Genomic DNA, 72089 nt, shown 5'->3' with positions numbered 1-72089 from the left:
ATACTCAATCCCTTTGATTGTGCAAATCCTCATGCACAACTATAGTCACAACTGATAACAATATGATCCTCTAACACCTGTCCCTGCTGAACTGAACATGCACTGACATGCAACTGAGTTAACTGATGTATTCTATAGTTGCATTATCAGTTAATAATTAGTTTAACAACTCATCATTATTCTATTTGCAGTTAGACTAATTACAACTAGTTTAACCAAGTCAAACTGAACACAACTCCATCAACTCTACAATCAACTCCACCAAACTCAACGGATTGAGTTCTAACTGAAGTCATGCATGCAACAACTCAACTGACCTACAAAGAAAGCGTACTTCCTTCTAACAGCTGCATGTGCCACATCTGTAGCTCAAACTGAAGTGCTCCAAGGGAATAAGATCAATTTTATAGTCCAAATATTATTATGAGACAATAATATTTGACTTTTCTATTTTTGACAGCTAGTCTAAAAATAGACTTTGATCACTCCTGTTGTGATCACTCATGCTGTTATCATCCCTGCTGTGGTCACTCCTGCTGTGATCATCCCTGCTGTGATCATCCCTGTTGGGATCCAAAAATAGAACTTGTGCCATAATTTGCCTGTGGGCCCACTTAGTGAAGGCGACTCTTTTCACTAAGCTCCATCATCTTGTTGCATTCTCAATAAGCATTTCTTGTTGCACACTTTTCAACACTCCCTCTCAACAAGAAAGGCTTCCTCTCAAACCCAATCTTGTAACTCTGGAATGTTCTCCATGCAACACATCTGGCCGGTCCACTTGCTCTGTCATCAAAGTCTCTGACTGCTATTGCCTCTGTCGACTGAAAACTCTGCATCTCTGTGCTCTTCAGTATCTGACTGCTCTAGCCTCTGTCACTTTGATCTCTGACTGCATCTGTGCTGCTGCTAGTTCTATCTCCCAGCATTGCATCCGCACTGCACCTCCCAACTGACCTCCCTGTTGGGCTAGAAACACCCTCTGATGCTGAAGCTCTATCTACTGCTGACAAGTGCTCCCTCTCTGACATATGCGCTACTGCAACATCTCCATGCATCTCGCACCATTGCACACTTCTCTGTGCCACCTAGCACTGTGCGAAACACTTGTGCCTCTCGTATTGCTGCAGCCTGCTAGCTATGCGCTGTCCTGGGATTCCCTACACTGTAGCTCTCTCTACCGCTCCATCCGCATCTGTCTCTACCCAATCAATCAGTTCCTGCTACTCCACATCGGGGCTCCCGTAGCAAGGTCTCATCCAAGAGGTTGGGTACCTCAAGGATCCTGCCCCTCCTCCTTGGGACGATCACTGTATATCGCCCCACCTCCTACCTGGAGGTATGGCTGCATGTGATCCCTCAGCCCACCTGGCTCGAAGTTTCCCCCTACTGGAGGTCTCTGGATGGGTAGATTTCTCTACTCGATCTCCTCTCAGCTTCCCCTGTTGTGGCTCCTCCACAACCTCCTGAAGCTGCTGCACCAATCGTGGCTCCTCCACAATCGTCTGAGACTTCTTCTGGCTCTGCATGTTGAAAGGCAATATATGTTCCCTCTCAACCACCAAGTCTCCATCAATTGCCTCGCTGCTCAAGGCTTTGCATGCATCTTGAACCTCAAGAGCATACAGGTTCTTGACCCGTGAACCCTCCTCATGACAACGAAAGCATCGCACTTTCGATTTGTCAACCTTCTTCCCACCACTAGAAGAACTGGATTCGGAAAGAGAACCCTTCTCCTTCCCCTTCTTCACCTTACTCGCTAAGGCACAGTTCTCCTCATCCTGCATGGATGAAGAACTGTCTCTGGTGCTCCGTCTAATCTCCTCCTCCATAAGATCCGACCAAAGTCTCTCCCATCCTGGAAATTTCTCCCTTCCATTCACCGAGTCCTGGTAGCTATGGAAACTCTTAGGAAGGCCAAGGAGTGCTAGACTCACCATATCCTCATCCTCAACAGTTACCCCCACACTTCCCAGCTCATCCCGACATTGGGTGAACTTCGTGAGATACCTGGGCATACTGTCTCCATTCTCACACTTAATGTTTCTGAGTTTATCCTTGAACGCCATTCCACTAGCTCAAAAACTCAACCGCTTCTGATCTAAAATTCGTGAGAACAAAGTATTTCTCATACAGAGATCGACTGTATGGGCATTCACTAGATATCTCACCTTCCAAAAGAAGGATGAATCCAGAGGCTACCTGGCCCGATTACAGACTCTGCTTGAAGAAATAAAATGTAAAAACTTTCTGAATAATAGATCTGATGATCAATCCCGCTTTGATATCTTGTAGAACTTTTTCTACAAATCAACCAGCTCTGATACCATGTAGAAATTTTGAATAATATGACACATATTCATAGAGATTATCCTGATTATACACTTATAAGCGGAACATGCATAATACATAACCTCCTCTACGTTGATCATCAATTTACAGAAGCAGAAACATTCACAGGCACACATAGAAGCATCAATCACACATATCAACACAGTATTTTCCCAGGGAAAGCATCTCGCTAAAAACCCCAACTATCTATATATTATATTGATTGAATCATGTAAAAATACATAGTACAATACTCATCCCAGGTACTCAGTACTAGCTCCTCATGCTACACAGAATACAGCTTAGATTTGATCTCCAAATCTCCCCCGTTGCTTGCCTGCCTCCACAGCTCAATACCTGCTCAAGAATGAATGATAATGGTTTACCAAACTCGTATTTAACCTCCAAAGAATCACTCACACAGGGAAAGATGTGAGCAGAGGCTATAATACTTGGTATTGGCCAATTCATTAGCATACTCAATCCCTTTGATTGTGCAAATCCTCATGCACAACTATAGTCACAACTGATAACAATCTGATCCTCTAACACCTGTCCCCGCTGAACTGAACATGCATTGACATGCAACTGAGTTAACTGATGTATTCTATAGTTGCATTATCAGTTAATAATTAGTTTAACAACTCATCATTAGTCTATTTGCAGTTAGACTAATTACAACTAGTTTAACCAAGTCAAACTGAACACAACTCCATCAACTCTACAATCAACTCCACCAAACTCAACTGATTGAGTTCTAACTGAAGTCATGCATGCAACAACTCAACTGACCCATAAAGAAAGCGTACTTCCTTCTGACAGCTGCATGTGCCACATCTATAGCTCAAACTGAAGTGCTCCAAGAGAATAAGATCAAGTTTATAGTCCAAATATTATTATGAGACAATAATATTTGACTTTTCTATTTTTGACAGCTAGTCTAAAAATAGACTTTGATCACTCCTGCTGTGATCATCCCTGCTGTGGTCACTCCTGCTGTGATCATCCCTGCTGTGGTCACTCCTGCTGTGATCATCCCTGTTGGGATCCAAAAATAGAACATGCGCCATAATTTGCCTATGGGCCCACTTAGTGAAGGCGACTCTTTTCACTAAGCTCTATCATCTTGTTGCATTCTCAACAAGCATTTCTTGTTGCACACTTTTCAACACACATGACAATGCTAAATATCAGGAGATTATTTAAATCCAAATAATTTGGAATATACTTGGTTGTCTTCCCAATGTTTTTATAAGTATTTGGTTAGTTTAAAAAAACAAAAGTAATGAGCTTTATTTTTCTTTTAGTTTATTTTTATTCTTGCATTTAGATAGACTTGACAATCCAGATTTCAGCCAAGAATGCTATTTTCATGGAAGATTGAGGTTTATTTTTCTTTAAATTTATTTTTATTCTTGCATTTAAATAAACCTGACAATGGAGATTTCAGCCAAAAACACCATTTTCAGGGAAGATATAGATACTCTTCAGTTGACATATCAGCTCTCTTTGTTTAGGTAAGGAGGGGGATTTTGTGTAACTTTAGTTTCGTTGCTTAAGTAGGAAACAAGATTTTGTGTAACTGCTTTTTGTCTCTCAGTTGTGATTATTTTGATGTACATATATGTATTATAACGAAATATATGTATAAAAACCAAAAAAAGTGTTTTAATTTTTTATTATAAAGAAAATTAAAAAAAATAAAAATAAAAAGAATAACATATTGAGTAAAAATAATTATTGTTATGGTTGCAAATGCAAATTTCTTGTGATATAATAATAACACATAGAGATGTACTCAGGACATAATAATAACACATAGAGATGTACCAAAGACATATTTTCATATTATGATCTTTCCAAATTATTTTTTTCACTCATTACAAATTATACACAATACCAATCCAATTTGGAATATCATATATTATTTATTTGGCTTATTACATTCTATAACAACCTATTACATCTCACATTTCTAATTTCCATCTAAATTTCTCACTCTATAGCAACCTATTACATCTCATATTTCTAATTTCCGTCTAAATTTCTCACCCTATAGCAAATCTCACATTTCTAATTTCCATCTAAATTTCTCACTTTATAACAACCTATTACATCTCACATTTCTAATTTCCATCTAAATTTCTCCAGATAATCATTCTAAAACAACCTATTACATGTTACATTTCTAATCTTCATCTAAATTTCTCTAATCTTCATCTAAATTTCTCTAAATAATTTGTCAAGGTATATTTTGATATTATGATCCTCCCCGATCAGCTTTTCCCACCAACTGATTTCATGACCATATAATGCCCTGAAATTGGGTAACTTTTCCAATCCTATCGGCAATTTCCTCAATAATGGACACTTTTTAATCTTTAAAACACGAAGCTTAGGTAATGCTTCTTCTACCAACACACCTCTACCTATACTTCTCAGCTTCGGAATCTCTGACAAATGCAACATCTCTAACTTTGGAAATCCACATCTCCCTATCTCCAAGCCCCTCACATTGGAATACTTTCTTAATTTAAGAAATTTCAAACATGGCAAACCCCCAAATAAAGGAAGCTCCTTAACATCTCACAAGAATCCAATTCTAACCTCTCTAATTGTTGAAACTCACATATCCAATTTGGCAACCTTGTTCCTCTGTAGTCATACAACACAAGAGTCTGCAAGTTCTTCATTCTCTGCATCCCCTCAGGAAGATTGGACTTGGAAGGAATCATGTGATTATAATGCAAATACAAATGTCTCATTTCCACCCACGCTCCCATTATGGTTCCCATTATTCCATGTTCTTCAAATTTGAAAAACAAGTATAAATGGAGCTCTGTGAGATTTTTGAGACCCCTGAGGGCCATCACATTTTTGGGATCTGTCACAGCATTTTCCATACCCATACTCAAATGCAGTCTTCTCAATGATCTCAGTTGAGATATTTCTTGTGGTAATGATGTCAGATATTTACACTCTGAAACATCTAGAAATTGAAGGTCAGAAATTTTACCTATCTCGCTGGGCAATTCCTTGATGCAAGTACCCCTCAGGGTCAGAAACTCGAGCCGAGTGAAGGATGTTGGCACCGACTTTATTTTGGTATTGGAGAGATCAAGTACCCTCTACTCAGGGAGAGATGTCGGCACCGACTCTATTTGGGTATTGGACAGATCAAGAACCCTCAGTGAATTGAGATTGTTTAGAAAGTTCCCTTGAACATTACAGGTTAATGGATTTGTGGATAAGATTAGACTTACAAGTTGTGTGCATAGGATATCCTTCCGCACAGATTCAATTTGATTACAACGGACTGACACCCTTTGGCAATGCTGAGCTCTGTGTGGGAAAGCTGAGAGTTGTAATCCTGCACGGCAGAAATAACTATTCTGCTGCTCCCCAATATTGATAGCCACGTCACGAATAACATCGTGCACTGTTATAAACCTCTTTTTCCATACATTGACAGGTTTGTTGACAAGTATGCCCATGCCCTGCTTTTCAGGATTGACACTCTGAAACAAACCACGATATATCAGAAGCTTCACATAACTGTGCCCAAGCTGCATGTCCTCAATAAATCCCTCGGCGATCCATATTCGCACCAATTCATCCACCCAATTTTTCTCATCTTCTGGATACATAGCACAATAAAGAAAACAGAGCTGCAACTTTGGAGTTTGGGCCAGCTCCACATAACTCCATCTTAATATCTGATACAATTCTTTGGAAAAGAAGAGTCTTTCATTTGAGACAAAGAAGTCTTCCACTCATCTAGTGTTTTTTTGGCTCTCATTGCTTTGGCCACTACTGTTATGGCCAGTGGCAAACATTTACACTCCTCTGCTATTTCTTTGGCACACTCCTTTATTTCGCCTTCAGCATCGCTGCCTCTGAAAGCTACTCTCTCAAATAAACGCCACCCATCTTCCTTGGACAAGAGTTGCACTTTCATTCTCTCATCAGCCTCCGTTAATGTTATCTCTCCATCACGCGTGGAGAACACAACCTTGCTACCTTTATCATTCTGGGATGCTACACCTAATTCTTTCAGATCCACTGCACTCCAGAGGTCGTCCAATATTAAAAGAAATTTTTTATTCTTCAGATTTGCAGACAACGCCATCTTCTTGGTATCATTATCATCAGCGGTAGAGAAATTTACCAATACGATCCTGCAAGGCTGAAATTGTATAGAATCGAGATACTGTTACCCAGATCACAACATCAAAGACATCACTGACCTTGTAAAAGTTGTATGCCTCTTGGAGCAGCGAGGTCTTTCCAACACCAGGCATTCCGTAGACACCAATCACTTGTGGAGCTTTCTCGGTAATCAAAGTCTGGAGCTGAGTTTTGGCATTTTCAAATCCCAGTAGTGCAAAATCCCCGTTTTGCTCGGGCTGAAGGAAAGCATCTGGCAGCGGTCTGTCCAAGATTCGCTGAGCTTTCTCCAATATTGAAAAGTCAAGTTCAAGCTCTTTGAAGAGCTCGTCAAACTTGGCGTTCAATTCTGTAATTTGTCCGGAAATACTGAGTCTCTACAAAACCCAATACAGACTCTTTTGTTTCTCTTCGGCCTGAGCGCTGAGGTTCTTGGCCTCTTGGATGGCATCACGCATCCTTGCCAAACAATATGCAATGCCGTCGTCGGGTTTTATTTCTTTATTTTCAAAGGCAATGGAAATACATTGTAAAAGCTTCTTCATACGCTTTAACTTACCTTGCACGAACTGGTTGTTTCGATCCATGCGAATAACATCATCTAGCAGCTTCACGATTGGAACAACAAGATTCTCGTTTATCATGTCCGCTGCAAGTGGACCTGCAACAGCTGTCACGACAGTTGTTACTACAGCCATGGCGTTACTCAAAGCGGGGAGAGAAGCAGAAGAAACAAATGGAAACTCAGAAATCTAATTTTGAACGTGTAAGGACTGCTGCTGCAGGGAAAACAGAATGTGTTGATTGAGATAGGGAAGGCAACATGCCACTAATGGGACAGGCGAAGGCTGGAGCTAACCAGTCATATATTGGGTATTTAATGTCCTCAGAGCAGCACGCCACTTAGCCCGATAACACGGGAGCGGGTAAATATTATTTAATGCCGAATTTGCCCGCTCCCCTGTTATGGAAGGCTAGCAATCTGATTGATTTTATTTTCGTGGAATATAATACATATATGTTAGTGACCATGGTATGATATGGTATAGCCTATTATTAACAACATCTTTATAAAGTAAAATAAGCCAATAGTAGAATAAGGTCAAAATGTTAGCCGATTAAATAAGATTAAGGTTAGAATGTGTCAAATTAATTTTAATTTAAAAATATTGGCATATTGAGAATAAGGTTGGAATGTGGGAGGGTTGAATAAGGTTAGAATGTGTCACATTGTTTTAATTAAAAAAATTTAGTTTATGGTTATAAAGAATAGACACTGGCATATTTTTATTTTTATTTTTTTCTATATTTTAAATATTATTATTTTGAAATTTTAAATTTATATTTATTTGTGAAAAATAATAAATTTTATTAATTAAAAAAATGTATATGTATATAAATCACATTTTTTAATATAATTATGTTAATTATTTTCAAATTAAAAAATTGATAATTATATTTATTTTTATAATAAATTAAAATTAATAGTTATTAGTTGTGAACTTAAAGCAGAAACAATACGAAGTAATGCTTCTTTTCCAAAATTGGGTAAGAAACTAAAATGGATGACTCTGAAACTAATAGGGGTGGCCTAGGAAGGCCTTCACAACATCAAAATCAAGAAGTTGAAATGAGTCATAGAAAAAATTGATCTCTCCAAAGCATACAACAGGATAAGATGGATCTACTTAAGAATGTTGTTGACCCATTTAGGGTTTGGAAACACATTTATAAATTGATCATGGGGTGTATAAAGGAGTTTTCCTTTGCGGTTCTAATCAATGGGACAATGTCTCCCTTCTTCCACTCTCAGCACAACCTCAAACAAGGATGCCCTTTGTCCCCCTTCCTTTTTCTCCTGGCAGCGGAAGGGCTCAATAGAATTCTCTTAGAAGCAAAATGAAGTGGGGCCCTGCATGGGATTGAGGTTGCTCTAAATCTCTTCATTACCCATATTTTCATCGATGATATTCTTTTGTTCACCAATGGTTCCAGACAAGACATCGATTGTTTAAAACAAGCCCTCACATTATTCCACAAAGCTACAAGAATGGTTCTCAATGTCAGAAAATCAGTTTTGTCTTTCTCAGGCCTGTCACAGTAGGAAGTTCTAGAAGTTTAGTGTGCGCTTCCCTTTGAGGCAAAGCCAATGAGGGAATGTTTCAAATATTTGGAGTTTCACCTTAGAGAAAATGATTACAAGGAGGACTGGAGGTGGCCAGTGGCAAAGGTAGAAAAATGAATAAGTCATTGGAGCCTCAAATGCTTGTTGAGGGTAGGGAGATTAGTGATGATAAAGTTAGTTCTGGAGGCTATTATGGCATACTGGACTGCCGTGACATGGGTTCTTAAAGGAACTCTTTAGGGAATTAGGAGGAGATGCAGCAGATTTCTGTGGGCTAGAAACAAAGAATTAAATACTCTCCCATAGGTGGCTTGGGATAAGATTGCAATGCCAAAAGCCTAGGGTGGTTGGGATCTGAAAGACATCCCTTTTTTTGCCAGATCACTATCAACAAAACTAAGTTGGAGTCTTATTGTAGCTGAAAACCTTTGGACATTTGTTGTTCACAGGGAATATATTTCCCCCAAACAATTGAAGAGTGGATAAGAAACCCTGTTAAAAGGACTCCCAATTCTTCGATCATCTAGAAGGCTACTATAGCAGCTTTCAACATTGTGGGCTCTAATTTAGCATGGGAGGTACGAAATGGGAAAAAGATTTGAATCGGGTTGGATCCATGGATTGGAGGCTCAAACAATTTTAGGTTACCAGATGAAATGGTACAAAGCTTAAATAATCAAGGAATCATTTATCTTAGTCAGGTGACGGATATTCGAAGAACTACTCCTTGGGACCAAGGATGGTTAAGGGCAGATCAACTCCAGTTGAATGAGGAATATTCTCATATGTGGCAGGAGTATGTTAATGAACTAAAAATATCACATATTAGAATTAGAGGGAGAGAGGATGAATTAAGGTGGATCTATGCGCCTTTGGGCTCGTACGCTCCCAAATATGGATATCTTAGCCAAATCCAGAAGCAGCAACAAAATGAACAAGTGTGGTGGTGGAAAAGTTTACAGAAAATTAGCTTTCCATGCCAAAGCAAGGCTCTTTTTTTGGTACATCTTGCAGAATAGAGTTCCAACTTGGAATAATCTTCAGAAAGGAGGTAAAGAGGGTCTGGGCTAGTGTACATTGTGTCGAAACGAGGAAGAATCGGTGCAACACCTCTTCCTCACATGGAATAATTTGAATCTAAGGTGTTTTCCTCTTCTCTATTCCAACTGAAGTTGTGGAAAAGGTTTGTGGATGACACTTGCGTCATCTAGCCCCATGGTCAGGAAAAGTTGGACCTTTTTTTCTAGCATCTTAACAATCAATCGAGTTCTGTTAAGTTTACTATGGAATTTGAAATCAATGTGTATCTACATTTCCTTAACATCCTTATTTCTAAAGAAGAGGATTGTTCTTTCTCCCATCAGGTCTTTCGATAGAAAACCCACACAAACCAATATATTAATGTTAAATCCCATTATTTCCCTACTCAAAAGCTAGGTCTTCTCAACATCTTAGCCACTAGGGCATTAAGAGTTTCTGATGAAAAGCACCTCGATGATGAAAAAACCCATCTCTTGAATTTTTTTAATAGTAACTGTTATAGTAAGAACTAGTGCCTTAAAGCTTTCCTTAAAGCTAAAAAATGTCTTATGATTAAGAAAGATCCCAGGGATAGGTTTTCAAGGGTGCATCTTGTAGATTTTCCTGTAGATTCACAGCTCATGTAATGTACTAAAACACAAGACAAGAATATACTCTACTCTCAAACAACGGAAACCAATAGATCGATGAAAACAATAATCAACAAGAGTAATATAATCAATGGCACATAACACAATATTTATCTGGGGAAAGCCACATCTCAATAACCCTACTATCTATATTGCATTAATAAAAAATCTCAGTGAAAATACAAAGATTTTTCTCACTAGAACAATTCGTGCACAAGTATAATCAACTCTCTACTCACAAGCTAGCTAAAGCCAAACCTTAGCCTCTTCTGCTACTCTCCAAGCCCCTATTTCCTTGCACAATTCCTAGAGGAATTAGGCTCTATTTAATAAGGAAATCCTTCTTCCGTAACTGCGCAATCAAAACTTATGTCCTCAACTGATTGCATGCACCATTTGTACAACTTAGAAAATTATACAACTGATAGTACGCTATCCCTGCATTCTAGTCTCAACTGGGTCTTTAAATTAGAATATTTGTGCAGTCATTTGAAGTTAAATATATTTTTTCCCAATATTTATTTATTTATTTTCTTAGTCAAATCTATATATAAATTTAATTTTTGTTCATTTATTTATCTTAACATTCTTAATGAAATATTTAATTAAAAAATTATTTATTCTAAATAAATAAATAAAAAAAACAACATTGTTAAATAAAATATTTAGTTAGTCAAATCTCGAGGTTTAATTATTCAAAAACTTATATTTATTTAATTATTTAGGTGGTCCTAACATATTTGTTATTAGTCATATCATAAAATTTAAATATATTTTATTTACTTAGTTAAAAGAAGTTAGCTAATTATTTATTTAGGTAGTCAATTCTAAACATTTATTTGTTTGAACCTTTATAAGGTATTAATGTTTTATAATTGATTAAAATTAAGATTCGAAAAAAATAACTCTCTTTATCACTATCACTATCTAATATTTGTGCATCTTTTCAAACCACACTATTCGAAATACGTCAACAAAAAGCTCTGGATGTGATTAATAACGAAAGATGTCCTAACAATCATAATTACGGATCACAAAAGCACCATGTGAAAAATAATAAGTGTTATTAATTTTTAAAAAGGAGAAATAATGTCTATGTTAGACCACATTTCCTAATATAATTATGTTAATTATTCTCAAATAAAAAAAATGAGAACCTTATCTACTCGTATAGTAATTATTTTGAAATTAAAAAAATAACAAACCCATTCATCCCAATTGATAATTCATTTACTTTTTCAACTTGGTGTCCATTGTTAAAACTAAATGTAAATGCTTGGTTTAGAAAAACCAAAAATTAACTCCAAAAATAATGGAAATTACGGCAAAATTATGACAAAATCTGGTAGAAATTTGTGGAAATCTAGGTTATAGCTATCAAACTTTAGGATTTCTGGATACCCCTGAATCTATTTCCACCATAAAAAATAAAAAAAATAAAAATAAAAATAAAATTGATTCAAAGACTCCAACATTCTGATTTTTTTGAAAGAAACAGATTACATAAAAAAATTCCATCCAAATGAATTTTTAGGATAAATAGACAACACAAAAAATAAGAACAATATAAAGTAATGCCTCTTCTTCATAGGAGGGTATGAAATTAAAATTGATTGTTATTAGCTGTAAACTTAAAGCAGAAACAATACGAAGTAATGCCTCTTTTCCAAAGCTTTGTAAGGAACTAAAATGGATGACTCTTAGTTGTTCCCCAAAGAGATTGAAATGACTGGTTCGCCTAACAAAAGTTGAATGATAACGGTGGCACACATCATTCAAACAAAAGAGATACATACCTAAGTATCTGGAATATTTTAATTATAAGTTGTATATATACTATCTAAGATAATACCTAAGTATCTAGAATATTTTGATTATAAGTTGTATATATGATATCTATGTTGTTTTCTATTTTTTTCAAGTTGTATATATGTTATCCAAGATAAATGCCTAAATGTCTAAAATATTTTAATTATAAGTTATATATGTGCTATTAATGTTATTTTTTAATTTATTTTATAAAACTAGTATAATCACATTAAATATCAATTTCTATCATTTATATCTCAATCTGCTAGTAAATTATAAAAATATAAAATTATAAAACACCACTATAAAAACTTACAATTATAAAAATCTAAAAAAATAATAATTGAAAATTTCTAATTTGATTTTTTTTTTTTAATTTTTCATTAAAATACTATATAAAAAATAAAAAATAAAAAAATAAGTAAACAATGCTATAGAGGATTGTAAATTTTAGATTAAGATAATTCTATTATATTTTAATTAGAATCATTTGAGGAAAGACGATATGAGCCTTCAAATTAAGTATTGAAACATGTAGGTGTTAGGCTCACTAATCATTAACACCACGACACTCGTGTCTGTAGTACAAGCTACTCTCATTCCTATAATCTGTTATACATTTTATTTTTGATAACTAAAATAATTGAGAATGAGATTGAGCGCGTCTTGTGTGACACTGGTGTAAAATTTAAATAGAAGTAAAAACAATATAAAGTAATGCCTCTTCTTCGGAGGAAAATTAATGGTTATTAGTTATGAATTTAAAGTAAAATTTAAATAGAAGTAAAAACAATATAAAGTAATGTTTCCTTTTCATAGAAAAATTAATGGTTATTAGTTATGAATTTAAAGCACAAATAATATGAAGTAATTTTTTTTTCCAAAGGTGGGTAATAAATTAAAATGGATGGCTCCAAGGAAAATTTTAAGGATGGAAAATTTCCTTGAAGTTTAAGAATATTGGCGAATCTCACTAATCCCTAATATGCAAAATATAAAATGTTTATTGATATATTTGTAAAATTATTAAAATTTTTAATGATTTTATCTAATCCCTAATATGCAAAATATAAAATGTTTATTGATATATTTGTAAAATTATTAAAATTTTTAATGATTTTATATATAATCTCTATATAATATTGGCGATTTTTAAGGTAAAATAACTTTATATTCTAAAATTTGGGTGAATCATCCTTTATAAAAATTGGAAATTGGCAAATCTTTTTTGTGGAAAAATCATGGAAAATTAGCCCACTGGGCGAATATTAGCCCCTAAAAGTTTCCATGGATGGCTCTTAGTTGTTCCCAAAAAGAGCAAAATAACTGGATCCATTGCCTAACAAGAAATAGGTTTTGAATGATAATGGTGGAACACATCATTCAAACTCAAGGGATAAATACGTAAGTATATGGAATATTTTAATATTTTAATATGCTTGTATGATGTATATGTGTGACATATGTTTACATAGGTGAAGTCTGTTTTCATAAAATGATTGAAATCTATCCTATAATTTATTTTGAGTAACTAGGGGAATCGATCATTAGTACTATATTCTTGGGTCTACAACTTGTTCTCCTTTCCATATATTATGTCACTTCCAAGGGATTTGAACCTTGAATCTCTTATATTACATAATATTTCATATCAAGGCGATTTCCAACAGAGTTACATCCCAAATGTAACAACCCAATTACTTATCCTTGTGTATGCAATGTAAATAGTTTTATAAATAGATAAAAAAAAAGGTTGAGAGAGGGAGACTGATTCCATTGCTTGAGGCAAGAGATTGCTTCAAGGAATTGATGTTTTAAATGATCAGACCTGGTTGGTTGAGTGGGTTGACTATACCATAAATTAACTGGCAGAAAAGGGACAAGGGCAGGTGTCCTTTGACTCCCTTAGCAAGTAAGAACATGACAAAAAATTAAAGCAGCATGGATTGCATTGTCCATGAGAAAAAGGGGAGATTAATCAACCATTGATACATGTGTTTTAGGGGGGGAATCAGAGAGCGTGCGCACACACACAAACATAGAATACATAGAGGGAGAAAACCTAATGGCATGCAAAAGCTACAGAAGAGGAAGAGATAGTGGCGTTTATAAGTGGTAGAAGAGGTAGAATGGGTAATAGCTTGAGTTTTTCTGTTGGGCGCCAAAGAGAACTATAAACCAGCTGAGGATCCCTATTGAAACTTGCTAGGCATAATCATTACAAAAGAACAGTGGTTTGCCTTGAGGATGAAGGCAGGGTGGCCCAGTGGTGTTCTAGTTTAGCTATGCATTCGTTGAATGCTTCCCTCTGGAAGCACTCCACTTCAAGCTTTGGAATTTGGCTCGGGGGCGATAGCTACAAGTAATAGTGGTTGTAGCTTGTCTAAGGTTGGGTGCAAAGTTGAAATTCCACTCTCATTTGGAACACTTTTGCTGTTTAAGCAAAGTGCTTATTATGATCTTTACTCACAATAAATTATGTTTACATTCCCAGTTGAAATGGTGTTTTAATCCATGAGGCATGTTCATGTCAGTGTTATTTACAATAATGAATAATGTGTTATGTTAATGTCTAAAGGCATTGGGACAACATGTAAGAATATCAGTTTTTTCATAGAAATATTTAGTATGGGAACTCTTTCTTATTGCAACATGGTGAATATGTTGATTACAAGTTAGCATCTCTTATGTTGCAAAATGGTGATATTAGGGATTTCCTCCTCTTTTATCCTTATTGACCTATAACTTTGTATGGTGATTTCCTCCATGTCTTCAATAATGTACACCCTGGTTCTGGGTTTATATTCCATGCTAACAAGAGCTTAAGCTAGTGTTTTTTATGTAAGCTAGGAACGACCAATCTTACGAGTTTAAAGGGTTGATGGACACATTGATGTGGACAAAGCAACCAAGTTCATTGAAAAAATCCAAGAAACTCACCATGTAGTACAGGAACAACTAGAAAGAAGTCAAGCCAAGTACAAGGAAAGACATGATAAGCATCGAGTTGAGCATAGTTTCCAAGTTGGTGATCAAGTCTGGCTGTATATCAACAAAGACAGAATGCAGGGTGAAGGTAAGAAGCTTAAACCAATTTAAGGTATGGACCTTTCAAGATACTTGAAAAAATTGGTGAAAATGCTTTTCACCTTGATTTACTAGCTAATATGTAGATCTATTTAGTCGTTAATGTTGAAAACTTGAGACTGTATGAACCTTCAATGATTGAAGATCCTTAAGAGCAAGGTTAGTTACCTTCTATTGAGGATCTGTTGCCTAAGTATCTCAATGAGTTGTAGGAGGACACAGCTCTGGACAAAAAGGTGAGAACTACGCATCGAGGGGATGTTGAGTACCTGAAAGTAGGAATCAAGGGTTCAAATCCAAGCAAGGCGTGATGGATAGAAATTGGACAAGTGAAGGAACAATATCCTCACTTGATTGATTCCTAAAACCAACTTTTGGGGGTTCAAAATATTTTCAGTGAGGAGGCGTGAGCCAAAAATGGATCTTGAACGTCTAAGTCTTCAAATATTGGAAGCAGCGTATCGAAGTAAAAATGCTAAGAAATGGCGGAAAACAGAGGTCGCATGGAAAAACAAAGGAATGGCGGAAACCCAAGTGAAGTGGAAAATGATGTATCGTTGAATCAAAGCCGACAGATCAGCTAGATCAATGGCCGGGATTGAATCGGGGATTTCACATCGGAGGTAGCCAGTGGAGCGTATCAGAGGTAACCCATTGGAAAGTACGATCAGTGATTCAATGATTTAACTTGAGCAGTCGGATTGGGCATGTAGATCCAACGGTGGAGATCACATAATCACATTGCAATGTTACCAAAAACAGAACTTACCCACAGGCCCAAAGTCTATGCAATCTGCGATTTCTGCTCTATCACATTGCAAAGATCTAAGGAAGAAGAAATAAGACCCGAGGCATTATAAAAACACGAATAAAACGTGAACAAAACAGAACATCAGGAAGAGTTTAGCAGTTCAGAAGTGAATAGAGAGAGACTATGCTAAACAAACAGAGAGCCAAAGAGCCAGAATACAGAGGTGGAAAGCAGAGCAGAGTAGAGCCAGAGAGGTTTTTCAACCATCCGCGGGGTCTGGAGGTCGTGACACTTTGTTTTTAAGTGTAAACTCTGTGTATTGCCACATCTTGTTGTGTTGAGACTCAGTGTTTAAGATCACACTTGTAATCTTTGTTTGAAGATGTAATATCGAGGTCGCACTGAAAGCTTGGACCGGGAGACATAGCCAAGAAGTCTGGTGAACTCCTTTATCATTTGGCTATGTTGATATGTGTTTCATTATGTCTTATAACTGTTGATTGTCTATATAATTTGCAATATTATCAATCCATTTCACTAAGTAGTATAGGCATTTCCTTCACATAAGTCTGTAATACCTTAGTATTTATTTAAGATCACATTTTCAAATCACTAATTACTTTGATTTGAACAGAAGACAATAGATGTTTCCAACCATGATTTTCCTATTTATTTAGCTTCATTTTGTTGTACTTATATGGGGCTTACTCAGTCAAAACCAATTTTGTCATAGGAAAAAATATATTTCAATCTTATTTATTATTTATATTTCATTTTACATACAAGTTTTTGGCCTTATAGCTGTGTAGGATATATACAGTTGTTTCTTTATTATTATTGATTTCTTCTTTTATTTCCAGCTCTACATGTCTATTTATAGTAAACTTTCAATTTTGTGTTATATATTATTAATTATTATGAGCCCTTGAGCTCGACCTTGTCCATCATTTCTCTCTCTCTCTCTCTCTGTATATATATATATATGTGTGTGTGTGTGTGTGTGTGTGTATGTATATGTATATGTATATGTATATATATATTAATGTGTGTGTGTATATATATATATATGTGTGTGTGTGTGTGTGTATGTGTATATGTATATGTATATGTATATGTATATATATATATATCTATATATATTTATACACACACACACACACACATATATATATATATATATTATCATCATCATCATCATCATCATCAACCCTTTTTAACTTGCCCTCAATTTATTAATTATATTATCTCTAAAAAAAAATATAAAAAAATATTAATACATAGGAAGTTAAATGTAAGACTCCTAGACGTGGGATTTGTAACTACTTCACTAAAGGATTTTCCCTTTTCAATTTGAGAAAAGACTGCATTTTTTAAGGACTAGCATATAGCTAACCTCTATACCAGGGAAAATTTTAAGAACCCCCCTAAATTTATATATATAATAAATGGGCGAATCTCCATGGTATATAGGAAAAATGGAAGGCGATTTTATCAATAATATAATATGTATATATAATTTTTTAGCGAATCTCTCACCAAGCATGGCGAATATTTTACTCAATTATAAAATCTTGTAAGATCTTGGTATTACCATGGGTTATCATAAACCTGGAGCTTAAAAATTATTATTAGTAATTTATAAAAAATAATAAAATTAATAGTTGATTTTTATTTTATTTTTTATTTTAACCGAGCTAAAATGTTTAACATACATTAAATTACAACATCCATTTTTACTCTTGACCCACTCCGAGAGGGATCAAATATTTTTTCATTCTATGCTAGTTTGCATATCACGATATTTGATACCTCTCGGGGGTTAGTAGATCTAGAGTAAAGATGGATCTATGCTGGTTTAATTCCCCCATTTAAATAGTCTACATTCCAGGTGAATACCATGGGTCAATACCATGTGCCAATTTGGTGAATACCATGGGTCAATACCATGTGCTATTTTTATTTTTTTTCATGGTATTAATAACAATCGTATTTATCCCATAGTATTTTGCCCATAGATTTCACCTAAATATAATGCATTTTTTGAGTGTTAAAAAATATAAGGTGACTTATGGAGTAAATATAAAAAAATGTTTTATTTGTTTACCATACCTCTGGTTTATTTATATTTTTATTAATTTACCATACCTCTTTTACAAATATGGTATTTGGCCCATATGATTCACTTAAATAAAACCTCTTTCTTGAGCCTTCATAAATAGAATGAGGGTTATGGACTAAATATAAAAAGAGCTTTTATTTATTTACCATACGTCTAGTTTATTTATATTTTTATTTATTTACCATACATTTTGAGTAGGTATAAAAAGACGTTTTATTTATTTACCATACCTCCATTTACTTATATTTTTATTTTTTTACACCCTTGCATGTATATAAGATGACTTATGGAGTAAATATAAAAAACGTTTTATTTATTTACCATATCTCTCTTTTATTTATATTTTTATTAATTTACTATACCTCTTTTATAAATATGGTATTTGGCCCGATTCACTTAAATAAAACCTATTCTTGAAAATGGGCGAATGGATTCACTTAAATAAAATCTATTCTTGAAAATGGGCAAATGGAAGGTTTTAACTCCTAATTTCAAGGGCTAAATTTACCTTTTTTACCCTCTCCCTTAAAATAAGGTGGGCTATTTGAGATGATTTGTAAAAATGTACTATGATACAAAATATTCGCCCACTAAAAATTTAAAACCCCTTAATTTCCCCAAAGGGTGAACATTCGCCCCTAAAATTTTCTATGCTCTATACTATCCCACTACTATGCTAAACCCATTCTTTCCCATATTCAATAATAAAACAAAAACGATTAATTAATTCTAGTTAAAATATTTAAATAGAACAAGATTCATGTAGCAGAATTGGTCACTTAACAAAAGGATTAAATAAGAAATATATCCCACCATTTTCTCTTTATTCTTTCCTATATTCTTTAATTTTTGACCATGTGATTATGTTTGTTGTGTTTGACTTTCACTAGAATTATCATTTTCTATTCTTGATTTATTTTATTTTTATATTTTATTTCACTATTTGTAATCATTATTTGTTAATTAAGTAATATATTTTTTATCATTAATTGAAATAATCTTTAAATAACTTTTATTCATGATATTACCATTATATTCTAACATTTAGAATTATTTCTTTCTAAACCATTTTCGTTATTTATTCTCTTTCCTAGATCAGACTCTCCATCTTAGTCTTGATGACGAACCATACTGGGTGGAACACATACACACAATAATTCTAATGTTTTTTTTAACAAAATATTTTCAATATACAAAATATGGATTAGAGAAGCCTAAATTAAGAAGTTCATTGGTTGGGTGGAGCATGGATCATAATAGCCGATCCATTTACTAGTACGTAGGTGCCAACCTACAGAAGGCTCCAACCTTCACTCATTTTCCAGCTGCTAATGGAAGGGAGATCCAACCCCCTGGCTCTTGTACTGGCCGATATGTTTACAAGTACGTAGGCATTGACCTATAGAAAGCTATGACCTTCTCTCTTCCTCCAGGGGCCACGTTTCATAAATTTTCAGATTGATACTCCAGGAACACCACACCACAATTTGAAGGCCATGTTTCATCAAATTTTCATACTAGACCCATCAACAACATTGAAGCTCAAAATCAATCACCACTGCAATACAACCATCAAATACATTTGCATCAACCAATCACTTGAAACTCAATCATCAATCTCTGAATCAACCACAACTAAATCAATAAATCACTGACAACCCATCATCACTGAAGAAAATCACAATCAATCAATCTAAACATTGAGAACACTATCACTAGAACACAGTCACCAGAACACAGAGTAGAACCCAGAACTCTGCAACAACAACCAAAACCAATTGCAACTTCAAATATCATATTTCATAATGTATATGCTACTTCGATGTGATGAACTAGCATGTATACAGGCTTTTATCAATGCCAACCAATGTACAGATATGCAAATATTAACTCGTAACTTTGCAGCTACTCATACCCAGATCATAACATTTACAGAATAAAACATGCGTTAGTATTCAAATCTAGACTATCCATGATCAAACCACATAATGATAATTCATTTTAGGTCTTATGATCTCGATCAATCATCCATCATCAACCACATAGGTGCATCCTTATTTCAGATCAAGCAAAGCATCAAAAACCCATAACTTGCATATTTGATCTAAAACTTCATAAGATATTCAATACTTGCACACTTGGCCTAATGTTCTTCTCCTCGTTATATAGTTTTAGGCCTTTCTCAATACCCTGGACCAAAATCACTTAGGACCAATACCTTGGACCAAATACCTAGGTTCAATACCTCAGACCAAATACCTCGGACCAATACCTTGGACCAAAATACCTTGGACCAAAACCTTAGTTTTCCAACATGTACATGATTTTTTCCTGTGGAAGTGTGTGTATACGTATACACTCTTTTTGTTCTATGGACCAATATGTATACACTATTTTGATTAAGTGGACCTGTGTATACTTATTTTTCTTCAATATCTGGAGTCTGATCTATAATCCTTTGTTGTTAACCTCTTGCACTATGAATTGTCATCTGTGTGATTTTCCATCAAGGACAACACCTGTATCATAATGCCAACAATCTCCCCCTTTGGACTTGATGGCAACAACAACACCAACACACTCTCCCCCTTTGACAAGGGCAAAGGGCAGACCAAGATATTCTCCCCCTTTGATATAAATTATGTAGTCCATGCTCCCCCTGAGTACATGTTGAATTCTATGATTAAGCTCCCTCTTTACACATGCTGAGATGCACTAAACCATCCATGCTCCCCATGAGTAGATGCAAAGTCTACAAAAATATTTTTCAAAAGAAAAACTTGACTCTATAACTCAACTAAGTGAGTATGACCTTCCTATCACCAATGAATTTTCAAATATTATCCACTTTTTGACCACAGGGAATAAATGGATAAACTCATTAAGAGTTTATCTCATAAGGTGGTGAAGCTTGAGGTTGAGAACAAGATTCTCCCAAAACAGAATGCTCAAGGTAACAACTGAGGTTATAACCCATAGTACAGAAGGCCACCATTGCAGATACTTCAACGGGAAAGAAAAGATAAACTCGATCAAATCCCTCTTCCTCTATATATAGAAGATTATTCAAATGAACAACCACTAGATACACCTGAGATGCAGGGAAACTTGTATTCCTCCTTCTCTAAATTGGAACAGGAAAACATGGCTCACCATGAGAGGTGCCATGATATAGAAGCAGTAGTAAATGAGGATGGCATGGGGGATTATTGTAAATTTTTTTTTTATTTCATAGAAGCACTGCTACATCGAAGGTATGATCTTAGATATTAAAAAAGGAGGTTGAAACTTGAGGTAACTTGAACAATCAGAGGAAACTACTCCCCGAGATATTACCCTAGTATTAAATAAAGGGAAAGGGAAGTTGAACCCTAACTCATCTAAAGTAAAATTCTCCTTAAATAAGGAATGGAATAGCTCTAAGGAACACATAGAAGAGAAGGCACATGTTCTGATAAAATCTATCTGTGATAAAGAAAGAGAGGTAGAGCTAGGAGGAGAAGAAAAGGGCCAGTCTGCATTCAATCTTCAGAAGGAACTTGAGAAGGTAAAGATCCATGTTCCCCTAACTGAACTTCTAAAACATCCCACTTATAAATCTCAAGTCTCCCAGTTCATGCTCCCATCCACCGCAGTACCGACCCATGACTATTTAAACCTTCAAGAAGAGAGACCAATGGTTTTCTTTGGGCCTCATGTTGAAGAACTTGATCCTTCCACTACACCCTTCTATGAGACCCTGGTAATTTATGAACTCTTATTGCACAACTGTATCTTAGGCTTTGGAGCCTCTCATAACCTCATGCCCTTAGCCGTGATGGAACAACTTGTCTTGCATATCACCAGACCCTATAAGGACCTATACTCCTTTGACTCTAGGAGGGTTAAATTCTTGGGAATGATAAAATATATGGTGGTAAACCTAGCTTCGATCCTTGTGAAGAGTGTAGTAATGGGCATAGTAATGGCATATATTCCCCCTCGATTCAGCATGCTCCTATCCAACAATTTTGACTCATCCACCCAACCAAGTGGGGATATACCAAATGTTTATACATGACTGAAACAGAAAGTATTACATCACCCTTCCCATGCATAGTGGGGTTAAAAATTATGTATTTTCATGACCTTTACATCAAATGATATACATGCCATTTACAAAAAGCACCAACAATCTAAACAAGACCATGATAGTCATATGCAACTATCATACACCATATATGATCTGCAACATCACAATTTGTGAGCATCATCAAGATGAACATCATCAAAAGAGTTACCTGAATCAAGACAACTCTGTGGATCAACCAATATAAGTATTTTCATGTACCAAGATCTTCTAACTTAATGCCAACAATGCATTATTAGAAGCATATTCTCCCCCCGAACCTGTGCCAGCCATTCACTATCAGATTTGATCATTGAAAATATTAGTAAGAATCATCAAGGAATCTCATCAATCATAATGGAACAGATATTTGATAATTGACTGAACCATATCAGACTCCCTTTTTTTGAGTCTATCCCAAAGTTTTTTACTCAAACCACATATATGTGATTGTGCAGCTTTGAACACACATATATATGTGACTTGTCTTCATGAAACTTGCATATGAGATTTAGGACACTGAAGTTTCACACTTTTAGCTCCCCTTGAGTCTGTTATTTCTGTACACTGTGCTATGCCACATATTTCTAAATGTACTTCATTCTTCTTCCATATCATTGATTTTGATGATGTTTTCTCCTTTTGGTATGGTGCCCGAACTTTTCTCCTACATTCTTTTGCTATATGCCAAAAGTTGTTACATGCATAACATCTTACATGTTTCATATTTCTTCTATAGCAGTCAATGGCTTTGTGACCAAACATATTGCAATAAAAACAATATCCCTTAAAGTACCTGGAAGCTGATGATCTTTCTGTGTGAAGGTCTTGAACCATTCTACTTTCTGCATCTTGCTACAACATGTCCAAAATTATGACATATAAAACATTCAACATTATTCATCGGAGGAAAAAACTGACTATCACTTTCACAGTTAGGAGTAAAATATTTTCTTTGAAGACTTTATTTCCTTGGTTGTTGACAGGGTTGACCTCTCATCTCCTTGTTGAGCATTTCAAATTTTGCATTAGAGTTCCTTTCCTCACCTTGTGAGCTAGATTCACCTTCAACATATTCATGAAAACCAAGACTAGTTTTGATGGTAGGAGACCTTTGACTACTAAGAATATTATCCAAAACCTTAGTACTGTCTTGAAATCATAACAGTTTATCCTTTTCTTCTAATTTACCTTTTAAGATATTTACCTCAACCTGATATTTATCTCCCTTTTCTATATATTTCTCCTTCAAGATTTCTTCAACCTATCTTCCTTCTTCCACTTGTTGCCTTAATTTGAGAATCTCATTTTCTTGTTCTTCATCTACTTGATGTAGTTCTTCATTCTTCTTATTTTCAAGATCTTCTTTTAGAGAAAGGATCTTAGCTTCAAGACTTTCATAGTAACTGGATCTATCTTTAAGTCTCTCAATTGTTGTATGCTTTTCATTTATTTCATTTCTTAATGATGTCACTTCATCCTACAACTTTTGACATTGATCTTCCCTTTCCTTTTAGTACTTCTATTGGGCATGGAATCCCCCCAAGGCATGTTTTGGGGCTCAAAACACAAGTTTTGACCAAATTTTGTTGTAAATCTCCGCGAATTGCAGGCGCGGGGGGTGAAAGTATAATAGAGTCACAGGGTTGTCCACCCTAGTTTTGTAATGTAATGTTGGCTGGATAGACCTATCCATGGTCCATGGACCATGGGATTGTATAAATAGAGCAAGGCTCTAAGTGTAAAAGATAGAGAATAGTAGAGAATAATGACAAGTCTAAGTGATTGATTCATAAGTGTAAAATGTGTCTTTGGCATCATAGAGTAGGAGAAGTCTCTACAGTTGAATGCGCAGAGGCCTAGTAGTCCGCAGCTGAGTGCGCGGACCCCTGCAACTATGTGCGCAGGGTGGAGTTGAGTTTGTAACCAAGGAAGAAATTAATAAAGAGAAGTTTTATCATAATTTTAAGTATCTTTTCTTGGATTAATGCATGCTTGATATGAGTTGCAAATGTACTGTTTTGTTTACTGCACACACCTATATGAAAGGTTTATATTGTTAAGTATACTTAAAGCACTCAAGTAGGCAAAGTTAATTAACTAACATTGGAATACCAGTAAAGTCTTGGGTAATAACAACGCAGAAGAGCAATGTTCGTCCCCCAAGTAGGGCTGCGCAAAGGTAGTATATTAGGCTGCGAGGTATGGGAAAATGCGTGAGCGACTTGCATGCAAGGTCGAACCGCAGACCACTGGAACTCATCATACATATCTAGGATGCAGAAACCTAGTTCTATCACCCTCCCATACTACTTTAGGTGAGACCTCAGTCCGCGCTCCCTGGACTATTGCCGAAAGGGCTAGTAGTATGAGGATTTGTTTGGCTAAATCATCTCTAAACCTGGGTCAGGCCCCACTAAGCCAACAACTTCCTTACTTTGCTTGCTTCCTCCTGCTGAGATTTTAATCTGGTAACTTTTTCTTTGAAGACACACTTCCTTTTGTTAAATATATCTTGTTGATCTCTAATTTTATCTATGAGTCTTTTAACTTTTGCCTCTATTTTTCTTTCACAATCACTTCCAATATCTTCAATATTGCATGAACAAAGAAAAGTATCACTAGAAGACCAAAAATTTGTACCTGATACTTCATTTGCTTGTTCATCTTCAATCTGAGGTGATTTTGAATCTTAATACTTGCTTCCACTTAACAACCAATTTTCTCTCCTGTTGTCATTGCTCCTTTGAGATGTCTTATTTTTCTAAGGTGCTTTCTTTTTTAGCTTCTTTCCCATTGTTTCTATGGATCTCCTTCAAGCAAAAAGCTTCTACTAATGGACCTCCTCTAATACCAATTGTTGGAAATAAAACTGAGAGGGGCAGGGGTGAATCAGTATTATTCAAATCAATAACTTTTTCTTTTCATACTCTGATTTACATATGCTACTTCAATGAAGGTAACTCGCGTGTACACACAACCGTATTTAAGGCAACCAGCATATATCCAAAAAACTTATGATTCAATTAATTCATCATATGTTTATCTTTAATCAGTGCATCAGTACTTTATTAACCATATAAATAGTAACCATGTCCAGTAATAACAGAACAAACCATCACACATAAGAAACACACATGAACACCAAGATTGAAGGTGGAAACCTAATGTGAGACAAAAACCACCTGCTACTATCTTCTTTTATATAATAAAAACCTGTTTACAAACTTGTACTGGTGCAAACTCATAGCAGTATGCAGGCACCCACTTGCAGATGGCTACAACCTTCTCTCATTTTTTAGCTACTACTGGAAGGGAGCTATGACTCCCCTTGCTCTTGTACTAGCCAATCTGTTTACTAGTACGTAGGCGCCAACCTACAGAAGGCTTCAACCTTCACTTGTTTTCCAGTTGCTACTAGAAGGGAGCTCCAACCCCTTGGATCTTGTACTAGCCGATCCATTTACCAATACATAGGCACCAACCTACAGAAGGCTCCAACCTTCACTCATTTTGCAACTGCTACTGGAAGGGAGCTCCAACCCCCTCGCTCTTGTATTGGCCGATATGTTTACCAGTACGTAGGTGCCGGCCTACAGAAGGCTACAACCTTCTCTCTTCCTCTAGGAACCATGTTTCATAAATTTTCAGACTGGATACTCCTGGAACACCACACCACAATCTGAAGGCCACGTTTCATCAAATTTTCATACACAACCCATCAACAACATTGAAGTTCAGAATCAAGCACCACTGCAATACAACCATCAAATACATCTGCATCAACCAATAACTTGAAACTAAATCATCAATATCTAAATCGACCACAATTGAATCAATCAATCATTGACAACCCATCATCATTGAAGCAAATAACAATCAATAAATCTGAGCATTGAGAACATTTTCACCAGAACAGAGTCACCAGAACATAGAGCAGAACCCAGAACTCTGCAACAAAAACCAGAACCAACTACAACTTCAGATATCATATTTCATAATGAATATGCTACTTCTATGTGCCGAACTAGCCTGTTTATGCACTTTTATCAATGGCAACCAGCGTACAAATCTCCAAATATTAACTCATAACTTTGTAGCTATTTCAGACTTCAATCATACCCAGATCATAACATTTATAGAATAAAGAATGCATCAGTATTCAGATCTATACTATCCATGATAAAACCACATAATGATAATTCACTTTAGGTCTTATGATCCCGATCCATCATCCATCATCAACCACATAGGTACATCCTTAGTTTAGGTCAAGCAAAGCATCATAAACCCATAACCTACATATTTGATCTAACACTTCATAAGATATTCAATACTTGCACACTTGGCCTAATGATCTTCTCATCCTTATATAGTTTTAGGCCTTTCTCAATACCTTGGACCAAATACCTAGGGTCAATACCTTGGACCAAATACCTTGGACCAAAACCTTGGTTTTCCAACATGTATGCGCTTTTCTTCCTATGTGTGTGCGTGTATACGTATACGCTCTTTTTGTTCCGTGGAACAGTGTGTATATTCTGTTTTGACTAAGTGGACCTATGTATACTTCTTTTTCTTCAATCTCTGGAGTTTGATCTGTAATCCTTTGTTGTTAACCTCTTGCACTATGAATTGTGATCTTTGTGAGTGGCCACCAAGGACAACACCTATATCATAATGCCAACAATCTCCCCCTTTAGACTTGATGGCAACAACAACACCAAGACACTCTCCCCCTTTGACATCAAGGGTAAAGGGCAGACCAAGATATTCTCCCCCTTTGATATACATTATGTTGTCCATGCTCCCCCTAAGTACATGTTGAATTCTATTATTAAGCTCTCCCTTTGTACATGCTAAGATGCACTAAACCGTCCATGCTCCCCCTGAGCACATGTAGAGTCTGTAAAAATATTTTTCAAAAGAATAACATGACTCTATAACTCAACTAAGTGAGTATGAACTTCCTATCACCAATGACTCATACATACATCAATCTCCCAACAAAGTGGGGATACACCAATTTTGACTCATCCTCCCAACCAAGTGGGGATATACCAAATGTTTATAAATGGCTGAAATAACAATTATTACATCATCCTTCCCATGCATAGTGGGGATACAAATTAGGTCTTTTCATGACCTTTACATCAAATGATATACATGTCATTTACAACAAGGACCAACAATCTAAACAAGACCATGATAGTCATCAGCGACTATCATACACCATATATGATTTGCACCATCAACATCTGTTAGGAGCATCAAGATCAATATCATCAAAAGAGTCACCTGAATCAAAACAACTATATGGATTAGCCAATATAAATATCTTCATGTACCAAGATCTTCTAACTTAATGTTGACAATGCATTATTAGAAGCATATGCCCCCCCTAAACCTGTTCCATCTGTTCACTATTAGATTTGATCATTGAAAATATTAGTAAGAATCATCAAGGAATCATCATTAATCAGAACATAATAGATATTTGATAATTGACTGAACCATATCAGGCCCCATTTTTCTGAGTTTGTCCCACTGTTTTTTCCTCGAACCACATCTACACGACTGTGCAGCTTGGAAGATGCGTATATACATGACTTGTCTTCATGAAAATTGCATATGAGATTTAGGGCACTGAAGTTTAACATTTTCATCTCCCCTGAGTTTGTTATGTCTGTACACTATGCTATGCGACATATTTTTTATTGTACTTCCTTCTTCTTCCATATATTTGAGTTTGATGATGTTTTATCCTTTTGGTATGGTGCCCGAGCTTTGCTCCTGCATTCCTTTGGTATATGTCCAACTTTTTACATCCATAACATCTTACATGTTTCATATTTCTTCTATAGAATTCAATGGCTTTGTGACCAAATATATTGCAATAAAAACAATATCCCTTTAAGTACCTGGAAGATGATGATCTTTCTGTGTCACGGTCTTGAACCATTCTACCTCTGCATCTCACTGCAACATGTCCAAAATTATGACATATAAAATATTCAACATCATTCATCGGAGGAAACAACTTCCTATCACTTCCATAGTTAGGAGTAAAAGGTTTTCTTTGAAGACTTTCCTTCCTTGGTTGTTGATGGGGTTGACCTCTCATCTCCTTGTTGAGCATTTCAGATTTTGCATTAGAGTTCCTTGCCTCACCTTGTGAGCTAGATTCAGCTTCAAAATATTCATGAAAACCAAGACCAGTTTTGATGGTAGGAGACCTTTGACTACTAAGAATATTATCCAAAATCTTAGTACTATCTTCAAATCGTAACAATTTATCTTTTTATTCTAAGTTACCTTTTAAGATATTTACCTGAACCTGATATTGCTCTTCCTTTTCCAGATATTTCTTCTTCAGGATTTCTTTAGCCTTTCTTCCTTCTTCCACTTGTTGCCTTAATTTGAGAATCTCATTTTCTTATTATTCATCTGGTTGAGGTAGTTCTTCATTCTGCTTATTTTCAAGATCTTATTCTAGAGAGAGGATCTTAGCTTCAAGACTTTCATAGTAACTAGATCTATCTTTAAGTCTCTTGATTGTCGTACTCTTTTCATTTATTTCATTTCTTAATGATGTCACTTCATCTTGCGTCTTTTGACATTGATCTCCCCTGTCCTTGTACTGCTTCCTTACTTTGTTTCCTTCCTCTAGCTGAGCTTTTAATCTGGTAACTTCTTCTTTCAAGGTACACACCCTTCTGTTAAATAGATATTTTTTATCTTTGATTTTATCTATGAGTCTTTTAACTTCTGCCTCTATGTTTCTTTCACGATCACTTCCAATATCTTCAATATTGCATGAACAAAGAAAAGTGTCACTAGAAGACCAAAAATATGAACATGATACTTCATTTGCTTGTTCATCTTAAATCTGTGGTGATTCTAAATCCGAATACTTTCTTCCACCTAACGACCAATTTTATCTCCTGTTGTTTGTTATCACTCAGATTTTCCTAGAAGTTGTAAGAAGAGGAAAGGGGTCCAAGGTAACCACAAACCAAATTTTGGGTATAGAATTTAGCCAATCTGTACCTAGAGAGGGCTCTCTCTTTAAGATTTAGCTTTGTTTTATAAGGTTTTAGGATAGTTAGGACAGCTTTGGGATTTTGATTGAGTTTGTTGGTGAAATTCAATAGCAGATGGGCATAACTGAATATTTTAGGCCATTGGGCTAATGGAGTCAAAAGAAGATGGCTCAACTGGATTTGGTTTCTCAGCAGAGGATGGCTTCACAGGGCAATATAGCTAAACAGGGAGCAAATGATAACTTGAAAGGATGAGATGGGCTCAAAAGTGAAGAAGGGCAATTAAGGATCCTTCCACATGTTTGGAGAAGAGGAAAATTGGATGATCACCAGTAAAAAGCAATTAAGGATTTTTTACTAAATGATTTACATGACAAACTAAGAAGCGGGAACAATTAAGATTTCCTTGCCTATCATAGTTTAGAGGAAAACATTAAGATTAAAAACGATTGAAAACAGATTTCACTTAAGAACTTTTTGAATTATGCTTTTTCTTTTTAATATTCAGATATGGAACATAATTGAAATATTAAACAGGAAAACAATAACACGAGTTATAAAATACTTATTTGTCCCTCGTTTGACACATGAATCCTGTGAAAAGTCCTTTGTATCAATTCTATATCTAGCCAGCCATGCAAGATTTGGTCCAACAACACTTTATTCCAAAGTAATCAGTTTTACAGCAATGTCTAAGAATCCGCCCTCAATACTCTGAATGAGAGAGTATTTATACAAAATTTTTATAGTAAAATATCTCATAACAAAGAGATATATATTCTAGGGTGACTAACTATAAGTTACATGAAAATAGAGAGAGATGGTCTCGTAGATAGAAGATAAAGTAAACTGATGGCTTGCTGTCCCTGTTTTTGTGAATGAGCTAGAGGCATGCCCTAAGATGAGGCATCTTGCTGTCTTCCTTGTAAATTCATGCTAGTTGTTCTGCTTTTCACTTTCTCACTGATACACTTTGACCTATTCTGATACTCTTTACCTGTTTGATCCTTGTTCATCCTCTTTTATCATCATTGACTATAGTAAATAATGAAAATTTACTTTTTTACGTAGGATAAATTTACAAAATATCTATTATTTCTGTCCACCATTTTTCCTGTGGTATTCTGGTCCTTTGAAGTTTCCTGAGGATTTCATCAGTCTCAGTGTACTTGAAAAAAGTGGGTTAAACTGGAAACAAATGCTTTAACTCGTGCTCAACATAGAAAATCTTCTCTAGACTGTCATAGAGAACTCTGCCTATGGGCAGTTCCTTTGGTACTGATGTGCTGGTTGATGAACTTGCCTAGTTCTTTGCATATTGATCCAATTTGTCAACATAATCTATATGCCTCATTAATTTATCATTAATAACTAAATGACTAGGTAGCCCTTTGTTATGCAAAATTTCAAGTTTCTCCATAAAAGTATTAATCTCCTCCTGCATATTTTGGCATCTTCTTTCCAATTTTTGCATTAGAAACCTTTTAGTCAATACCTTCTTGACTTCCAGAATAGTCCCTGTTCTGTCTTCAATGCCAATTTCTTCTAGCTGATACTTGTTCTTACTATTAAAAAAATTTATAAGCCTGGTGGCTTCTTTAGGCATCCTTCCTAATTCTTCCTTTGTCCTCCGAATTTCTTCTAATGCTACCTTTACTAAATCATTCTGTTCAAATATTATTTGTATTGATGGCCACACATCATTTATTGACTGAGTGATGTTGGTCCAAAGAATCTTCTTAATATCTGCCAAGGGCTTGTCAAATGTGAGGTATTTTTCTAATGATTTCACCTTTTTCTCTAACCCTTTATTTTCCCTCACCTTTTCTGCAAAATTTATCTTTGAAAGGTCATATTTATGTTCTAAGGTATCATATTGTTCTTTTACCTTTTGCAACTCTTAAACTTGGATCTTCATCTCCTATATTGATTTTATCAATTCCTTTGTACTTAGACCTGAAGTTCTTGCTGGTGTTGTTCCTGTACCTGTTCCTGTGACTGCTTCAGCTATGGCCATGGGGACATTGGGTAAATACCTGTTTTTTTGGGGAATGAACATTGAAATGCAAGTACTAGATATCGTTGAAGGGCTCTGGGCTGCATCGACTGTGAAGTCTGGAGCAGGTTGGTGGTTGAAAGCTCAAACTGGTAGACCTCAATTTTTTTTCATGGGCGTACAAGTTTGCAGGAAAAAACAGTGAAAACGACTTATTTGTTTTATATACAAAGTCAGTGTTGGCAGGCTTTTAGAATTTGGACGAGTGGCGTGAGTGGAAAAACGACATGATGTTTTGTTGTTTGTGGGAGGGAGGTAAACGGTTTCATATCACACCGCTTATGGGGAAGGGTGGTATTTTGCATTGGGCCAGTGATTCCATAGAAAAAGTGATGTGTGGCAAGGTATTGTGCACAAAACCGCTTTGTGATCGCACGCTAACGTGTGGTCACAAAGGGCCGTGCGATATGCATTGTGGCCATCGGATATGGGAGATGTGATCGGACAGTGTTTTGGGGGTATGAAGTGACAGGAGTTTAGTGCGGGCGGGTCCCGATATATTTAAGTATTATCTAATCACATCGGGGGTAGAGGGATTGGTTGGTGAGGTTATTAATTAACCATGAGGGTTAATTAATCCCATTTTGATGTTGCGGGGGGTTAAGGCTATTAATTAGTTACTGATTAACTAATTAATCACATATTGAAACGTGTTATGGTTATAATTAACCAGGGGCGGGATATATAGTATTTTCGAGATTTTTACATAATTAAAGTAATACCAGAGAGGGTAAATTTTACAGGGGATTTATAAATTAATAGGTTAATAGTTAATATGACATTATGAAATGAAAGCACTAAGTATAAAATGTTTAAAGTGTGTATTTAAACTTAGGCTAAAGTGAGAACAAGGGTTTTTTTGTAGAAAATTTTGTAATTTCCCTAAGTAAAATAAGATTTTACTTAGGAAAAACTTATGAAGGGGAATGAATGATTTTTAAGAATGGTTTAAGTATTTACTACTTTATAAATTATTGGGCTGAGGGTCCGGTCCCTCCAGAAGTCAGAGAAATGCTCTGAGCCCCTTTAACTTTGTAAATGCCTCTAGTACTTAGGGGAAGTTAGTGAAACTTAATGGGAAAATGGATAAGGAAATTAATAATCTGACTTTGTTTCTTTGATGGGTTGTATCCAATGTAAGTTGTGCTTTGTCCAAGTGATGAAAGCAAAAGATTTAAGCATTAAACTTAACCATTCACTACACATTTATTCTGCAACCAATAACTACTTACCCTACCTACTTTATCCTAGCATTTTCACTTCTTTATTAGGGTGCACTTAAGCTGGAAAACCCTTTTCTCACTTTCTTTTCTTTTACATAATGATATCTATCTAAATCTACACTTATTACATCTAAGGGCTCAGATTAAAATGTTGAGCTCCTTTTTTACTCTACCTATCTACTTATTTTCCAAGATTACATTGTTTGGTTAGATATTTATTCTCTATTTCTACAACATGAAATTGAAGAATGAATTAGCCAAGTTTAAACTATTTCACTATTCATGAATTGTGGCATAGGTGACAAACTGCACACAATTGTTTATTTTGCAAAACTAAAACTAGTAGCATTTAAACTTGCACACTTTCTTGGTCTTTATTTTTGTTGGGGCTCATTTTCTTTCAATTTTTTGACCATCTTTTATTCTTCTTACCTTTTGATTTTTCTTTTAGGGTATACCCTCTTTACATTTTTAATTTTTATTTTTATTTTTTGAAAATATGGAAAAACTTTGCAAAAATTAAAGGTATGAACATATTGCATAGCTCATTAAGTCAATCATAACATATGACACCTATTGATATAGGGGCCTAACAGTGGCTCCACTTGGGGATGACTTTCCCTGGTGGAAAGTCAAGAAAAGTAGATCAGATGGCCTCTGAATGACTTTGACTGTGCTCTGCAATTTCCTTCTTCCTGTTGCTTTATTATATGTATGATAGTAATACTTTTGAAGCTTAGGGCATTCTCTTCAAGCTTCAACTCCAAAATTTATTGTCCAATCAAAACTGTGAAATTACGAAGGATATAGTATGTACATGTTAAACATCATGGTGAACCTTAATAAGAAGGATCAAAGTAATGCTTTAACATTTGACCGTTAACTGGTCCTTCTTCTGCTCTTGTGCCATCCAAGTTTTTGAGAAAATATGTATTGTTTCCTTGTAGGGCATAGATAATGTATGGTCCTTTCCATAGGAAGTCAAACTTCCCATGTTTCCCCTTATCTTCTCTTCTAGAATCCCATCTTAGCACTTTATCTCCAAGGTGGAAATCTTCTGCCTTGGTTCTTTTGTCAAATATCTTCTTGAGCTTTTCCTGCCATATTTGGGATCTTTGGTACACCTCCTCTCTGGTTTGCTGTAAATTGATGGTCTAATTTATCCTTCTTTGAATATCATTAGGTTCCACTTGAGCTTCTTGGAGTAGTTTCATAACAGGAACTCCTAATGATGAAAGAAATACAACCTCCATGCCATATACTAATTCATAGGAACTGGTTCCAATGGATTTTTTGGTTGTAAGCCTATCTGCCCATAGTGCATTTATTAGTTTCTTATGCCAAGTCTTTTTATTTTCTTCCAATAGTTTTTTAATGATATTAATCAGGCTCTTGTTGGAAGATTCAGCTAGTCCATTTCCTTGTGGATAATAGGCTGTGGAATGGCCTAAGGTAATGTGGTACTTGTTGCAGAAACTGATCATCTTTCTTGATTTAAAAGCTGCAGCATTATCAGTTATGATTTTAGTAGGGCAGCCAAACCTGGACAATATATTGGCTTCTAGGAAACCTATGATCACTGTATCATTGGCTTGTCTGGAGGGGATGGCCTCTATCCATTTAGTAAAATAGTCAGTGGCAGTGAGTATCCATTTGTGTTGGCCAGAGGAGGGAGGATGGATTTCACCAATGAAGTCAAGACCCCATTGTTGGAAAGGCTTTTCAGTAGAAATGGGTTTCAGGGGTAAAGGTAATAGTTTTCTCTTGCCCTCAAAGATTTGGCATTTATGGCAAGAAGTGACAAATTTCTTCACATCAGCAAACAAGGTTGGCCAATAGAAACCAGCCCTTAGGATCTTATCTGCAGTTGATTTCCAGTAGAGGTGTCCACCACAGTCTCCTGCATGAAATTCTTGAAGAGCCTTGTCAGCTTCATTTTTTAACAAACAATTTAATAAAATTCCTTCATGATTTTTCCAAAAAAGAGCATTATCTAAAATACAAAACTTTGAAGCTTTCATCTTTAAAAACCTACTTTTTGTTCTGGATAACCTTGGAGGAGCCTGCAGGTTTTGTAACACATAAATTGTATTAGCATACCAAGGTGAGTCTGAAAAGGCCTAGTTGATTTGTGGAGTTGCCATCTCTTGTTCGTCACCCAGTTCATTTATGTCCAGGACTTAACAATTGGTTTCTGCCATAAGTTTGGCCAATCCCTATCCTTTTATCAATTTTTTAGGTTTTATTTCAATATCATACTTTAATATGGTAGCAATCCATTTACCCCTTTTGCCCTTAATTCCATCCTGAGTCAAGATGTCTTTGACAACTGCATTTGGTACATAGGCTATCACATAAGAGTATAATATGTAAACTATGAAGCCTTTAATGGCTTTAACAAGTGGAAAAGCTTGTTTTTCCATGATCTTGTATTTCAGTGATGCATCTCTGAGTTCTTTAATAAAAAATGCAATAGGTTTTTCACATCCTTGGTCATCCTTTTGTAATAAAACAACTGCTATAGTATGTTCTGAGGCAAAATAAAAAATTATGAAGTCTCTATCAAATTGGGGACTTGTAAGGACCGGTGTTTTGGTTAAAGCCATTTTGATTTCTTCAAATGCTTGTTTGTCTTCTATTGTCCATTTTATACTTGAATCCTTTTTTAACATATTATTAAGTAATCTAATGAGTTATGCTAGGTTAGATATGAATCTTCTCAAAAATTTTATCTTCCCTGAGAAAGCTTGTAGTTATTTGATACTTCTCGGATGAGGTACCTGTAAAATTGCTTCTATTCTGGCAGGGTCAATTTGAATGCCATCCTTTCAAATGATATCACCTAAGATTTTACCTTCTTCCAGGCCAAACAAGGACTTCTTTGGATTTAAAGAAATACCATATTTTCTGCATTTTAAGAATACCTGTCTGAGATGGTCCAAATGTTGCTGATCTGATTTAGAAAAAATAGTTAGGTCATCCAGATATATAACAAGAAAATCATGAATATATTTAGCAAATGCAATGTCCATTGCCCTTTGGAAAGTAGCTCCTGCATTTTGAAGTCCAAATGGCATTTTGATATACATAAATGTGCCCCATGGTGTTGTGAAGGAAGTTTTTGTAGAAGAACCTACTACCATTTGCAAAATATGGTCCATCTTGGATAAATGATAGTTATCTTTAAGGGAAATCTTATTCACATTTCTCAAATCTACACATAATATTATTTCCCCATTTTTCTTCCTAGTAGGTACTAAGTTTGATACCCACTCTGAAAATCTTATAGGTGCAATAATCCCTGCTTCATACATACGTTTAATTTCTTTTTCAATCAATGGTATTAATACAAGGTTGATTCTCCTGAGTTTTTGTTTCAAGGGCTTCTGGTCTTCTTTTAGAAGTATAGTATGTTGAATTATTGAGGTGTCATATGATCTCAAATCCTCATAACTCCAGGAAAAAACATCCTAGAATTCTCTCAGAAGTTCAACATATTTTATCTTCTGATCAGGTGGTAAAGAATTTGATAGTTTTATCGTCTTTGGATTGTCTTCCATTCCTAAATTATATTCTTCAATGTTTGTCTTTAATGGTTCCATCTTTCGTTTCTTGGGGATATCATTGGAATCAAAGAGGTTTTCTAGAGGAGTTAATCCTTTAGGCAGATGATTGTCTTTTAGCTGAATGACCTTTGTTTCTTCTTCAATTATCTCATCATGGTCCATTTGTTTTAGGTCTTGAACTTCTTTTCTAGTGAATTTTGTGGGGTGAAGCATTTGAATTGAACTTTCTTCCAAAATGTTGGTTTCTACCTCATCTACTTGTTTAAAGTTACTGTCTGTATCAACATCTATGTGACTGTGAGAAAATTCTTTGTCTAAAGTTAAAAAATTATTAATCTGCTCATCACTTTTGAAAACTTGCCAGTTCTTCAGATTGTCAGGGATAGCTAGTCTATGCCTAATTTCAGCAGTAAACTGATGATTAGGTTCGAAAGGTAATTTGCAAGTGCTGGAAAACATGGCCAGACTGTGAGCATGTAAGTTATGTTTTCTAGGCACTACAACAAGCTTAGTTTCCAAAAAAGTATTAAGAATCTCTATGACTGTTCCTCTATAGTATCCTAATCTAGGATCCCTAGTAAGGTACTTCCCTTTGATCTGTTTAATGATTAGTTTTGAATCACTTATGACAAAAACCCTAATTGCTCCTAATATTTTGGCAAGTTTAAGTCCTAGCAAAAGAGCCTCATATTTTGCCATATTTTTGGTGCACCTAAAATTTAACCTATAGGCATGGCCTTCAACATGGTCATTTTCTAAGTTGTGCACCTAAAATCTTGCCCTTGCCCCTAATTTGTTGACTGAGCCATCAAATTCTAAATGCCATAGAATTTCATGCACATAATCAGTGTGAGGGGTGGTGGGAATTTGTTTAACAGGGGGATTTGGTCTTTTTTTCTCATCTGGTTTTCCTTTGTTATCTGATTTCTCATTTGTATCTGAGAATTCCTGAATCTGAACACTTGATTTTACTCTTTTAATTTCTTTTGGTTTTGCTGCTAAAACTTGTTCAGTGTTGGCAGGATTGGTTTCAGCATTATAAAGAATGAACGAAACCATATCAAAGTGTACTAAGTAGATAGGGAAATTTTGTGGTTTCTCCTGACTACTTACTACATATTTCATCAGTGTTTCTCTGTATAGCTTCTTAGGTTGGCAAAAAACCGAAATAGTAGTATAAGACGTGTCCAATTGAAGCGATCCCTGAAGCTTAGCACCCCAGGACCTGGATAATAACATTCCATATTTTGGTGGTATATCTGCTACTACTATATCCATTAGGATTGTTTTTGCAGGATATTGAACTAAAGAAACACACAAGTCCTTTATCAATCCTAAACATCTCACCTGACTAGAATCAAAAGAAAAGAGGTCTTTGTATGGTCTAGTGATGTCTAGGTCTAATTTCTCCATAACAGACTTGGGCATTAGGTTATGAGATGCCCCATAGTCAAACATGGCATTGTGAAGGATTTTACCATGTATATTCAAGCTTACATAGAAGGGAGGAATACTTCCTTCTAAATGTTTCCCATTCACTTCAGGGCCAAAGATTAATTCTGGTTGATCATCAAAAACATTAACAGAGTCTTCAGTTCCAGTGATTTTAAGTGATCTATTGATTTGACTTTGGTAGGCATCATGTTTAGCTAATTCAGACAATGGAACAACTATCTTTAGTTTTCCTACTTCAGTTTCTAGATTGAAGGGTTTTTCTATTTGGGCTTTTATGTTTTGAACAGTGGAATTCTCTCTGTTTTTTTTATTTTTCTCCTTTTCAGGAGTGGGGTTAAGATTTACATTTTCTCCTAAATTGACTTCTGGAGGCTCTTCCACAGTTCCCTTAGAAGTAAGGGGAGTGGAAGAGTCTCTATTATTCGGCTAATTGTCAGACACATCTACTATTATTGGATTAGGTGGGTTATTGTTTGATCTAGACAAAATTTGTATAGAGGTAGTAGCTGCTTTACCTTTGATAGGTTGTTTTGGAGCTTTCTTTTTGTTGGCTTCAGGAACATCAATTCTTCTACTCCTTAAGTTATACTGCTTGTGCACTTCATAGATGCCTATGTCATATCCCTCCTTAAAGTTAAACGACTCTCCTGACCGAGTTTGAAATTGTTTGAGAATGTGAGCCTCTTGATCATCTTGAGTTAGGAAAACTTCTCTTTCATTGTTAAGTCCCATTAGATTTATCTGAGTATCTTCTTGGGGACCCTCAGAGCTGGAAGCTTCTATGTAATTATCCTAGAAAGGGGGTCTAATGTTTTGATTTGGACTAGCCTTCCCAGGGTTCTGGTTTTGGTTTTTTCGGAAATTAGGATTCCTCCCTGTGTTGGTTAGTTGACCATCCCAAGGGGATTTTCTTTCTATTGTTTCCACTCTGTCTCCTAGACTTTCCAGCCCTTTAATTATAGCATCTAGTTTCTGTTCAACAGGTGAAGTTTCTTCTTTCACTCCTAACCTTGACTGGTTTAGACACCAGGTTGGCTTCAACACTGATAGCTATATTTTGCATCTCTTCCAAAGTTCTAGGGGCTCGTTCCCTTAGTTGAAAAGCCATATCAGAATCAAATTTGTCGGGGAATTTGATTAGGGCCAAATCAGGTGGGGGTCTGAGGTTTTGAGGAATGGAATTGTAGACTGTGTTGAACCTGGTGCAATAATCCTGCATAGTTTCTTGCGTTCCTCTCTTGAGGTTTTCATACTTGTATAAGATCTGCAAAGGATCTTTCTTCTTCTCCCAATGATTCAAGAATTGTGTATAAAGGGTTTCTAGGCTATGTATGTTGTTTGCTCTTAGAGCCCTAAACCAGATTCTGACTTCCGCAATTAGACTTTGAACAAATATCCTCATTCTTACATCATCTGTATCTATCTCATATATTTCAAAGTAGTCAGTCATTTTTTTGGTATGTTGTTGAGCTGTGTAGGTACCAGTACCATCGCATGGAGTGATTTTACTTTGGTATTCTTAAGGCATGGCACGTAAATTGGCTGGTAGAACCGGCGGGGTATACCTATTTGCCATGGCTGTAGGTAATGATGGAACAACAGCTGGGGTAGGGGTAACAATGGGAATTTGGGTTGTGGATGGAGGGGTAGAAGGAGGGGTTTGTGGTGGGGTGGTTTGGGGTTGAGATGTATGAGGGAATGGTGATGAACTTGCAGAAGTAGCAGTGATTGTAGAGGGATCAGGTGTCCCTTCAGAAGTAAGCTCAGATTGTATCGAACTCTGTAAATGTCTGTCAATTGAGGAACTGATAGCTTCAAACTGTAACTCTTCAATAAACACTGGGTCTGGGACCAAGTCAATCAATTCAGAGTCAGAAGATGTTCTAAATAAAGAGGTCTCAAATTGCTCATCAAAGGGTTCGTCCTCAAGATAAATCCACCTAATAGGGTAGGATCTTGATTTGTAGACAGGCCAAGAACTAGCAGTACTTTCTTAACTTTCCTGTCTCCTAAGAATTCTGGGGATCAGATCAGGCTTCTCATACACTGGTGGTGGATTTGGATCAGGATTTGCTATAGTGTAACGAGTCCTTTCTGAAGCCAGATTTCTTGGTTTTGATTTTCTAAATTAATATCAATAACAACTTCTTTGATTTCTTTAAGATGCTTCATATTTGAATTTAAACATTCCTAAAGATTTGTTTGACTGAGGAACTGGTTCATGTTCAGCTCATAAACTAAACTGGAGATAGACTGAAGCAGCATTCATCTACTTATGCACTTTCAGAGCAAGAGCAGTTCGAAGGCTACCTGGCTAACTTCAAGGTTCGTCTGTAGTTTATAAAGTAAACAACAATAACAACAAATTATTCTATCCCTAGCGGAGTCGCCACTATGTTATCACTCAGATTTTCCTAGAAGTTGTACGAAGAGGAAAGGGGTCCAAGGTAACCACAAACCAGCTTTTGGGTACAGAATCTAGCCAATCTGTACCTAGAGAGGGCTCTATCTTTAAGATTTAGCTTTGTTTTATAAGGTTTTAGGCTAGTTATGAAAGCTTTGGGATTTTGATTGAGTTTGTTGGTGAAATTCAATAGCAGATGGGTATAACTGAATATTTCAGGCCATTGGGCTAATGGAGTCAAAAGAAGATGGCTCAACTGGATTTGGTTTCTCAGCAAAGGATGGCTTCACAGGGAAATATAGCTAAACAGGGAGCAAATGATAACTTGAAAGGATGAGATGGGCTCAAAAGTGAAGAAGGGCAATTAAGGATCCTTCCACATGTCTTGAGAAGAGGGAATTTGGATGATCACCAGTAAAAAGCAATTAAGGATTTTTTACTAAATGATTTAAATGATAAACTAAGAAGTAGGATCAATTAAGATTTCCTTGCCTATCATAGTTTAGAGGAAAACATTAAGAATAAAAGCGATTGAAAATATATTGCACTTAAGCACTTTCTGAATTATGCTTTTTCGTTTTAATATTCATATATGGAACATAATTGAAATATTAAACAGGAAAACAATAACACATGACTAATAAAATACTTATTTGTCCAGTGTTTGACACATGAATCCTGTGAAAAATCCTTTGTATCAATTCTACATCTAGCCAACCATGCAAGATTTGGTCCAACAACACTTTATTCCAAAGTAATCAGTTTTACAGCAATGTCTAAGAATCCACCCTCAATACTCTGAATGAGGGAGTATTTATACAAAATTTTTACAATAAAATATCTCATAACAAAGAGAGATATATTCTAGGGTGACTAACTATAAGTTACATGAAAATAGAGACAGATGGTCTCGTAGATAGAAGATAAAGTAAACTGATGGCTTGTTGTCCCTGTTTTTGTGAATGAGCTGGAGGCAGGCCCTAAGATGAGGCATCTTGCTGTCTTCTTTGTAAATTCGTGCTGGCTGTTCTGCTTTTCACTTTCTCACTGATACACTTTGACCTATTTTGATACTCTTTACTTTTTTGATCCTTGTTCATCCTCTTATCATCATTGGCTGTAGTAAATAATGAAAATTTACTTTTTTACCAAGGATAAATTTACAAAATATCTAGCATTTCTGTCCACAATTTTTCCTATGGTATTCTAGTCCTTTGAAGTTTCTTGAGGATTTCATCAATCTCGGTGTACTTGAAAAAAGTGGTATGAACTGGAAACAAATGATTTAACTCATGCTCAACATAGAAAAGGTTCTCTAGATTGTGATAGAGAACTCTACCTATGGGCAGTGCCTTTGGTACTAATGTGCTGGTTGATGAACTTGCCTGGTTCTCTGCATATTGATCCAATTTGTCAACATAATCTATATGCCTCATTAATTTATCATTAATAACTAAAGGACTAGGTAGCCCTTTGTTCTGCAAAATATTAAATTTCTCCATAAAAGCATTAATCTCCTCCTGCATGTTTTGGCATCTTCTTTCCAAGTTTTGCATTAGAGACCTTTTAGTCAATACCTTCTTGACTTCCAGAATAGTCCCTGTTCTGTCTTCAATGCCAATTTCTTCCAGCTGATACTTGTTCTTACTATTCAAAAAATTTATAAGCCTGGTGGCTTCTTTAGGCATCCTTCCTAATTCTTCCTTTGTCCTCCGAATTTCTTCCAATGCTACCTTTACTAAATCAATCTGTTCAAATATTATTTGTATTGATGGCCAAACATCATTTATTGACTGAGTGATGTTGGTCCAAAGAATCTTCTTAATATCTGCCAAGGGCTTTTCAAATGTGAGGTCTTTTTCTAATGATTTCACCTTTTGTTCTAACCCTTTATTTTCCCTCACCTTTTCTGCAAAATTTATCTTTGAAAGGTCATATTTCTATTCTAAGGTATCATATTGTTCTTTTACCTTTTGCAACTCTGAAACTTGGATCTTCATCTCCTCCATTGATTTTATCAATTCCTCTGTACTTAGACCTGAAGTTCGTGCTGGTGTTGTTCCTGTATTTGTGCCTGTGACTGCTTCAGCTATGTCCATAGGGCATTAGGTAAATACATGTTTTTTGGGGGAATGAACAATGAAGTGCAAGTAGTGGATATCGCTAAAGGGCTCTGGGTTATGTCAGCTATGAATTCTGGAGCAGGTTGGTAGCTGAAAGCTCAAACCGGTAGACCTCGAACTTTTTGCATGGGCGTACAGGTTTTCAGGATAAAATAGTGAAACGACTTATTTGTTTTATATACAAAGTCAGTGTTGGCAGGCTTTAGAATTTGGACGAGTGGCGTGAGTGGCAAAACGACATGATGTTTTTTCGTTTGTGGGAGGGCGGTAAACGGTTTCATATCGCACTACTTATGGGGAAGGGTGGTATTTTGCATTGGGCCAGTGATTCCATAGAAAAAGCGACGCATGGCAAGGTACTGTGCACAAAACCACTTTGTGATCGCACGCTAACGTGCGGTCACAAAGGGCCGTGCGATATGCATTGTGGCCATTGGATATGGGAGATGTGATCGGACGGTGTTCGGGGGGTATGAAGTGATAGGATTTTAGTGCAGGGGGGTCTCGATATAATTAAGTATTATTTAATCACAGGATTGGGTGGTGAGGTTATTAATTAGCGATGAGGGTTAATTAATCCAATTTTGATGGTGCAGGGGGTTAAGGCCATTAATTAGTTACTGATTAACTAATTAATACCATATTGAAACGTGTTACGGTTATAATTAACCAGGGGTGGGATATATAGTATTTTCAGGATTTTTACATAATTAAAGTAATACAGGAAAGGGTAACTTTTACAAGGGATTTATAAATTAATATGTTAATAGTTAATATGACATTATGAAATGAAAGCGCTAAGTATAAAATGTTTAAAGTGTGTATTTAAACTTAGGCTAAAGTGAAAACAAGGGTTTTTTGTAGAAAATTTGGTAATTTCCCTAAGTAAAATAAGATTTTACTTAGAAAAAACTTATGAAGGGGAATGTGATTTTTATGAATGGCTTAAGTACTTAGGCTTTATAAATTATTGGGCCGACGGTCCGGTCCCTCCAGAAGTCAGAGAAATGCTCTGAGCCCCTTTAACTTTGTAAATGCCTTTAGTACTTAGGGGAAGTTAGTGAAACTTAAGGGGAAAATGGATAGGGAAATTAATTAATCTGACTTTGTTTCTTTGATGGGTTGTATCCAATGTAAGTTGTGCTTTGTCCAAGTGATGAAAGAAAATGATTTAAGCATTAAGATTAACCATACACCACACATTTATTCTGCAACCATTATCTACTTACCCTACCTACTCTATCCTGACATTTTCACTTCTTTATTAGGGTGCACTTAAATTGGCAAACCCTTTTCTCACTTTCTTTTCTTTTACATAATGATATCTATCTAAATCTACACTTATTACATCCAAGGGCTCAGATTAAACTGTTGAGCTCCTTTTTTACTCTACCTATCTACTTATCTGCCAAGATTACACTATTTGGTCAGATATTTATTCTCTATTTCTACAACATGAAATTGAAGAATGAATTAGCCAAGTTTAAACTATTTTACTATTCATGAATTGTGGCATAGGTTACAAACTGCACACAATTGTTTATTTTGCAAAACTAAAAGTAGTGGCATTTAAACTAGCACACTTTCCTAGTCTTTCTTTTTGTTGGGGTTCATTTTCTTTCAATTTTGTGACCATATTTTATTCTTCTTACCTTTGATTTTTCTTTTAGGGTATACCCTCTTTACATTTTTTTTTTTTTTCGAAAATATGGAAAACCTTTGCAACAAGTAAAGGTATGAACATATTACATAGCTCATAAAGTCAATCATGACATATGACACTTATTGGTATAGGGGCCTAACATTGTCACTTTTCCTTTGAGATATCTTCTTTTTCTGAGGTTCTTTCTTTTTTAGCTTCTTTCCCATTGTTTCTTCGGATATCCTTCAAGCGATCAAGATTTTTCCAAAGGACCTCCTCTGATACCAATTGTTGGAAATAATACTGAGAAGGGGGGGGGGGGGGGGGGGGGTGAATCAGTATTATTCAAAACTGTAACTTTTTCTTTTCATACTCTGATTTATATATGCTACTTCAATGAAGGTAAATCGCATGTACATGCAACTGTATTTATGGCAACCATCGTATATCCAACAAACTTATGATTCAGTTAATTCATCATATGTTGATCATTAATCAGTGCATCAATGCTTCATTAACCATATAAACAGTAACCATGTGCAGTAATAATAGAACAAACCATCACACATAAGAAACACACATGGACACCAGATTTAAGGTGAAACCCAATGAGGGACAGAAACCACTTGATGTTGTCTTCTTTTAGTATAAGAAAAACCTATTTACAATCTTGTACTAGTGCAGACTCATACCAGTACATAGGAACCCACCTACAGAAGGCTACAACCTTCTCTCATTCTCTAGTTACTATTGGAAGGGAGCTACAAACCCCCTAGCTCTTGTACTAGCCAATCCATTTACTAGTATGTAGGTGCCGACTTACAGAAGGCTCCAAACTTCACTCGTTTTCCAACTGCAATTGGAAGGGAGCTCCAACCCCCCTGGCTCTTGTACTAGCCAATCCATTTACTTGTACGTAGGCACCATCCTATAGAAGTCTCCAACCTTCACTCATTTTCGAGTTGCTACTGTAAGGGAGCTCCAACCCCCTCGCTCTTGTATTGGCCAATATGTTTACCAGTATGTAAGCAGTGGCCTATAGAAGGCTACGATTGTCTCTCTTCCTCTAGGGACCACATTTCATAAATTTTCATACCAGATACTCCTGGAACACCACACCACAATCTAACAGCCATGTTTCATCAAATTTTCATACTGGACCCATCGACAACATTGAAGCTCAGAATCAATCACCACTGCAATATAACCATCAAATACATCTACATTAACCAATCACTTGAAACTCAATCATCAATCTTTGAATCAACCACAATTGAATAAATCAATCACTGACAACCCATCATCACTGACGAAAATCACAATCAATCAATCTGAACACTGAGAACATTATCACCAGAACACAGAGCATAACCTAGAACTCTGCAACTACAACTAGAACTAACTGCAACTTCAAATATCATATTTCATAATGTATATGTGCTTTTATCAATATCAACCAGCATACAGATATGCAAATATTAACTCATAACTTTGCAGCTATTCCATACTTCAGTTATACCCAGATCATAACATTTATAGAGTAAAACATATATTAGAATTCAGATCTAGACTATCCATGATCAAACCGCATAATGATGATTCATTTTAGGTCTTATGATCCCGATCCATCATCCATCATCAACCACATAGGTGCATCCTTAGTTTAGATCAAGCAAAGCATCAAAAACCCATAACCTGCATATTTGATCTAACACTTCATAAGATATTCAATACTTGCACACTTGGCCTAATGATCTTCTCCTCCTTATATAGTTTTAGGCCTTTCTCAATACCTTGGACCAAAACCACTTAGGACCAATACCTTGGACCAATTACCTAGGGTTAATACCTCAGACCAAATACCTCAAACTAATACCTTGGACCAAAATACCTTGTTCCAAAACCTTGGTTTTCCAACATGTACGCGCTTTTATTCCTGTGGAAGTGTGTGTATACTTATACGCTCCTTTTGTTCTGTGGACTAGAGTGTATATGTTTTTTCGACTAAGTGGACCTGCGTATCCTTCTTTTTCTTCAATCTCTAGAGTTTGATATCTAATCCTTTGTTGTTAACCTCTTGCACTATGAATTGTCATATGTCTGAGTTGCCATCAAAGACAACACCTGTATCATAATGCCAACAAGAATATTTTTAAAGATGTAGTATTTCCTTCTTCTTCTTTTTAACTATGAAAACTATCTCTTCAAAACTATCCTTACATAGACTACAACTGATTCTTAACCGTCTCATGACAATTGGGAGCTTGACTACTCACCAAGTGGCTCGTCTTCCAAATAAAAAATAAGTGGAATAAATAATATTTCATTCAAAATAATATATTAATATTTACATATGTGAATAAACATTAATCTTGGCCCTAAATCCAATACATCCACAATATTTACAAGTAAATATAAATAATAATGTTTGTAAAAGAAATTGTACGAGAGGTATCAAAAAAAAAAAGTATAGGAAACTACTAAAAGCTAGAAAAATAACAACAAAACATAAGGAAACACTAATCAAAATGTATTGCAAGATGAAACACTACATAACAGTTAGATCAAGATTCTATATAAGTCTCTAGAGCCGGATCATCCATCTTGATGCTAGGAGGGTCCTAAATCTTGAACTCACATTGGATGTTCTTTTCCACGTGAGTCGGATGACCATCCATCCTATCCACACTTTCATGTAGCTTCCACATATTCTTCTATATTTCAATCAAGAAGGAGATACTGTAGACTTCGTCTTCATGTTTATCATGATGCCGCTAATGGAGGGTGATGAACTGCATATTTATTTTTTGTCTTCCACTGGTGTGACCTATGTTGGGAAGCCAATGAGATACCTCATCTACCAACTTAGAATCTGGATGGGCCCAATGTTCCTAAGTGAACTTTTCTTCCAATTTCCTAATGTATTTTCTTGTGCTATGGGGGGGTCTATACAAGTTAAGCCACAACAACCTCCTTGGCCAGTGTATTCATACTCAACTTTTAGGGCTGACTCTTTCCCCCTTCATTGTGGTGCCCATGAGCATGAATCCATGGCATGGTTCCATAAGATAAGGGGAGAGAAAAACAAAGAATTAGGGTTGCATGCATACTACCAAACAAACCACAAGAATGAGGTAGATGTGATTCCAAAGAGATAGAAATAGAAAAAGGCATAGGGAATTCTAAAGAAATAATTCTTGGCCATACCAACAAGGGCCAAAATAAAAAAAATCTCCTCCTCTACACCAAATTCACAACCCCACTAGAATACAAATAACACTTCTAGACCTTATAGAATATAAACACCCAGGCATTGAGTTCATACACAACCCAACCTACACAACCAAATAACCCTTAATGGAATAGTATCTAGGCACTAAAAAAATTCTAAGTAGATACTAGGAAAGAAAATTAATCGTATGAAGATATTCCTGCTCGAACTTAAACGCCGAGAGAAAGAACATTCTCACAATCTAGACGCTTTCATGCCCAACATTGTAAGACCTCCGCTAAAAATCTACACCCAAAACAAGTTGTCACCTCCAAAGAAAGTATAAAATCCACCACATAGATTCAGGAAATTAATATACAAGAGAGAATGCAGAGTGAATAGATGAAATGGATGGAAGCTCCCCTCTTGCCACAAACTAGGCTTAATCCAAACAGATAAATTCCAAATCATCTTCCATAACCAAGCTATAGTAAACTTCCAGTGATGACAAGTTACCCCTTGAGTGGTGAGAAATATGCCATGACAAAAAGCCTCCTACCCAAATGAAAACCATGATTTGAAGAATTTAGAACCCACACCATCTTACAACAATTCAAATTACGACACATGAGAGATTGTATGGGGGAGACATTTCATACCACCCCCATATTAAATGTACTAAAGATCAGTTGGGTGGGGGTTCCCTCCCCCCCTGATCCCACTAACTCGACGAATCTCCATCCCCATCAAGATTCTTGTAAAGTAAATTTAACTTTAAAATTTTTACTTAATATTTAATTTATTTTGTGTTTTATTTTTCATATTTCGGAATTACCAAGCACTGAAAGGGATCAAATATCTCAAGATGTAAACCTATTTTTGAATGCAAAACTTGGGGAATAGTTTTCACCTAGAGAGATTTAATTCCTCTCCGCTCTTGGTAGATCCAGAGTTAAAATGGATTTATGTTGATTTTCAACAACACACTAATAACATGTTTCAACTATAATTTTTTTTTTTTCACTTGTTATATAGAGAGTTGACTTTGAAATATTTTGTTTATGATCCACATTATCCACATTAATTTTTTAATATATGCCCCTCATATTGGGAAGTAGAAAAACATATATCGGTTTTTGTTATTAATATGTTTTTAATATATAGATAATTGAGTAATTATTAGATTTTAAAACATTACATTTCAACTCAATATTAAATAGTGAAGGAATTGAAAATCTCCATCATAGATTAAATATTGAAATATTTGATTTATAATTCACATTAACTTTTTTTCTTGTTATTAATATTATATAAGGTGAAATCGAGGGTTAGCTAAATTGGCCAAGTTCCTATAGTTAAAAGAAATTTTCTAATGGGAGGTCATGGGGTCAATTCTCCTTGACACTCTTAGGTTTAGGTTCTGTGAATGAACCAACACGAAGTAAGGTCCATATGAACATCCTTCAACACATTAAACCTCTATTTTTCATTAGATGACATGTTTTTAGCTTTAATATGTTCATTAGGAAGGTTTAGAGATAATTGCATATTTGTGCCCAATATTATTTATTTTTATAGAATATTATGAAAATATTGGGAAGATTATGAAGATTTGGAGGATGAGATAATATAGGGACTTTATCCCTACCACTAGAGGATCAAGATTGGATAATAAATGAACAAATATCATGAAATCATTGACAAATTTTGGAGCTCCAGTGATTGAGAAAATCTAGGAATGTGTTCCCCGTCATTTAGTGCAGAGTCCTAGTGATGAGAGCTAGATCCACTATTTGAGGGATTTTGGATTGGAAAGCTTCCTCCTTTCAAAGAGAATACTTAAAAATAAATTTGTATAAATACCAATTTGAATTTTCCTATAGGTGCATGTATTTCTTAGTCTTCTTGTGGAGAAAACGTGTTGTTTAGCAGCTCCACTTTCATTCCTAGTAGGGATGCACTTGGATTGATTCAAATAATGAAGTTTGGTGGCATTTTTAGCTTTTAAAGCTCGGTTTCCTTCATAGGAATCTGATTTTCTTTGGGCTTGGCCATCCCAAGAACCTCAAAGCCCTCTTTTACAAAATATTTATGTCCTTTGAATGACTTTTTCACTTGCATCTCTTATTTCTGCATTTATTGTTCATGCTTCTTTTGATGTAGGTTACATTAGTTAAATGATTAAAGTGAGTTTCTTTGTAGGTTATTTATCTATTCAAAATCATGATTCATTCTTATAACACCTTTGAAAATTCATCTTCATCATTGAGCTACCTCGATTGGGTTAGTAGTTCATGAATTTAAAATTTCTGGAATTCCCTTGTAGCAAAATAGTAGCAATTTTATGCTATTTATTAAAACGTGTTAATGAGATTAATTTGATTTGATTCCACTTGCATTGTGTCATAAAAGAGTTATGTTTAATGAAAAAATTCACCCCAACACATTTTCACTTGATTAGGTTAGGCATTTGGTAGGTTAACTAGTTCACTAGTTCTTGAATTTTCCGTTTTTATAGTAATAATTTTCTGTTTTTTTTAGCACATGTTAACAAGGGTATTTTTGGATTGATTCCACTTGTAATGAAATCCTAAGACACCTAAATTAATTAAAAAAAATCCCATCCTATTTGCATTTGATTTACTTGGGAATTCAACAAGTTATCTCCTCTTGTAGCAAAAGAGTGCCTCCTACAACACCTCTTGTAGCACTTATAAACTTTACCATATTTTGTCTAAAATCTTGGTTTTTCTCTCTTAGGATTGAATCATGACTACTAGGATTTGAATCCGTGATTGAGTAAGACCGAAATACCTCTTAAACCTTGCCTCTTCTCCATTGCAATCCACCTCTTCGCTTTGAATTAGTAGACAAATTCATGACTTGAAGATCATAATGATGATTTTCATGATTACTTTATGAACCATAGGTTAATGTTTACATTTCTAAAAATAGGATTACAATTTACATTCATGCAAAGTATAATATTCTTTCCTTTCTGCAAAATTACGTAGGATTTCCTCTCTGCAAAAGTAATTAGGTTTCCTTTCTACAAATAGAGTAGCATTTCCATTTCTGTAGTTAGTTTAGGCTTGGCATTCACTTCATTGCATCACATCAACAAATGAAGGACATATTACATGCTGCACATATAATTCCGACACCTCTTAAGTTTTTATGAACCCCGGTTTGATAATTTAAGTTGGTAGCCTTGGGAGTTGCAACATTCTTGTTGCAATACTGGGGCTCATCACTTTTTGGCATCGTTGCCATGGAGGTGTCAAAGTATGCATTTTTTTCTTCCCTAGTTTATTCATTTCTTTTACTTTCTGCAAAAACAAAAAAATTGTGTTAGGCATCTTTCATTTCAAGAAAAAAAAATTGCATTGCATCAACATTCTCATTCAATTAAAAAAAACAAAAACCGAAAAAAAACTTCTCCAACACCAACCCCTCCCACCCATTTGATCACATGGTCTAGAGCCACATCACCATCCACTTTTTCAGGTAGAAGAAGAAGAGGTGGCAGAGAAGGTATAAGAAATGGATGGAGATGATGACAATGAGGAAGATCATCTTGGACTTTCCATTCAAGATGTTGTTGACACCCAATCATCAGGATTAGGTGAATAACTGTAATTGATGTAAATAAATAATAGAAAATATGAAGAGTCACCAAAAGATGAAATGAACAATCTCTCCCTCATGTATATAATAAAGACCAACTTGAATGAATATCATGAATTGTTTTGAGGAGTTACCTCCTGGTCTGACATGGTATCAGAGCCAACACCATTTTTGGCTTCCCTCTGCTTTGTAACTCCCTATTCTGCCTATGTTCTACCTATTTTGTAGAACTCACACCTTTGTCTTTGTTAGTACACTATCATATGTGTTTTCTATGTCTGACATGGTATCATATGCGTTTTCATAAAAGCGTTGCTCCTCCTGCTATTGCCCGACGTTTTTCTCTGCTTTACATAAACGTTGCATTTTTGTTGTGTGGTATCACCATTTTTTTTATGTGGAATGCTTGACTCGAATACCACTCAACACTCACACCATACGCACTGGTATCCAGTCTCGAATATGCTCCATACTCCACACCATACGCACTGTTATCTGCTCTCATATGCACTGCTATCTTCTCTCAACACTCACACCATACGCACTGTCATTTGCTACCTTACTCACTGGCGAGGGTGGCTCTGCAAACCCTTTACGCCCTTACTTCCTATAGCATGGAAACCCATCCAATATTATCACCAGAGATGTCTAGTGCTGCAATTTGAAAATTCCTGAGGTTCCTCTGGTAGTTTAATAAGGTTTCCCAAGACTTACCTTGGTTTTATTTAGCAGAAGTCAGTCATTTTCCAGCTCTCAAGATTTGTTCTAATAATGGTGGAAAATCCAGTTCAGGACTACTAATCCGCTTCTTACAGTTGCTTGGCTTCTGAAACTCTGAGACTAATAGCCATCAGAAATTGTACAAAGAGGAAACGTCTATAACCTTGGCATATGGAATATCAGGTTGGCTACTGCTCATAACACACAATTTCTCTTTTTAATTGTCCTTCTCGCATGGTTTTTTTGGTTCAAAATAAGGGAAGATTGATATATCGTTGTGGGATATATCGCTGTTGCTGTAATGTTGTGTTGTCGTTACATTGTATATGTGTATGGCATTGAGTGTTAGAGTCGGTGAATGGTGAATGCTATTACACTGAGTGATATTGCAGTGTATGATATTAAATTTTGTACAGTGATACCTCTGTCTCCATATATCATAATCAAATCTTTTTAGGAGTAAATTTTTTCCAGCAGAAGTATTTTTACAGCACTCAGATTTTACAATGCATTCAATCATATGTATTGTGGGAGTAGTTCTCACTAGCAAGGAGAACTATCCTGAGTGGTCCCGGAAGATAAAATAGACCCTCATTTTCAATGAGTTGTGGAAAGGAGTGTGTGTTGAAGACGAAGACAAAGAGCCAGAAGAGCTTACCTCAGACAAGGAGTTCACTATTTGGGAAAATAATAACAACAAATCCTATACATTAATTGCAGCATCTGTAAGTGAAGAGTTGAGTCGACATATTTCACCATTTTCAAATGCTTTCAAAGCCTTACAGAAGCTAAAAGAACTCTATGACTCGCACTTTGCAATTGAATTTGTTCAACTCATGATTAAACTCTTCACTCTTGAATTTCAAAATAATGATTCTCTTGCTCTTGCATACGATGTAAAATCTATAATGCATGATATCAAAGCCACTAAGGTTGAATTGGATATTCCTCTTATCACTTTTCTCAAGGAATTTTATCCTACTTACTCCAATTATCTTGAGTCATTGCAAGCAAATGGAAATCTCAAATATATTACCTTTGACTTTCTTGTGAGAGAATTTGCTGAAAGAGAGAAAGCTTTTGGAAAGAAGACAACTCCTGAATCTTCTGAAGAGGTTGTGTGCCTTGCTCATAAAGAAAATAATCTTGCCCAATATTCTTCCAGAGGAAGAGGAAGATATTTCAGAGGCGGGGGCGCAGACACTCTTGAGGAGAAAAGTTAGATTTGCACTTCATACGCTACAAAAGAAATGGATCACATGATACCTCCACATGAAAGTTACCTTGGGACAAAATTGAGCAGCAAAGAAACCAACCCAAAGGTAAAGCTAATGACACAGACAAAGGTAAATCACTTGAATCTGCTCATTATGTTGTGGCACAATGTAATATTGGAGTAAATGAAGACTTATTTAATGCTTCACTTGCTTCTTGGAAAAATAATTGGTTGCTTGATTCAGGAGAAACTCGCCACGTGACTCATAGAAAAGATTATTTTGAAGAATTTACTGACAATGTTGATGGAGTAGTATACTTTGCAGACCAATCAAAACTCAAGCCATCAGGGCTTGGCACAATCAGGATTAAATTGCCTGGTCTTCTAGACTTTCTTCTGGATCATGTTCTATATCTCCCACAGCTGAAGAGAAACTTGATGTCCTTGGTCCACATCCGCTAGCAAGGTCACTCCGTTCATATGTTTGATGGCAAGCTCGAGGTGAGCAAAACATCTCACCACTCACTTGTCATGAGGGAGATAGAAGAAGAAAGGCTTTTCAAGCTGTAGGGTACCTCTGCTCGTGCACAACATTTCTCATACAATTCTCACTATGAAGAAGGTACACTTCCATCAAGTTTATTATGGCATGCTAGATTTGGACATTTGAACTATGACAGCCTCCGCTTGTTGAATAAAAATGGTGTTATTGGTTTGCCTAAAATTTGTAGGAAACTTAAGCAATGTGATGCTTGCATTCTAGGAAAGCATAGCAAACAGTCTTTTCATGATTCACATTCAAGAGCACATAGAAAACTTGAACTCATTCATTCAGATTTATGTGGTCCAACGCCTATTCCTTCTGCAAATGGAAATAAATATATGATGACATTTATTGATGACTACACCAGAATGTATTGGGTTTATTTATTGAAGAACAAATTTGATGCTTTTAAAACATTCGAGAACTTTCATACATGGATTGAAAATGATGCACAAACTCGTATTGGCTCTATTTGCACAGATAATGGAAAATAATAAACTTCAAATGAATTTGAAAACTATCTTCGCCAACATGGGATCAAACATCAAACAAATGTGCCTTACAATCCCCAACAGAATAGTGTAGCTGAAAGAATGAATAGGAAAATCTTAAATATGGTGCACTCCATGATGTTTTTCAAAAATGTAAAATTTATGTTTTGGGCTGATGCAGTTCTATGTGCTATATATATAAAGATTAGATGTCCATCTAATGCTATCAGAAACAAGACTCCCTATGAAATGTGGTATGGGCACATTCCTTCAGTAAAGTATCTCAGGGTCTTTGGTTCCACCTGTTATGCCTTCATACCAAAATTACATAGAAACAAACTTGGTGCAAGAAGTCATAAGTGTATCTTCCTTGGGTATTCAAACACCTCCAAAGCATACCATCTCTATGATGAAGTCAATAAAAAGTTTGTTGTATCTAGAGATATAATCTTTCTTGATACATCCAAAACTGACAATGTTGTTGAGCGGCAACTTGATCACTTGGATAGATTCGTAAATGAAAAATCATTTCAAGAATTTGATAATCAAATTCCACATCTTGAAGGGGGGATTCCTATACTAGATCAACTTATGGAATCTTCTTCTGAAGCACTCTCTCCCCCACATGAAACTCCAACAATGGATGATACTTTAAGTGATGTGATTGATAGAATTGGGAGACTCAATCTTGATTCAGACCCAACATAATCAACGGAGAAGCTTGGACCATCTAAGAAAGGTCCCCCAAAGTGGCTGACAAAGACACTTGAAAGTGTTCATCCTGACGAGGACGGAAAGACAGGAACTAGAAATTCAAACCGGTAAAATGGAGGTGATGTACATGACTCTGATTCACCTATTAATATCGATGTTTCTTATGATTGTGAATTGAATTTGTCTAAGAATTTCAAACCAAATTCCTTCAAAGAAGCTGCTTCTCATGATGAATGGAAAGAAGCTATGCGAAAGGAGTATGATGCCCTAATAAAGAATGGCACTTGGAAGCTGGTTGATCCTTCATTAGGAACCAAACCAATTGGCTGCAAGTAGGTCTACAAGAACAAGTATAAATCTGATGGCTCTTTGACAAGCACAAAGCCAGGCTTGCGGCGAAAGGTTTTGCCTAGAAGGAAGGGATCGATTATGAGGAGACTTTTTCCCCCACAACAAAATGGGCTACTATCCAGACACTCTTTGCCCTAACAGCTCAGAATGGTTGGAAAGTTCATCAAATGGATGTAAAAGCTGCTTTCTTGAATGGAGATATAAAAGAGAATGTTTTTATGTGCCAACCTAAAGGATTTGCTGTGAAAGGACATGAACATAAAGTATGCAAACTTGTGAAATCCTTGTATGGCCTCAAACAAGCACTGCGAGCCTGGTAGAAAAAGTAACTGAGCGTCTTCTGAAACTCAATTTCAAACATTATGATCTTGATTATGCAACTTTGTTTGTCAATAAAGTTGGCAAAACAGTTATATATCTTGTGGTATATGTAGATAATATTTTTATGACAGGGAACAATGAAAGCTACATTGCATCCATAAAGAAGGAATTGAGGAAAGGTTTTGAAATGACTGATTTGGGCTATGTTCATTACTATCTTGGTATTGAAGTAACTCAACATACGAAGTCCATATTCCTTTCTCAAAAGAAGTACATTGGAGATCTGTTGAATAGTTTTGGCAGGATAGAATGCAATCCTCTTACTACTCTAATGGAACAAAACTTAAAGCTCACATCCATTGAAGGAAAAGAATTTGAGGATGCAACAAAGTATAGATAGCTTGTAGGAAGTCTCAAATACCTAACTACTACCAGACCAGACATTTCGTTTGCTATTGGAATCCTCTCCAGGTTTATGCAAAAGCCTTGTGAGGGACATTGGTTTGTTGCAAAAAGATTTATAAGGTACTTGAAGGGAACTCAAGACTTTGGAATCAAGTATACACAAGAGGATGACTTCAGCTTGATTGGATACTCTAATTCAGACTTCGATGGAGAAAAAGAAATTGGGGTATCTACCTTAGGTTATGCTATGAGTCTCGGATCAGGAGCTGTCTCCTAGAGATCACGCAAACAATCAGTTCCAGCAGATTCCATAACAGAGGCAAAATATGTGGCAGCAGCTGAGGCAACAAAAGAAATTGTGTGGCTTAGGAAAATTCTTGAAGATTTGCAGGTAAAACAAGTACAATTGACTCCACTCATGATTGACAATGCCTCGGTAATAAAGTTTGCCAAGTACCCAAAGTTCCATCATCGAACAAAGCACATCAATACTAAATATCATCTGATTCGACATCATGTTGAGGCCAAAACAATCCATCTCTGCCATTGTTCCACTAATGAGCAAATTGCAGACATCTTCACCAAAGCACATAGAAGAGAAAAGCTTGAAAGATTCAGAACGTGCTTGGAATCACCAACATCCCTTCAGATTAGGGGGGAATGTTGACACCTAATCATCAGGATTGGGTGAATAACTGTAATTGATGTAAATAAATAATAGAAAATATGAAGAGTCACCAAGAGATGAAATGAACAGTCTCTCCCTCGTGTATATAATAAAGACCAACTTGAATGAATATCATGAATTGTTTTGAGGAGTTACCTCCTGGTTTGACAGATACTGATATTAGTGTCCATATGAAGAGCATACCTCTATCTGTCCTTCCCAACTTCCATGGTATGATTTCATAAGATCCATAAACCTTTCTCTTTGAATTTAAAATACTTTTTAGATATTATGGTTACTTATTAAACACTCAAAAATTGATATTGTTTCCAACAACATTGGACGATAGATCTCTTAAATGGTCCACGACTTCAGGAATTAATTCAATAAGATCATGGAATGATATGAAAAATAAATTTATAGAAAAATATAAAGATCATGATCCTAAAGAATAAATATTTAGAATGACTTAAAAATAAGATGAGAGATTTGATGATGTAATAGAGAGATTTGTGTATAATGTTAAGAGGGAAAAGTTATATCATTTAGGATCTGACACACTAAAAACCCTGTTACTTAGAACAATTAGGGATGATTGGATTAATCTCCTTGATCTCGTTAGTAGAGGTGATGTATACCAATTATCATTTGAAGAAATTTGTGAAATATGCAAGCGCATCTCAAGAGGAAGGGTAAGGGTAGTTAAATCAACATGAAGATTAGTAAGTCAAGATGAACTTGGAAATTTTCTTGATAAATTTAAAATAAAAATTCTTGGTGTTATCACTGAAAATTCTGTTGCCAAATTTGCTTAGATTAGTTTCAGGGCAAAGTGTTTCCGTAGCGCATCAATCCTGTTTAGCAGTTTCGCAACGCTACAGGTTTAGGTGGTTTCGTAGCGCGCTACAAAACTGGGGATTTGTCCGAAACCATAACTCACCCATATCACTTTTGTCTCCTATGGGTTCTGTGGGAATGTCTGGCTCGACATGTCACAGTGCAGGTTATTATCATCAATATACAAATAATACTGCTGTGTTTTTCATCTTCAAGGTTTTCTCTATAATCCCACTATATTGGTCAAAGTTCTGGTATCTAGTGGAGGTCAATATCCTAGCATGCCTATTGTACAGAGTTCTGCTTTCTTTCAGAAATCTGCATCAAGTGGGAATCTCACAGGAAATGGCACAAGTATTTAGGACGTAAATCCAGCCTTTGGTTACCCAACATCCAACAGGATCTGCAGTAGCGGAAAATTCTTTATATGGGATTATACCTTCTTATTTGGGGGGAGGCTGCAAACCTACGGTTTATGCCAGAGTGCCTCTGTTATATCTACCATCATATGGCATTTGAGCTGTATGGGATGTTAGCTGGCAAGGTGAGTCCTACAACAGGGGAAAATGTAAAGCCAGCATATGGAGGTGATGAGGAGTCCTTTCTCAGAAAAGTTGTGACCCTCATCTATGAACTCATTGCAATGGAAGCCAAGAGAAGCAAGGATGGCACTACAAAACATTCTCAATGGAGGAATTATGATGATCTGAATGAATATTTCTGGTCAGCGGATTGTTTTCGGCTAGGATGGCCAATGCGTGCAGATGCAGATTTTGTTTTTATATGCTACCAGGAGATGGCTGTAACTCTAAAGAAAAGCCTTTAACTGATAGAAACAGATGGTTGGGCAAGATGAACTTTGTTGAAATCCGTTCCTTCTGGCACATTCTTAGAAGCTTTGATCGAATGTGGACCTTCCATATTTTGTCTTTACAGGGAATGATAATTCTTTTCTGGAATGGATCGAGCCAGCCAACTAGAATCTTTAATGAAGTTGTTTTTAGAAAAGATCTTGAGTATTGTTATCACCACCGCAATATTAAAGCTTGTTCAAGCTATTCTAGATATAATTCTTAGCTGGAAAGCAAGGAAAGCCATGAAGTCATCAGAAATTCTAAGATATGTTTTGAAAGTTGTCGTTGCTGCTGCATGGGTAATCATCCTCCCAGTCTGTTATGCTCACGCATGGATAACCCAATTGGTCTTGGTAAAATTTTCAAGAACCGGTTTGGTGACAAGTGGGAAAGCCCTTCATTATACATTTCTGCAATCGTGTTCTAATCTGGTTCCTAATGTACTTGGGGCAATATTGTTTTTATTGCCCATGATAAAGCGATTTATTGAAAGCTCGAAATGGCGCATTGTGAGTATCCTGATGTGGTGGGCACAGCCTTGACTTTATGTTGGTTGGGCAATGCACGAAAGTCAGTTTTCTCTCTTCAAGTACACAATGTTCTGGATCCTACTTCTTGTAACCAAACTGGCATTCAGCTACTACGATGAGATTCATCCATTGATTGGGCCTACAAAGGCTATCGTGACAATGCATATTAGTGCATTCGAATGGCATGAATTTCTCCAAACGCAAAAAACAACATTGGCGTGGTGATTGCCCTCTGGGCTCCAATAGTACTAGTTTATTTCATGGACATACAGATTTGGTATACCATTTACTCCACTATCTTTGGAGGTATCTATGGTGCCTTTCGCCGACTTGGTGAGATACGAACATTGGGGATGTTGAGGTCAAGATTCCGATCTTTGCCTCTAGCTTTCTATGCACGTTTAATACCACCTACATAAAAACAAGAGGGTGGAAAGTCGAGGTTCTGCACTGATGATTGAACGACAGCAATGTGCACACATGGCATGCATCAGAGCATGGTAATGAACACATGGCACTGTAAATGGAGGATGACGGTGATATCGACGGATTCAGCATCCAGCCCATCATAATCAATAGGGTTCTTTCTACACCTCATAAATGGCCATCGATTTAGATTCAAAGCCAATTCCGAAAGAGGTACAGGAACATGGTGAATCGTTCTGAAGTTGACAAACATTTATAGCCAGTTTTGGGGAAAGAGCAACACCACAGCTGCTCGTTGGCCATACTGTGAGGGAAATTTCTTTCCAGATAAGATGGAAGAAGAGAACTGGAATTGCAGATAGAATCTCAGAAGTTTCTACAGTGATTGATATACAAGCAGTTGTCGGGGCCTATTTGGCCTGCCGAGAATTTGATCGCCTTAAATGTATTGTAAGTTTACAAGCCCATGTTCGTGAACGAAAGCAGGCTGCAAGAACTCTGCGTTGTGCGCAAGCAATTGTCAGATTGCAAGCTTTGGTTCGTGCTGGTCGAGTGTGATTGTCAGAAAAAGGATATGCAAACATTTACAGTGGAATTCCTGGTTATTAAGTGCATAGTGTCAGATTGATCTGCATATTGGTGCGTGTATATTATCTTTGGGTCAGCATATACCAGTGATCAAGGGGAAAAATTGAAGAGGTTGATTTTGCCAGAGAAAGCAGATATTCTAATATCAGAGCCCAAGGGAATATTATTACTCAATGAAAGAATGCTAGAAACATATGTGATTGTGAGGGACAAGTTCCTTGGTCCTACTGGAAAAATGTTTCCCACTATAGGCAGGATACATATGGCTCCTTTAGTGGGCTATTTCTCCTAGCTTGTTGCAGATGGTCTTGACCCAAGATTGCTTGTGACCCCTGGAACAAAGGCAGTCAGCGCAACAAGGAACATCTTTACAAACACACATGAGCAATCACCGAACAAAGTGATGCAAACTGCAGGTGGTACTCTTGATAGTCTTACTTATCGGCTAAATCTTGAAGATTTCTCAGCTAATGCTCGGATGAAAATGCCCATTTAAGCCAAAGGAATATGGTTAGAGTATCTTTGACTACAGAGGATAAACAGAGGTTTTCTGCTGCTTTGGATTGAGTATAGTTTCGAGGAGAATGCAGAATTGCTGGTTGCTTCATGCCAACAGTTTTTCTCAGGGATCCTCCAAGGTCTTTACACCATCCACAGGTTGTGAGTCTATTATGTATTTCAAAAGACAGTCGAAAACCTGCAAGCTCAATTGTTGAGGCATATAAATTAGTCACGAAGCATGTAAAGGTGCAAGTTTTGATATATTTTATGCTCAAGTATGCAATGTTCATATTGTTTTCTGAGTCGAGTGTTGTCACAGCATACTACCAGAAGTTATTGAAGGTGTGAACCTTTTCTTATTATCAAAAGTCATGTCCTCAAGGTTAGCACGAAGGGCCTACAAGGTGGTTTGCTGTCCACAGGAGCTGGAACATTGGCTCGAGTGTTTGCAGATGGGAAGACCACATTCAGTGTCTCAAAAATGATTGCCATAATGTTTGCCGGGGGAGTGTCCACTTCTTAGAGAATTGAAGGTTTTAATGGTAAACTCTGTATCCATTCTTGTGTTACACTTGTTTACCAAGGAAGCCTCCAGCATGTCAGGAGCATGGTGTTACCCTATTCTCTTGGGTTATTAAAGAATTAAAGTATCCACTGCTGCATACTCGGTGATGGGGGACCAGAACCGAAAGTTTAGGGATATTTTCAGTCAATACAGAACAGATCAAAGCCTTTGGTATTCAAAGCCAGCATGGGACATTAATTGCCCATCTTATGCCATCTCATGCTATCTCAGCTGAACGAAGAGAAAGCCAGGTGTCAAAGCTGCAAGGAGGAATCTTAATTGTAATAAATGCTATGTCCAGCATGATGTAGAATTAGGATTTTATTTGCTTTAGAATTCCAGTGCTGTAGATTAGTAGCCTGCTGTATTTATTAGTTGGTTTTAAAAAGTTAGTAGGTGTCATCATAGGGAAATTATTGAGCTCTCCTCACGGGGGAGGAGGGAGCTCGAATCAGGTAGAGGAAGCATTCTATATAGAGCTGAAAGATGAATGTAATAGGGGTTGGATATTTTATACAAAAACAGAGTTTATTTGGGCCAATGTAAAGACTTATTACAGTAATAGTAAAACAATGGTTGTTTCTTCTCAAGATTCTCAATGGATTATTTTGTTCAAATGTGATGGTGGTGTATTCTCTCAATGTTCTTTTACAGCCTTGTTATAGCATAATCACTCAGAATTCATTTTTAATGCTCTGACTTCCTGTATGTTTAGCAAGCTGTGGCTTATGTGAAATATGTTTGAACATCTGATGCAAAGAGCCTTGACTTCCATGAAATGACTGTACTTTTGTTTATTAAATGTGTGAGACTCCATAGCCCAATGAAGACCAAATTTGATGTGTGTCCAACCAGCTTTATTTTCATAAGTTTGTGAAGAGTTAGCCCTCTGTTGTTGTGATTGATTTCTATCAAAAGTCTGTGAGAGAGCCCTCTCTGACTAGGAAGGCTAATTCCTAGTCTAAAGTCTGGTTGAAAGAGTTACATAAAATCTTACTTGGTTGCAGCCCTTAGTATTGATTTTGTGATAACACTTGGCAATCTAAGTGAAAATGTAGAAATGTTAAGAATGTAAAATGAGCAAAAATCGGATGCTAATATTTGTGTTATCCATGCAGAATCACACGCTACTAAATATTTCCCATCATTACTGAGGTTGAAGGACATTTACCAAGAGGACAATTGAGTAAGTCAATCACCAAAGAAACTATCTTATGTAGCGCAAATAATAGCATGGTGACCTAGTCAACCTAAAATTATGAAAGAATCTAATTCAAAATTTCAAGGTTATGCACATCCATCTCAAAGTAATTTGAACACACCCTTTACTTGGCAACCTTGGCCATATTAACCCTAAAACCAATCTTCGCAACAAGGTTGGAAAGAACCTTATGGGAGAAATCCACAATATCCTTAATAATCTTCATACCCAACTCCATGCTATCCCTACCATCCACCTCAACCACAACTCCAACCACATCCATCTCAAATATCCACTCTAACTTAACTACCTATACCACCATTTACTAATCCAAACAAACAATTAACTCGACCCACTTACAATATCGAGGTATGACACTTTCAAACAAATCCTCTTGATGTGAATAATATTCACCTTAGATCGGGAAGTATATTGTAGCAAAGATATTATCTTGATGCCATTGAAAACAAGCATGCAGAAGAAGAAGATCCAGAGAAGAACAAGGAATCATGGGTTTCACTTGATGGAGAGTAGACATCAGAATAAAAGATTGATAAAGTTCCCTCATGTTTAGCATCAGATCCTCCATGTGTTCAAGAGAATAATGAACAAAAGTGGAAGAGTTGAATTTCATGGTAGAACAAGACCTGAAGAATGATCTATATGAGAAAGCAAACGAAGGGCATCAAATCTATATTTAGGTTTGGTTCAAGAAAATCAACAAGATGGAGAATCACTCTCTTCTTCAAAAGTGCTTGATATAAGCAAAATCAAAGAATTTGGTCTCTAAAATTTAGGTACAAGTCAAAGCATATATTTCGAGCCTACGTTTGAGTTTATTTGTCATATTTATGTGCACGTGGCTCTATTGGAAGTATTCCTATACTTGAAAGAGATTTTGTTTTTGCAAGTAGAGTGGGATATAAAAAATAAACAAAAAATGAAAAAAGAGAAGAAAGAAGAAAAATAAAATCTCAGGCGAAAACCTCCTTTAAGGCACCAAATATTGGCTCATTGATTGAAAACCTCCATGAGGTAGTCAATGGGTTGGAAAAAACAGAGAAATGAGAAAAAGAAAAGATCCTAGCCGAAAACCTCATTTGAGGTGCCTAGGCATACCTACTAGTTGAAAACCTCATTGAGGCCACTAGTAGGTCTAGAAAGAAAAAAATGAAAAATGAAACGGAAAAAAATTATTTTCTCCATGTATCTATCTCTGGTGAATGTAGTTTCTCTCCAACATTTGCAAGCAACAAGAACAATTTAGCACCAAAAGAAAAAATTGATAAAAAACCTAGTCAAAGGAAGTCAAACTTAGGCTTTCTCCTCCTTTTTTCAAATTCTCCAACATGACCAAGGCCATCTCAATACATCACCCTCATTCATTTCCATCATCCACCCATCATGTCCAAGCCCTTCACAATCATTTCCCTCGTTGTCCTAAAATGCTACAAGAGGGTTCTATTTTAGTACAGGAGGCCAAAATACAAAGGGAAAAAAGTGTTTTTACCATATCTCAAAATTCATGCATCAGTTGGTTGATCTATTTCATGGGGTGATGCATATGGATGACGGTAACATGCTCAAGGAATTTCAATAAATTCTAGTGTACACTTTTTGAGAAATTGGCCTCCATCTCCTACAACACTTTTTAAGTTTTCTCATGATTCGTGCATATGTTGGCCAACAATGGTTATGGGGAGGTGAATAAGGATGATGGAAACATGCTCAAACAATTTCAGGTCAATCTAGTCTACCGTTTGAGAGATATGGATAAAAAAAATTTGGTACGGGGCATTGTCCTAAAATGCTACATGAGCAACCAGAAGTGTTACAGGAGGTAGATCTGATTGGAGAAAGAGGCAAAAAGGTCATGTATTCTTTAGGAAATGTTGAGAGAGGTCCACCAACATCACTTTCATCACCCATCCACTCCATCTAGCCAAAATTTAGCTTCAATTTCCACTCTTCCATACATAAGAAAACACAGAAAAACTTTGCTTTCAATTTTTCCACCACCTACACCACTTCCTGATGATTTTAACCCTGTCCTTATATATTTTATGACTTTCCCTCAATATTACATGCAATATGAGGTCTCAAAAGAGGAATTAAGTGACTACTACAAGAAGGATATTCCTCCTATAGTAGCCTGTACAATTACAACAGAACTCAACATCAATTCTTTTTTCACCCACAAAGAAAACGATGTTAGCCACCTTGAGTATCATGAAGCCAATTTTGAAGTTGAGAAGAGGCACATCCTCCTTAGAAAACAGTACATCCATTCCACTAGCAACATGTTGGACACTAGGAAGAAACCTACACACAACAATTTTATCAGTCAAAGAATCATCAATATATGAATACCTCTGCAGAAGTAAGTAAAGGAAATCACCACCTTCAAGATCATCATGTTATGAGGACCAGCTCTAGCATGTAGGAATATCCAACAATTGGATAGCATAGGTAGGCACATGTATGCATTGTTCTTCATCTCTCTGTTGAGCATATTATGGGTAAAAAATATTGTTTTCAATGGACATGAGAGAAGGCTTTATAGGATGAAGGTGGCCAGTAAAATTGGCTATCCTCGACTGGTAAGAATTTAGTTTACTCAAATACCCATGTAACATTGAGACGTCAAAGTGGGGAAAGTGATAATTACAAGGAATGAGGACCAGATCACCAAGCACGTTGAGACCACTACCACAAAAATAAATAAAAGAACAAAGATCAACTTCTGGTGTATCGATGCTCATTCCCAAAACAATTAGAGATGCTCATTAAGGCATTGAAGGTCGAGCTAGATGCTACTGGGGGCCACCTAGGGAGCTACACAAGAGATACAAAGTTGACTTTAGGTTCTATAGGATCAAGCATAGTTGCTACATGAGAGGAAAATTATGTGCTACAAGAGAAACAAATTTTCTACAAGAGAAATATATTTTTTATAAGAGAAGATAGTTTGCTATAGGGAAGTCCAGAGAGCTACAAAAATCATGATTTTGAGAAACGTTACCCTAGATTTGAAGAGGTACATCTAAGAGAAGGGTAAATACATATTTTTTTCTACCATCTTTGGATAGTGAGCCTACAAAACCTCTCATTCCTTCAACCAAAATTCAGATAGAAGTTTGAGAATAAAAAAATTGAATGATAATGTTTCTTTTGAGTTAAGAAAGATAAAAAGGGAAATGGATTTTTTTTGAGTTGAGTCTAAAGTTTTCCTTCCTCTAACCAGTATGGATAAAACAAATATTTTACCATTGTAGCATATTGGGAGTATTGGTTTACAAAACCTTGGAAAATCATAGTGACAAATCACCGAGCGGGATAGTTTCAATTGAAGATAGTTTGCGGACTCATCAAAGATTCCAATTATCACATATGTTGTTGATAATGTTCGAAAATTTGTATCATGGAAATTAATAGGGAGAAATTTCATAAGAGACAAGCATGATCCTAATTAGAACTTGGAGGAAACAATGGATCTACAAAAGGAGGAGCTATATAAGAAGAGTAAGAGGATGGAGCAAGAGAAGATGTGCCAAAATTCCTTCTCAGGTAGCTTGGGATGTTAAGCAGGTCAATAGGGCCATGAATGAGGCACAATAAATAGTCTTAGATAGTAAGGGAAGAATCATCAAGTTTTTTTGTAATTAAGCTCTACTCTATTGGAGGTTTTCCCCTTGAAAATGCAAGTGAACATTGTATTCTTCTCTTGAAAAATAAAATACCATTGCAGCTTGTCTCATTACATGTGGTATTTCTATGTTTCCGGAAATATTGTTTCGTATTTATGGCATTCTGTTATTTTTTCTAGACAAGTGCATAATGAACATGAAGCCATTTCTTTTTGGTAAATACTTTTCATAAGCTTGGTGCTTTCCTTAGTTTGGGTCTAATATGGTTTTTGATCATAAGCATATTTCAACTCTCATAAAGATGAAATTCATTCATATTATTTAATCTTAACCATGAGAAGAGGTTACTTCTTCAAAACATGAAATTTGGAGATAATCAAGATTTCTAAGGAAAACCATAATGAAATTCTTCAAGGTAAATTTCATATGCTTATTTTCATCTTTTATTATTTTTTATTCTAATTTAAGTTTCATTTTGTTTTGTATTTTTCTAATATAAGCTTTGTTTTTGTAGGTTTTCACTAGATATACTGAAGGTTTGATATTTCTAGACAAATAACTTTGAAATCCTTTAGTTTACTTTGCATAACCTCTAGTTCCGCAAAGTAGTTTTGCTAATGATCAAGTGATGAACAAGTTACATAAGGGAATCTCTGCACCTTTATCCTATTTTCATTTAGTGTCTTGTTTGTTTTGTTTTCAAAACTTATTGTAAGCTTCATCTTTAATAGATAATCATTAAGGCTTAGATTTGAAGAAGTATATTTACAAGACAAGGGACAATTTGATACGACTTCATATTTTAATCCTAATTTCTCCCAATATTTAGGGTTTTCTTTTTAATAAATAGAAAGTATAAATAATTAAAACCTTACAAGACATGACTAATCACTCAACTTAAATGAGAATGAAAATATTAACTCGTGATTCTTTCTCTTTATGTTGAGATCTCATTTCTCTTCTTATCTTGTTTGAGCTTTCCAAATTTCATGACTTCTATTTTTCTTTGCTTTCCAATTTATTTTATTCCTTTCCGAGGAAATTTGCATTAATCCACCTTTAATTCTAATTTTTGCAAGCATTTTACAGTTTTATGTTTGTAGGGATTTGATTTCATTGTTTTTATTTGGAATAAATTTTGTGATATTTTCAAAATCTACATGGGGGAAATCTTTCCTATCCAACACTAATTGGTTTGTAGGGGAAATATTTACTCTATTATTTCAATAGAATTTCATTTATCTAAATGCAATCTCTGCCAATTTTTTATTTTCTCTCATATCCACCATTAACTATGGGGAACACTAAGATCATAATCAAGTATTATAATTCATCTATATAAAGGAATGAATTTGATCTAGTCTTTGCTATGAATCCCTCCCATACCCCTCATAAATTACATGCTCTACACTGGTATATGAAAATAATACTAGCGGGATCAAATTTAACCAGTATTGCATCTATTTCTTTAAATAGAAATCCTGTTGTACCATCCTGCTCTCTTCACCCAATTGCTAAAAACAATTATCCAGATATGCTAAGAAAAAGGGTGGCAGATAAGATAGTTGAAAGCACATATGTGTGAGAAGTACAAGTGAACCCATTACGGCTATGGATGCTCATTGGCATTAGGCCATGCTTGTATGATACCATCATTGGGGCTATGGATGCTTGCAGCCAACGAAACAATGTCGGGAAAAATAGGTAATTTTTATATTTAATAGATGCATTTTAATCCTAGAAACCTCATATATATCTTTTCTATCCAATTGTAGAGAGAATTAAAAAAATAATAAGTTTTCTGTATACTTGGATTCATTGTTTTAGAACTTAGCATTCAAGCACTTTACTTTCTTAAAAACTTACCTTACTCTAATTCATCTAAATGGTGTAATATGCAAGAATATTTTGGAGACTTTTATTTCAATCTTTTACAAATTTATCCCTATTGTTTTAAACCAAAGATAATTGCTTCGTCCTCGATGTTGCCAATTGTTGAGGCTTCAACAACCCCCTTAATTTCTTTGAAATTATGGGGTCTTCCATGTAAATTTTGTTAGAAACCTTGGCAAATACTGATAGGAGGGGTGAATCAGCAGTGTGACATGATATATTTTTACCAATTTTATCTTTTCCTTTCACAAACATTGATTCATGCACAAACTAACCAATAGACCATAATATATTAGCAATAACCAACATGAATATAATCATGATTGTATGAGAAACGAGTATAATGAGCATATATATATGATATTAGAAATTCATAAACCATAAACTATTAAAACATATAGCAACAACACATCAATAAGCACATTACACAGGGACACTAGATGTAAAGTGGAAACCACAAGGGTAAAAAACACCGTCATTTGTTGGTATTCATCGTATGCTATCTTATTATATAAAAAAATCTTTTACATAATCATTGGCCACCACCAGTGTGCAGGATTCTACTCACAAAGAGAGGTGAGCCACAACTCACCCAAAAGACACCACTCCCATAAACTCTGTAGGCCATCACCCTCACTAGTTTTCCAACCACTACTGGAAGGAAGCCTCTACTCCCTAAATAAGTTATCCAACGTCTATTGGAACGAAGCCACTACTCCCTTAGAAATCCACCACTCACCTACAAGCCTCTACCTACAACACTAAAGGACCAAAGCATGAAGCCTTCATGGACCTCATTTAAAATATTTCATACTAGACCTGTATGCTCAACATATAACCACATTTGAACCTATTTTCATCAATTTTCAAATTGGGCTCACTAATACAATAAGCACAAACAAAATTGATACAATCTCTCATCTCACAAAATCTTTGCCAACATGCTCATCTAAAAAACCCTTAACACATATGTTGCATATCATGACACTAGAACTTGTCTCTTTAATAATAATTAGTAGCATGTATATAATCAATGGCTTTCATACACTCAACGATATCAACAAACAAGGTCTCACCCATGCAACTCTACTCATAATACAACCAACAACATACAAAAGTTTTGCAGAATCTCCACACAACAAATCCCTGATATGCACACCCTCATAAACATCATCATCATCAACACACTAATTATGAATGCAAAAACCTATCCATATAGAAATGGAGCATCCATACAAAACATAAATGTATTGCTACAACCATACACATGAAAATTTACCCATGCAATCACAAATATCAATTTCACAATCAAGCATCTACACAGTCCTCTTTCTCTTTGTCATACACATTCATTTGATCTCTAGATAATACAACACTAGAATCACGCACAAAACACTAAGATCTAAAATATTTCTTCCTCTAATCTGTTTCTTCTATTACCTCTGCAAACTCTATCACAACGAGTAGATCAAAGATTATCTCTCCATCTCAAATTCTAACCTCTCCATGCACCTTCTTATGCTCTGAACTCTGCCATTTTCCTCTATGTATTCTTCTTCTCTAGTAGCTCGACCTCTTCACTCTACACTGAACTTTTCTCTCCAATATGTGTGATGTGTAACCATACAATGATAGATCTTCTCATTTATTTAGAAAATTTGATCCTTCTTCTCCACTACTCAAATGATAAATTAATTCACAGATAATCAACTTTCCAACTGTAGATAAAGTAAAATCAAACCTTCCTCACAAAAAAATGAGCAAAAACCATGCTAAAAATCAATAGAAATATCATGAGTGCAAGCACATTTTGGGATTTTCACTTACTGACACAATCATTGGGATGATTACTAGCTCCTAAGGCTATAACTACACCCTTATGATTGACATCCTAGTGGCTCAAAGGCTACAACCACTATGACTTAGTGTCTTCCTAGCAACTATGGCTTAATTTAGGCAAAATCTTATCCTATTACCACCAAACTTTGAGAATTTGGTCAGGAAATCCTTCAATCACCTCTTGAACTTGTAGGACCTCTATAATCCATACCAGGTCACTTGTAAACATGACAAGAACGTCCAAGATTTGTGACCTTAATCCAACATGATTAATTCCTCAATTGACTCCTCAGGTAGACACGCCTACCACCAAACTTATAGCTCAACTTTAGGACATGAACATACACTCTTAAGACATTGTCAAACCTCTTTCACCTCTTCTACATCATCAGGAACATCCTCAAAAGAGGACCAATGTGCCAAACACAACTACATCAAGTAAGGACATGGAGGTCAAGTCATCCAAGCACCTTGCATCGATCACCACCTCTACATCAAAATAGGATCATTACCTCAAACCAATGAAAACTCATCACAAATGATGAGAGTTTCATTCATCAGGTTGACATTAATGATAGGATAAGAAGTACTAAGACCCAATTGTCATCAATGCCAACACTACAATGCCAACAAATTTTGATAATATTGCTTTTAGAATGCTTTAATTTGCCTTATTTTGGCCGATTTTCACTTTTTTTTTTTTTGAAGGCTCTATCTCTTTAGTTTTGCTACCAGCTTTCCAATGGTTCAAATTTTGCTTGATTCCATCTCATTGTTTAAAAGTTGTCATTGGTAAAAGTTTGGTCAATTAAGTTAATTATTTTTTAGTTAATTTAGTTAATTTAATTTATTGAGTTAACTAAAGTTAATTAATTTGTACAATTATTTAGTAATTATTTGTATTTTATTATTTTATTAGCTTTAATTGTAAATATATAAAATATCTTATTTTAAATAATAATCTATATGCCAATAATATAATAAAGAAATAATATATAAAATAGTCGTAGTCTAACCAGATTGCTTTTTTTCCCTCAAAATCATGGAAATTCCGACCATATTTTGATAAAATCCAGCAAGAATTTTTTTAAATCCAAGTTATAGCTATCAAACTTCAATATTTTGGGTGCCCTAGAGGTTTTTGATGGTGTTGAATCCATTTCCACCATAAAAGAAAAAAGATTCAAACACTGCTACTACAAGAGTTTTTGAATTGTTTTCCCAGATTCCGGTCACTTTTGGCCGTCCAAGCAATTCCTCAGCATCCATAGATGACTTCTATAAAATATTACAAAACCATTAAGTTTAAGCTTTTTTATGTATAATTAACAAAATAAATAAATATATATATTTCAATTACAAGATATATTATAAATAATAATAATAATAATATAAAAACTGAAAAAACATCACACTTGAGCACTCACATCACCCGGGAAATATAATATGGTGCTCCATCGAAATACACCGAGATTTTAATTCTCGGGTGATGTGGAGCATTATTATTAAATGACCTTCCTATCACATTAAAAGTGGGAAAGAAAGTTTACTCCATAGAGTATAATATAAAAGGGGAGGCAAGGCATGTTTAAACTATAGTGGAGAGGGGGCCGTGCTCTCCACCACATGTGCCCCTCCTCCCTTGTCTCCTTCAAGGCTATTAACATAATAAACCCATAAGTGACCCCATCTTTGAAATTTTAATTTTAAGTTATATTTTTGTTTTTATTTTTAATTTTTTAAATATATATATATAAAATAAAATTGCCATAATTTTTATATTAGAGTGGATTTTAAACAACTTTAAGACCTAGATTTTGAGAGGAAATGTATTCCGTTATAATCCACCAAATTAAACAAATGAAGGATCATTGGAAAACTACTTCAGTGGAGAATAACCGAGTAGTGGTTATTTAACTAGATATAGATATTTAGTCCTTAAAAATTTAGCAGAAGTAAAGGCTACAAATTGGAAATCAAAATTGATTTTTTGAGTTTGTTTTCAAATATATTTTTTTTGGCGAGGAAGATTTGATTTCACTAATTCATACCTAGATTGTTTATTTTCTAGTGTAATTTCAATGAGAAGAATTGGAAATCTTGGGTCTTATTTATATTAACTCATTGAATTCTATTTTAATCTATTAGTTTCTATGACAAATTTGGGAATTTGAGTTTTGTCTCCATTTTATTTGATTTTTTAATTTTAATTTTGTTATTTTTATATAGTTTATTCTAAAGAGATCAGACACATGATTCTTGGAGCAATAGGATTGGAGAAAAAGATTAAAAAAAAAGGAGATATACAACTCTAGGAATCAGAGAGAAAAAATTGCTTACAACATATTCCTTTTTTGGAATTTGATTTGTAAATTATAAAAGGAGCAAGGATATGCATTTGTGGATGTTCCCTTCTTTCTGTAATTAGGATACTCTTTACACTACTATAACGAGGGATTTTCCTGTAGATTTGTTAGGAATACTAAGATATAAACTTGGGTTTTACCTTCTAAGATTAAATCTCTATTGGAGAGGTAGATCATGCATTATTGTAGCTCCATTCTCTGATGGAGGAGTTGAATGTCTCAGGAGGAATGTTGGAGAAATTCCTTGTAAAGACAGAGTACGAGATAACATGTTTATGATTATATTTCAAATATTATTATTTGTGAATATAATATTATTCTTTTATGATCGATTTGCGACATGATTCCATGTTTTAGCATTATTGTTAAATATGTGAATTTATATTTATTTTATTACGTACTTATCTAATAATTACATAGATTAGCCATGAATATTTTGATTTCCTCTTGCACTTAAGCACATTTATGAGTAACTATTTACTCATAAATTTGTAATCATAAATTGATTTAATTATCACAAAAATTCTATGAACTAATTCCATATTTTAATGCTCATACTTATCATTTTTATTATCTAAAAGGAAAATGTCTCGTACTAATAATATTAGTTGTTGGAACTACTTCAACAACTTGATATTGACCATAAAACACAAGTGAAATCCTCGTTATTTTTAAATATTTTCACTCGATATTTAACAAAGTTACCATCTTAACGAGAACCGTAACCTCAAAATAAGAACTCTAGCCCAACAAAACCCTTTTTTGCATTAAAAAAAACATGGAAAAACACTTCGAAAATGGAAAGTGTTGATGTTGCATAAATACTCGTTTTTTCTCGGGTTAAAATTTCAAACTTTTTTAGAAACAAAATTAAAAACCCATTTTTTTTGTGCAAT

General features: G+C 35.5%; 1 protein-coding gene and 1 pseudogene across 1 annotated transcript; one reads left to right on the top strand and one right to left on the bottom strand.

Annotated features, from left to right (window-relative positions):
- Positions 1–6040: 6040 nt before the first annotated feature.
- Positions 6041–6460, bottom strand: LOC149148805 (putative disease resistance protein At5g43730). Its single transcript, XM_089442278.1, has one exon. It carries the CDS (start codon positions 6458–6460, stop codon positions 6041–6043), a length of 420 nt encoding a protein of 139 aa, XP_089298404.1.
- A 24765-nt stretch (positions 6461–31225) lies between these two features.
- On the top strand, positions 31226–58392 carry LOC149148804 (callose synthase 3 pseudogene; annotated as a pseudogene).
- Positions 58393–72089: the final 13697 nt, after the last annotated feature.

This window comes from Pinus tabuliformis, chromosome 9, assembly GCF_031772625.1.
Source record: "Pinus tabuliformis cultivar Carrire ecotype Pingquan chromosome 9, CPIR1, whole genome shotgun sequence".
NCBI lineage: Eukaryota > Viridiplantae > Streptophyta > Pinopsida > Pinales > Pinaceae > Pinus > Pinus tabuliformis.
Note: the sequence above shows the minus strand (reverse complement) of the source record. Positions and strands in the feature narration are given on the sequence as shown.

What these genes read in the sequence shown, in the direction of transcription:
- LOC149148805 (XM_089442278.1), bottom strand. Translation starts at nt 6,460, where the DNA reads ATGGCGTTGTCTGCAAATCTGAAGAATAAAAAATTTCTTTTAATATTG.